Source organism: Tachypleus tridentatus, chromosome 12, assembly GCF_004210375.1.
Source record: "Tachypleus tridentatus isolate NWPU-2018 chromosome 12, ASM421037v1, whole genome shotgun sequence".
NCBI lineage: Eukaryota > Metazoa > Arthropoda > Merostomata > Xiphosura > Limulidae > Tachypleus > Tachypleus tridentatus.
In genome coordinates, this window is record NC_134836.1 from 30,051,195 (window position 1) to 30,101,873 (window position 50,679).

Sequence of the window (50,679 nt, forward strand, 5' to 3'; positions counted from 1 at the left end):
CCATTCAAATATTACCCCTCAGTGGCCCTGCGGCAAGTCTGCAGTCTTAGAACTAAGCAGTCGATAGGATAAGGTTCTTGTGTCGAACAAGTTACTGCTGACTAACTGATTTCTCTCTGACACGTAGTTTAAAATTAGAGGCGTCTATACCTGAATCCTCAATGGTCTTTAACACGAGCATTTAGCTCACGTGCGTAAAAAAATTATACTGAAGTCGAAAATATTGATTTGCTTAAATTGAGGCCTTAAGTAGTTGTTTACGTCTGGATAAAATTAGAAGAAAATTCATTTTTGAAAGAGAGAAATGCAGACTTGAAAAGTAAAATTGTTTCATTTGGTTTAATTTTTTTTTTGCTAAGCAAATCGTGTTTCGTTTCAAGATTTCTACCTCAATCAATATGTATATTTAAGTAAAACGTTCTTTTTGGAAAAAAATATCACACGAGATGGAAAAAAAGAGTAAAGAAATGCAAATAACGTTTTTAAACTAGCGACTGACTGTCCATTAAAACATTGAGGGCGAAAAAGATATTCAATTACTCTGAAGAACAAGTATCAAACCCAGGCTACAAAACTTACCAACAAATTCGTCTCGGTTTGTGAATTCCACTTATTTATAGCAATCTGTGAAACATGAAGGGTAGAGTACCCTGTTTTGGTACAATTATATACCACTAGAATATTACATCAACTGAAAAATTGAGTAATTAGAAAATGTGTGTTTAATTGAAAGATGCGTCTACATCAGGTATCGAACCCAATTTTTTTAGCATTATAAGTCCATAAGATTACCACAGAGTCACTCACTTTTACTGTAAGTACATAAAGATGATTGTTGAACTAGCTGCACTATTGGTGGTGTTTCTATAATAATTCATTCGAGTCATGGTGTTAGGGATAATATAACCAACAAAGTTAGAGACCCAGAAGCAATTTAGCACTTGCGTAGTTTAGAAAAAATGTTTTTCTATAAGAGTAGAGAGTGTCGACCTCTTTTGGTAATTTTTGAGTTGAATGACTTTTTTTTTGTCAAGATATTTAAAATATTTTCAACAAGCATCGTTTCTTAGCAGATTAGCAAGAGTTTTATTAATTTGTAACTAACAAAGAGTCGCAAAACATTTGCGGTGAAATTAGTACATTTATTCCAACTTCTTTAAATACACGATTTCTAGAATAATACAAAAACAATTTAATGGTAGGCACCGAAATTTATAAATCCACTTGTTTTAGGTATTTAGTGCCTTTATTAAGTACGGCCTACATTCTATAAAGTGATAAATTAACATTGTAACTTATATACGTTTTTACTTTTAATTTAGTTAGTGTTAAACTTTACTGTATTTAATAGTATCAATAAATAGACGTATAATGCTATTTTACGACCTGACTTTATACTTTATTTTCAAAAACCTTTGATAAATTTTAATATGTTGTTCTACAAAATATTTACTAGAATATGTCTTTTGTTCACATCTATTGAAAGTAAGGTACGCGTGCATTTTCAGTATTATTACAATAGAAAATTGCGATGTCATATTTAGAAATCACGTACAAAAAATAAAAAGTATTAAATGTGAATCTATAAGTATTTACACTGAACACACAAAACGTGATTTAAAATATAATTTAGCAGAACATGAGGAATCTGTAAGAAATAAAAAGATTGAAAACCATCACAGTAGAGCATCTTCAAAAACACAATGTAGGATATTATAGGAAAAACAGCCAATAGGTATAAATATGAGACTACTATTTCATGCAATCCTACTCATGATGATCACGTTGAAACGTCGAAACTTGTAGGGTCAACTTTCTGGAATCCACAGATAACTTCAGTTGTCTATCCCCCTACGACCCGGCATGGCCAGGTGGGTTAAAGCGTTCGACTTGTAATCTGAAGGTCGCGGGTTCGAATCCCGGTCGCACCACATATGCTCGCGTTATAATGTCATGGTCAATCCCACTATTTGTTGATAAAGTAGCAGCACAATAGATGGCGGTGGGGGGGTGATGAGTAACTGCCTTTCTTCTAGTCTTACACTACTAAATTAAGGACGGCTAGCGCAGATAGCCCTTCAGTAGTTTTGCGCGAAATTCAAAAACAAACAAACAATTAATCAATCAATTGCCCCTCAGTGGCACAGTCGGATTTTTGATGACTCACATTACTAGAAACCCCTGGTGAGAAGAGGAAAGATAGCCCATCGTATTATCCTTAATTCCAAACAAACAAACTGACTTCAATTACAAGTGTTTTTAACTGTTTATTTATTTTAACCTTATGTGTTATTTATCATCTCAATATAAAAATAACATCGGATTAGCATTTCTGATACTCAACGTGAATTAGTTTTTAATTTTTATCTGAGCTGGTCATGGCCCGGTGGAAATCGTGCCAAACTGTAGATCTTAAAACCCATGGTTCGTGTACTGTTGCTGTAAAAAAAATGTTTCACATTTTGTAGCCATGCATGACTGTCAAATGTCGCTATTTTAAAGCCTAAGTTGGTGCTATTGTTTATTTGCTTTTCCTCAAGTATACCAACTCAAACATATGGTGGTTAACTGATGATTAGATAACGTATATTGTTTTATCACGTACCATAAGCCTTAAAATTGACTTTGCCTCAGAATCGTACGATTGTAGCAGTTTATGTTCATTTTAGTGTTATTATCATAATTCGTAAAAGGTAAAATATGAATTGCTGAAATATATCACGTAAGTACATAATCCGTAACGTTAATCGGAATTTGTAATTTTAAAATGATGTGATTTCATCCCACTTTATCTACTTGTAATCTTACTCTGAAGAGTGCTTTGCTTACCGTATTAACTGATTACTAACACAAAAAAAGATCCAAACCAGATTTATGTGTTATTACTCTTACCTTGCCTGTGTTACTACACTTAAATTAACTGTTTTACTACCCTTCACTCGTCTGTTATACTGTTCTTACCTTATCTGTTTACTACTCTTATTTTACCTGTTTACCTACACATACCTTGCCTATTTTAATCATGGCCAGGTGGGTTAAGGCGTTCGACTCATAATCCGAGGGCCGCGGGTTCGAATCCCCGTCACACCAAACATGCTACCCCTTTCAGCCGTGGGGGCATTATAATGTGATGGTCAACCCCACTATTCGTTGGTAAAAGAGTAGCTCAAGAGTTGGCGGTGAGTGGTGATGACTAGCTGCCTTTCCTATAGTCTTACACTATTAAAATGGGGACGGCTAGCGCAGATAGCACACGTGCAGCTTTCCGCGAAATTTAAAACAAACCAAACCAAAATCTATTTTACTACCCTTACTTTACCTGTAAGGTAAGTACCTTTTGCTACACTTATCTTGTATCCATTACTACCTTTACCTTGCCTGTTTTGCTATTTTTACTTAACCTGTGTTACTACCGTAATTTGCTTTTTTTGCCACATTTACTTTGCCCATTTTACTAGCATCACCTTGTCTGCTTCACTACACTTACATTGTATGTTTTAGTAACATCAGTTACCTTTCTTGTTTTACTACCATTACATTGCCTATTTTACTGTAGAACTCTTGCAACAACAGTTTACACAAAGGACGCCAAAATGATTAATTTGTCACTCTAATCCCGGATATGTATAGGAATCCTATCATTTTTCCTCACCGTGAACAAAACTTCAAGAGTGTGTGTTTTTCTTATAGCAAAGCCACAAAGGGCTATTTGCTCAGCCCACCGAGGGGAATCGAACCCCTGGTTTTAGCGTTGTAAATCCGGAGACATACCGCTGTACTAGCGGGGGGCAAAACTTCAAGAACGTTAACCCTAATCTTGTTACTATTGCTGGCTTTTATCGATTCTTCAGAATGCTTCTTCAGAGTTAATAAAGTCCAAAGTGGTGAATATTTAAGAGCAAATGTTAATCTCTTGGCCTCTTCAATTCTATTCTTCCAAAGTCCAGTTTAATTCAAAACTAAGCCTAAATCCTTGATATACAAGCAGATAAATAGAGACGTAGATAATGTGCATCACTAGAGAAAGTTCACTTCATGATAATTTCCTGCTGTATTGTTTATTTTAGTGAAAACGTTGTTTGTATGTCAAATACCTTTGCTATTTTGTAGTAACGTATTGTTTTATTCACTGCATTTTCATTTTAAAGATAGTTTTAAGTTGTATTTGCGTCTAACCTATATGTGCTAAGAGGATCGAACCTCTAGACTATCACTTTTGCGCTAAATTCCACAAACACAGAGAACAATTATTTTAGAAGTTTCGTTACGTTATTTTCGTAGCAAAGTTGTATATATGAACGTTAAAGATCTTTTTTTTCTTCGTGAACATCAGTGTTAGTGTTGGCTTTGGTTTAAAAAGTACGCATGCGTAAATCAATTTATTTCTACTGATAGTTTGAATGTTTACTGCATCGATCGTTATTGAATGTGTTTGTTAAAAACATTTTTAAGTCATACTTTCATATAAGAACTTCTACACCATGCGGCTTGAGTGACAAGTAAATATTGTTAAAAAAAAGTAATATATATAAACTATATAACTTAGTAGTAGAAACCGCTGCTGTAAGAGGGCGTTGTTCTTGGTGGGTGACATTTATTATATTACTTTTCTCTTTTATTGAACTTATTTATTAAAAAATGTTTTAATTTTACGAGAATGGCGTATCATGTTCTGATGGCGCTTTAAAAATTCAAGTATCTAATTCAGATCTATGTGAGGTACGGCCGTATAATTTGAATAAACTTCTTTGTTTGTTTTTGAATTTCGTGCAAAGCTACACGAGGGCTATCTGCGCTAACCATCCCTTATTTAGCAGCGTAATTCTAGAGGGAATGCACCTAGTCATCACCACCCACCGCCAACTCTTGGGCTATTCTTTTACCAACGAATAGTGGGATTGTCTGTAACGTTTTAACGCCCGCCACGGTTGATAGGGTGAGCATATTTGGTGTGACGGGAAGTTGAACTCACAACCCTCGGATAACGAGTCGAGTGCCTTACCAGCCTGGCCATGCCGGGCTTTATATAAAGACCAATTATAATCATCTTCCTTATAAATGTTGCGTAAAACAAAAATAGTACTTTTGACCATTTTTCCAACACATGTAAAAATTTAATATATATTGTTCATAATTTTTCTATTTAATAAATTTCTTTACGAGTAGACACTAATCGTTCTAAACTTCCTTCCAGGTGTTTAGTCTATATCATTTTTTTTCAGTTTAACGTTTTATTACGCAATGGGTCTGTGGTAAACTTAAGTTGTTGACTGCCAAGTATTTCAGCTGCTACGGCTTCAAAATACAACTTTAATGCTTCTTCATTTTGTAACTTTTTTCGTGATGCTATTTTGGATCGAAAGTGAAACAATTTGTAAGTAAGTTAAATGCATGTATGGTGCTGACATCTAGCGTTGAAGTTAGGTATTATTTAGAACGAATTAACTCGTCCGTGGCACTGTGTTACCGATCGGCTTGGACAAGTTATCTCGTCTACGCCACTGAACAGGTTAAAGGATTACAGCATTAGAATTTTAAATTCCATTTCTGCGACAGCATGACACAGTATCTATTGTACCAAAAACTTTGCAAAAATTTATAGTTTTAAATTAAAGAAAAAGGAGAAAACAAAAAGTATCTTCTTTTTTTTTCAGCTTAAAGGTATCAAAATAAATAATAGGTTCAGATTCATGAGGTAAACCGAAGGATGTAGAATGTTTAGTATTCTATTGTAAAAGATGGGTTCGTTTTATACGTGATTGAACGCGTTCTAAGAAGAAGAATTTATGCCATATTTATGGTGTGAAAATGTTGTTCTTGGGTTTCTTTATAACTTTTTTATTATAATTTATTTAATAATGCATTTGTTCCTGTGTCTCTTACGGAAATGGCGTGAGTTTATGCGTATGTAGCAGACACAAAATTTTGTTGCTCTATAAATTTGCTGTTAGTATGTTTTATAAGCATACCCAGTAAGAATTTTATCCAGAAAAATAGTGCAAGCGTCTGCGTTCGCCAGAGCGCTGGAAAACTCAATAACAAAGTCAGTGCAACTGCCCTATGAATGACAAAAAAAGGTGGATGCAAATATTCTTTATTAACCATTTAGTACAGCAACATTAATAGCTTAAATTTTTCAAAAAGGTCTGATTTTATGTCCTTGAATAATATTATATGTTTAATTATAGATAATATTAAGTACTGTATAGTTTAGTTCTAACTAAGATAATGTTAAAAACTTACTTATATATTTATCTCTTTATCGAACTTAAATCTAATATAAGTTAAGGTTTTATGAATTATGACCTAAATACAAGTGTGCTTACACATTTTGGTACCTACGACTACATTTCGTTTGTATTATTATAAAAATCTTGTATTGAAAAAAATTATACTAATTTGACAGCAAACATTTTGTGGGTCTCTGCAAGTTAAATATTATTTTGAAAATAACCTGAAAATGCTGCTGCTGTCACAAAAGCTGTTTATTTAAAGTGATTTAGGGTTCGATTCCTACAATGGACACAATGCAGATGTCCTTCTGTGCAGCTACATGTTTAAACAAGTAAACAAAATCCAAGACATCATTACCTGCAAGTGGGTATTAATGGTTACAGAAGTCGTTTTTGAATGTTTCTGGTTATAATAATACGGAAATTGAAAAGTTTCATAAAACCACGAAACTCTGACCTATCGCGTAATAAATAGTCAACACATCAATTTATATATGTAGAAAGCATTATCAGCCACAACCTATTTCTTCCCACGTGCAGTTCTATCCAACAGAATCAGTTTTCAAGTTGAAGATATGTTTATTTCATGTCTGTATCTAAAGACAAACCTACATGTCTGTTATGACAAAACAGACCAATGACAAGCAAAATACGTCAGAGTGAGGTTTAATTGTGACCATATTTCTTTCTTTCTATTTTGACATATTTTAAAACGTTATTGAAATATCCATAAATATTTTACAATACACAGATTTTACTCAAGTGTGAATCGTGTTTACCCTATTCAATTAACTATATTAAATATTATTTATAATATATTAAATGAGGCCTGGCATGGCCAGATGGGTTAAAGCGTTCGGCTCCCCATCGCACCAAAAATGCTCGCCCTTTCAAATGTGAGGGCGTTATAATGTGACGGTCAATCCCACTATTCGTTGGTAAAAGAGTAGCCCAAGAATTAGCGGTGGGTGGTGATAACTAGCTACCTTCTCTCTAGTCTTACACTACTAAATTAGGGACGGCTATCGCAGACAGCCCTCGAGTAGATTTGCGCGAAATTGAAAACAAACCAAACTTTTACTAGAACCGTACCTGAGGGTTTGCGCGAAATTCAAAAACAATACATAAAATGAATATATTAATAATCATACACAGATTAAAATATTGATGCGCAATATTTTAATCATGTATAAACAATGCTTACTATATAATAATCAGTGGTTTATTAAATATATAATCTATTATTATTATCCCAACATATTTAACAATATATATATGTGTTTACCTTATTTTTACACTCTAGAAACTTACATCTACAGTTTTATAATATATTTCACTATTTTCAATTATTTCTATTGATACTTTTAAATAAAATATGAAAAATTGTATTTTAACATTTAAACAAAAAACTTTCAATTTCATTAACTTAAGTGTCTGTTTGTTAATATGCACGAAGGTATACAATGGGCTATCTGATTCTGTCCACCACAAGTATAGAAAACAAGTTTCTATCGTTGTAAGTCCGAAGATATACAGCTGTGTCAGGTGTGTATGTGATCCTAGTGTTATGGTTTTAAATAATTAAAATTAAAAACAATACCATTTTCATACTTTTTAAATAAACGTTCACGTGAAATTGTATCACGAGCTGTAATATATCTGGATAAACTATCATTATTTTTGAAATTATTTAATTTGTTGATCATCCTATGTAGTGTATCCTCTCTATTCCTTTTTTTCGTATACCCAAATTATATAATTATTGAATTTGAAAAATATGTAGATATTTTAAAACTATTTTTCAAGTATTATGATATAGCTCATAAAAAAGATCTTAATATGTAACCAAACATACCTTACCTCTCTTAAATATTTGTATAATAAAACACATATTAAGTATCTTGGAAAAATATCCTTTCACCATTATCATATGGGTGTTAATTTATCGTGTTTTGAAATTTGTGTTTTAATTTTATCGCTCACTACAAACTTTATAAATTGTTAGAGAATTATAAATTCATATTCATCAGTTAGTGTTAAATATATTGAATTTAGGGCGGTTTTTTATTCATTTGTTATATTTCATATAAGAGATCTAGATTAGAGTAATCACAACAGTTTTTACTTATAATTTTCATGATTCAATATTCATCAGCTGATGTAAAATACATTCAATAAACACGTATGCCTATGTAATTAAAGTAACAATGTGTATTAGTCAGTGCATGCTAGGTCACACGGATACCCTATTTACCTTTATAGGAATGAACGACGTTTAACATGTATTGTCTAAACAAATGCAAAGCTATGACGTTTACAATCTTAACTTTGAAGAAAATTACTTCAGTGATATAAATAAACACACAATGAAACACAATAAGTTAACTCTTTATCTTTCCTTCGTTTTTAGATAAAGAACTACAATTTCTTCTTAACATAAATTCCATCAGGCGCCTAAAAATCAATAGTTAGGCCTGAAGTTTAAATATACTGCATACCCGAAGAAGAAAAAAAAACCACAGTGCACATACGAGCCGATATTGACAAATTAATAACTTTACTAAGTCTTTTATTGGTGATGGATAAATTAACTTTCTTTAAGGATGCTCGTGAACCGGATATAATTAATTACCACGTTAAAGAGATTAAAATATTCGTTTGCACATGAGATGGCGTTACAGACCGTTGTTAGATTTCAGTCTTAACCCTCAACTCTTAAGTATATTAAAGCATTGTAAACTATGAACATTACGTTCACCACCGGTATGACTAAGTGTACAGACTTACTATGATAAAATCAAGGTTTAGATTCCTAGCGATGGACAGCCACATATGTAGCTGTGTTCTATAATTATGAACAAACGAATAAAACCTTCAAATACAATGAAGATGCGGAATTTTCTTTTCAACCTTTGTTACTGCATTCACTATTTTCCATAGGAATTAGTTTTACTATATATAAGTTATATATTTTGAAGAGTATAACCTCTTAATATTAAGCTTTCGCTAGGAATAATGCCAAACGCAATCTGAATTGTAATTTATTACTTAAAAAAACTGAAGCTTTTTACTTAATTTACTCGTTGTACTTAAGTTAAAAGTTCCTGAAGAAACTATAAAGTGAAATGTTGAGTGTATAATCAAATAAAAACACTAACTATGGTATTATAAAGTCGTTTTTAATGTATTTTACACTCCAATATCCAACACAGAAATGAAATATTGAAAAATATCCTTATATTTTACGGTTATGAAAAGGACAGCCACTTTTAAAAATAACATAAACAATTAAGGTAAACTCGCAGAAGGCTTTACAATTGGTTGAGTCTTCAGAATTTATTATTGTAAGAACATTCAAACTCTCAGGAACCATGTCTTAGGTTTAATTAGTGTGTATTTGTCAATTTTGAACAGTTGGTTTTTGGAGGCCCGACATGGTCAGGTGGTTTAGACGCTTGACTCATAATCTGAGGGTCGCAGGATTGAATCCCTGTCACACCAAACATGCTCGACCTTTCAGACGTGGGGTGTTATAATGTTACGGTCAGTTCCACTATTCGTTGGTAAAAGAGTATCCCAAGAGTAGGCGGTGGGTGGTGATGATTAGCTGCCTTCCTTCTAGTGTTACACTGCCAAATTAGGGACGGCTAGTGCAGATAGCCCTTGTGTAGCTATGAGCGAAATTAAAAAAAAAAATGATTTTTTGCTAAATTTAGATTCAAGAATCGTAAGCCATAAGTTTTGTGTCATGTGGTAAATATAACTTCCACTATAAGTGCCGTGTGTTAAGTATCATGTGGATACTAAACTTCAACCACATGGTAAATAAGACTTTTACAATAAGTGTCATATGGTAAGAAAGACTCACAATAAGTTTCGCGTCATGTGATAAATAAAACTTGCATAGTAATTTAAGTTTCATGTGGTAAATAGAACTTCTACATTAGGTGCCGTGTCATTTGGAAAACAGGAACTCAAAAATAAGTATCATGCGGGTTCTCAACTGTCACTTCAAGTTCGTGTCTTGTGGTAAACAAAACTTCCACAGTAAGTATAATGTGGTAATTAGGACTTTTACAGTAAGTTGTGTGTCATGTGATAAACAGGACATCCACAATATGTTAAGCGTCAAGTAATTACTAAACTTCCACAATACATTTCGTGTAATGTGGTAATTAGAACTTCCATAATAAGTGTTATGTGGTAAATAGGACTTCCACAATACGTTAAGTATCATGTGGTAACTAGACTACCACACTAAAGTTCGTGTTATGTGGTAAATAGCACTTCTCCAATACGTTAAGAATTAGTTAAGTGTCATTTGGTAATTTCGACCTCAACAATAAATTAAGAATCATGTACTAAATAGGACTTCCACAATAAGTTAAATGTCATAAGTTGACTAGACTACCACTATCTTTCATGTTATTTGGTGTATATGAACTCAAAAGAAGTATCCTTTGTTTACTAGACTTCCACAATACCTTAAGAATCATTTGGTTGCTAAACTTTCACAAAACATTGAAAATCATTTGGTGAATAGAACTTCCATAGTAAGCTTCGTGTCATCTGGTAACTAGAATTCTACAATACGTTTTGTGTCATGTGATAAATAGAACTTTCGCAATAAGTTGCGCGTCACATGGCAAGAATAATTCCACAATAAATTTCGTGTTACGTGATAACTATATTTCCACAATAAATTTCGTGTTACGTGATAACTAGAGCTTCCACAGTAATTTTCGTGTCAGGTAGTAACTATAAATCCACAATAAATTTCTTAGTCATGTAGAAGATATAGTAAATACTGCTTACATTAAATTATACCGATATAAACTAATCTAAAATTATTACAATACTGTGCAACAGTGCTAGGACAAGACAATATTTTGCTATTCTTTTTTTTCTATGAAGCTCACTTTTCTATGCCATTATAGAATGTAAATTTCTCCATTATGGTAATGCTTCACTGTTCCTGTTGAAAGCTTAATGAGCCACACTGAGAATACTTATCATTCTTTAGAATTCCCATATACTTGTGCCAGGGGCATATCATAAGTGTTCTGCTTAAATGAACATATTGATCAAATTTATTGTCTGAAGTAACTGTCATGGTACCCCATGCAGTGTTTAAACTATATAGAAAGCTGGCAAGAATGGAGCACATGGCACTGGTTCTCGCTAGAAGAAATCAAGGTAATACCACTCGATAAATATATCCTGATAAAAGCAGTGTATGACATTATATAATAAATTTTGGTGTCATACCACGCCCCCAAAAAGCATAGAGAACTGTCAGTAAAGTAGACAGTTTACATAAAAGCTTTATGTGATACTGGTTACATTCTCCGGCAATTTGTTGCAGACTTGAAATGCCCCCTAAACACTGATAAACGCTACTTAGATCGTGAAACTGAGACAGGTAAGATAGGAAAGGAAGAGGTAGAACACCTAAACTTGATCATACTGATGTTAAATGTCTTCGTTTATGCAGCCTTCGGAACAAAAGAAATATTGCCACTTACCTCGAGCACGAGATGAACAACCATGTACCAGTGTCCAGGTTTACAGTATCAAGAAGACTCAGTGAGAATGTAATATTTGAGAGCGTAGCAGTTAAAAACCTTCACTTTAATCTCCAAGCATTGGTAAAAATGGCAAAACTGGACTGTTGAGTGGAAAAGGGTGTTATGGAAGGATGAGTCCAAGTGTTTGTTTCAAAGCATAGATCGTACAGCCGGTGGAAAAAAAGATGAAAGATACCTTAACATATAGCACTTACCGTGAAGCACGGGGAAGGCAGTGTGATGGTTTGGGGGTGTTTTGATGTTGAAATGACAGCAGCTATTCGCAAGATAATATCAGATACTGATCTGTTATGGTATACCCTATGATTTGAGTATTATTAGTAAATAGTTTAACTGCAAAGAAGATAATAACCCCAAACACTCATTGGCCTATGCAAAAATTACTTAGTTAAGAATTAAGCTGCTGGAGTCATTCATATGATCCACTCCGCCCCCCTCCCCAAAGCCCCGATCCCAACCCAATTGAGCAGAACTGGGATTTGATAGACAAAAAAACTTGACAAATCAAAAGTTATTCCAAAGAAACATTACGGGAGTGTATTAGAGACATTTGGAGCAAAATACCAAAGGATACTTTGATGAAATATGTTTCAACAATGCTTGAAAACTCTCTGCAATTATTAAACCAAAAGATGGACAGAAAATATTAACTGTTTGCTGAGTTCAAGCAGTTTCACTGAGTTTTCGTTGTACTGAGTATGAAGATTAGCAATAGGTTGATGTTTACTTGTGATTTAGATTCCATTTCTCTTTGAAAGCAGCCTGAAATTTAAATCCTGATTTTGTTCTCACACATTTTACAGCATTAATTAGACATATTAAATATAATTTAACGGCCACATTTAATACGAGAGAAACAAGCAGTCTTTAAAATCAACATTCTTATTGGTGTAACATCTTCCACGACAGAAAATATTAATTTATTAGTTTAATATACAGAAAACGTGCAGGCTTGAACACTGAGTGTACTTGTTTTATATTCTCACCCCATTTTCCAGTAGCACAGCAGCATATTTGCAGACTAACAACGTCAAAAACCGGTTCTCAATACCCGCGGTGGGCAGAGCACAGAGAGCTCACTTTGTAGCTCTGTGCTCAATTACAAACAGACATAAAAACTCATTTAATATCCTAAAAACCTGCAGACTTGAACCTGGAATGTGCTAATTTAATGTACTTAAAATCTGTAAAATCTTGAACATGTAAGTTTGTCCCTGAAGAAGAAAGATAAACTTTCAAAAGCGCTCGATAGCGTTTTTTTTTTCATTTAAATTTAATTACTAATACGTTTAAAATGTGTAGTTTAAACATAAAATTTACTAATACACTGGAAACCTGTAGGCATGAATATGGAATTAATACCATACTGATCCGAAAGTTGAGCGTTCGAATCCCCGTCGCACCAAACATGCTCGCCTTTTCACCCATGGGAGCGTTATAATGTGATGGTCAATCCCCCTATTCGATGGTAGATGAATAGCCCTAGAGTTGGCGGTGGGTGGTGATGACTAGCTGCCTTCCGTCTAGTCCTACAATGCTAAATTAGGGACGGCTAGCGCAGATAGCTCTCGTGTAGCTTTGCGCGAAATTCAAAAACAAACAATACCTTACTGAGACGAAGGATATAACTCAGAAAATAATATTGTTCAAATACTAGCTGTTGGTTTATTTAATATAGCAATAATTACACATTTTAAATAAATATAAAGAAAAAACTATATACAGGGAGAAGTGTCCCTTATGCTATTGATTTTTTTAATAATGTCTATGACAAGTGGTGTTTTTGATTAATCTATTTTAACCACATTATTCGCAGAGTTAATTCGTTCTATTTCTATAAAAAACACACACACACTCTCTTCCGGACTCTGGCAATAAAATAACATTGAGAAGGTTAATTTTAGACAACTGAAAATAAATCCAGAAAAGGACGGAGCATCGTACATAACAACATAGACTTTCCCAGATACTACTTGTTGTTTACAGTAGCTTGGGTACTTACTTCCCATTAATGTACAGAAACAATCATTGTAACATCGCTCACAATAAATGTAGTTTTGAACAAGATAATAATGTTTACTAAGCTGTTTTGTGAGCGACTGTATATCTGTGTAATGGATATTGTTGTCACTCGAAGTTTCCTCTGGAGTTAAGATGGTTGTGATCTTTTGATTGGATGTTTGTTAACCAATAGCATGTGAAGAGCAAAATCGATTATTTGTAGAGTATATTTGAGCAAGAAGGAAGATCGATAATAGATATTGAATAGAATACTTTGTTTTAACTAAGGCATTTAAAGGAGATAATGGAAATTCTTTACTAATCGAATCCTGTGGAAGGAAAGATTGCTTTCCGAAAAGCTTCGTTTTGCGGACTACTTGTTTGTAGTTTATATTTCTTATTTAATATATTTTAATTAAAACCATATTTAAGTCAGATGTTTTCGCTCAGAAAGTTCAAAATCAGTGGATTTAATTCAGGTTGGAGGTTAACATGAACATAAAATTTAGCGTTAATTCATTAAAACGTTTCTGAGAAAATTTACACATCTGTAATACAGTTTGATAAAATTCTAAGTTTAATGCCTCCATGTGACACACTTGTAAATCTGAAGACTCATAACCCTTAATCCAGAATTTTGAAACTTTTAGTAGACGTTTAGTAAAGCTCCTATGTGGCTCAACAATAGGTATATGACTCTAACTAAACCATCACGTTTCGATACCCCTGGTGAGTAAATCAAAAATGTTCCATTGTGTAGGTTTATACTTAACGACATAAGACCAGTTTAGGTTAACATGAAATGTAATTTGTTGTTTTGTGTGCAGTTTTGTGATTTTGTAGTTATTTTAATTTTCGTGTATAAGTCTCCATGTTTATTTTTATAAGGTGATTTAGTTGTCGAAAAGATAACTCTTGTTTCGTAATAAAATTATCTGAGCGATTTTATATAAAGCCATACACACTGTAACTGTGAAAAATATATATGTATATTCAACAGGTAGTTCCATATAAACTGTTCTGGTTTTGGAAACAAATAAGATAATCTTATAGCAAAACGGATTACTCTAGGAGAAAGATTGTTCTACGAGCTTAGGAAATAAGATTTCGTTTAACAGCCACTAGAGAAAAAGTATGTTTATTTGTTTTTATGGTGTTGTGAGCCTATCTGGACACACGTACCTAGTAATATTACTGAGAGCATAGTATATCTAAGTTTGAACAAGACAGCGAGACGGACAAATATTGTTTGAAATGTCAAGTACCTTATACATTTGGCACATTTTGGTTGTCTGCGTTATTAGCCGTCCCTAATTTAGCAGTGTAAGACTAAAGGGAAGGCAACTAATCATACTACCACCGCCAACCATTGGGCTACTCTTTTACCAACAAATAGTGGGATTGACAGTCACTTTATAACGCCTCCACGACTGAAGGGACGAGCATGTTTGGTGCGACGGGGATTCGAATTCACAACCCTCAGATTATAAATCTAGGGCCCTAACCACTTAGACATGTCAAGCCCGGTAAATTAATTAATTTTGTGTTCACTGAGCTGTTACATAAATATGAAAATTTCAAAAGTATCATAAATTACTTCCTTTATTAGAGTTTTTTTATTTTTAAATTCCGTCCAATAAAGTTATATAGAGGTCACTTTTCTTAGAGCACTCTAGCAGAACATTACTGTTATTATGTGGTATATCTATTAAAATTTGTAAAGGAAGTAATTTCCGGTGCATTACTAAGAGCATGAATCTACGTTATTTAATCATGATTAAACGTGATTATTTCGTGATTGAATCAGAATTTTATTGGTGAACGCAGAAGAGCATATACATACACATAAAGAAATAAAGATTAAATGTTGCAAATGTAATATAAATCATCTTTCCTTTGGGATTACTTTTCTAGTGGCTAAGCGGTAATTCTGAGAGCTTATTACGTTAAATATCGAATTTCGATGCTCATGGTGGGTAGAGCACAGTTAAACAACTGTGTAGATTTGGGTTTAACAACAAACAAAACTTCCTGAATTGGCAAAAATAACATCTATTGGTTCTTATTTTGTATAGTAGAGTCGAGTTGAGTAGACAGAACACCTGTCTTTAATTCTGTTTTAATGACAAAGTTACTAAAATCTGTTTGCCAAAGTCCTTAATTTTGAGCTATTGACTAAATGGCTGCACCTTATGATCCACCATAGATTGACTGCTATTTTATGACACACCTACAGCTTGGAGCGTAACTAGTATTTGTGGTATCGCACTTATTCAAATCCTGCTTCCCAGATCCAAACTAGAGAGTTCTACCATAGAATCAACCAATACTCTTTACCTATAACTACATGAAAGAAGACATACAATCAAATCCCGGCTCCTGCTGTTATGTAAAGGACTTCTCTCCAGATGACAGCAGATGAACAGTCAAAAAGTAGGTTACAAATTAATTTATTTTAGTCTCTAATGATAACAAATAGTATCTAATTAGTATTTAGGCTCAGGTGAAGTTAGGCTATTGGTTAATATAGCGATTGAAATCCGCTCGCCACAATCCTATTGTATTTTACATACCATGTACTAATAATTTTCACTTTTACTATTTAGACCCAATTAAATCAAAATTTGCCTTCGATGTATCGCATGTCACATACATCTCTGCACCTAATGAAAGACTAATTAATCTTTATTTGCCCATTACGAACATTTTAGTTTTACTCGACGCATTGATATTTTTAGATGCATGACTATTTGACCTATTATCTACTTAATGTCGTTCTTTTTTAGAATTATTTTATCCACAGTTGTTTGCAATATACTTTCAGCTTGAAATTGGCAAAGGATCTGGTCTGTTACGTGTTCTCAATCATCAACTTTGTAATGTCACTTATGTCAACAATTTTTTGGAAAATTCTTTTAAAAAAAAGTCCTCTGTTGTGACAGAGGTAAGCTTACGTACTTACAATGTTAAAATCCAAGGTTCAATTCCCAGTGGTAGACACAGAAGATAGCCCAATGCGGTTTTGCTCTAAATGAAACAATCTTCAAACTATTTCTTGGCTTGAACGTTAAATAAAGAGCATTGTTAAGCCCAAAACAAAAGGATATTACATTAAGACAACTGCGAAATAAAGTCACACAATGCAATGGTCAATGAGGATGTTATTGATGAAACGTATATTGGGAATATTTATCTTCAGCAATATCATTAACACTGAAGAAGATATTTGAAATTGGGGAGAATATTCTCAAGGATTAACAGATATATTGGATTTTTAATACCTTAAATCGTTTAAATGAATTGGAAACTCAGCCTGCAAGAGTACATTTTATAAGTAACGGAAACCTTGGAATAGATGGTTTATAAACAGTAGAATTATTTAGAACGTTTGTTTGTGTGTTGAATATCACACCCAACCTGCTCTAGTCGTCCCTAATTTTGAAGTGATAAATTTAACGGAAGGCAGCTAATCAACATTACTCACGTCCACTTCTTCAGCTACTTTTTACCACCATATAGTGAGATTGATTGCCACTTTATAACGATCCTACGGCTAAAAAAATGAGCAATTTTGGAGGCAGGATTCGAATCTAAGTCGTCGGGCCATAATAGACCACAATGCGTTGTTTAATGTTTGTGTATGTATGTATCAAGCTCTCTGTATTTCACATTCAAGAGATGCTATTGATCGTACGGATCAAGAAACGCGGCTTCAACTAGTGTCATCGCTTCTTCCCCTACTACAGAAGTGGACTTACCCAATAAGAGTGAAGGAACGACTACCAGTTGAGTTGTTGGATTTTGCTGTTTTACAACAAAAGTTTCACAGTAAGTTGGCTGAAACTCCTCAACGTTTCCTGCTGGTGACGGTGTGGACTTGATTGTCTAGACTTCCTATAAATTAAATACACTGCACTTTTACATGCAACTAATGTAAGTGTGTACTGTCTTTGTATCTGTCCAAAGTTTGTTTTTTTTTATTAAACTGTGTATAAGTAAACGTGTGGGTACTAAATAAATATTAAACAAGTATTCTAACTTTATTAGTATAGCTTAGGTTTGTTTCTGCTTGTGTTAAAGGAAAGTGCTAAGCAGTTGGCAATTTTTTCTCTGTCCACTATGTGTATCAAAACCAGAATTTTAGAGTCGTGATCCTTCAGAGTTACCTCTAAGCCACTGCGGGACGTATAGTTTGGGCTTTTGGCCCTTATAAATAACTAACTGCAGAAATTAAGCTGAATTTAGTTTGTAATTGGTGTCATACGTAGCCTAGAATTAGCACAGCTAAATTGTAAATTCGAAGAATTGTGTTTCGTAACAAATCTCCACATCTTATAATCTGAGGATCGTGGATTCGAATCCCCGTCGCACCAAACATGCTCGTCCCTTCAGTCGTGGGGGCGTTATAAGTGACTGTCAATCCCACCATTCGTTGGTAAAAGAGTAGTAGCCCAAGAGTTGGCGGTGGGTGATGAGAACTAGCTGCCTTTCCTCTTGTCTTTTATTGTTAAGTTAGGGACTGCTAGCATAGATAGCCCTTGAGTAGCTTTGTGCGAAATTCATAAAAACAAACAAACAAACTTTATCGTTAAAAATTGTTTTTGACAGCAGCGATGCGCAGTTCTCAGTTCTTTTATCGTTTCAAAACTTGATATAACGACGTTCTCACACTATATATTAAACTCCCTTAGATTTGTTTATTTTTTCATTTCGCGCAAAGCTACATGAGGGCTATCTGCGCTGGCCGTTTATAATTTCGCAGTGTAAAGCTAGAGGGAAGAGTGATAGTGATAATTGCCCAGAGCCAACCTTTCGGCTACCTTTTTACTAACGAATAATAGGATTGATGCCCAAGGTATATCGCCCTCATGACTGAAAGGGTGAACATGTTTGGTGTGACGGAGATTCGAACCTGCGACTCTCAGATTACGAATCGAATATCTTAACCACCTACACATGCCAAGCAGGACTCGGGGAATAAACTATTTAGATACTTTTCACATTGACACTAACCGTGCTCAGTGTAACCGATTTGTTTTACAATCATTTCCGTAACTGTACACTTCAACATCATCAGAACAATTTATAACTGTGGTTATTGCTGAATGTTTAATACCTATTAAAAAAAACAGAAAAACATTATTTAATAATTGTCACATGAATTACGAGAATGACATTCAAAATGCAATAATCAACCAATCACTATGTCCTCCTCAATTTTGAGGGTCGACAACTGTGATTCTCCTTTCCTTGCTGTATTCAACAACATTTTTAATTCGAGCTCCTTGTCGACAGTCTTATGTTATAGAACCAAGTGAGTCTCAGCAACACCCCTCACTTTTTTAACCTATTATAATCTCTTCTAATCTTACTTCAAGTCAAACTTTGTGCTTCAACAGTTGCCTTTACTTGTTCAAATACATGATTGTTCTTTTTTCTTTTCAGGTAGTTGGTCTTTCACGTTTCTCTATAACATCACATTTCAAATGTCTTTGTATATCATAGAACATAATAACCTATGGAGTGGAACTGTACATCAGTAACAGTTCTAGTTTGATATCTCTCCTGGACGTTTCTTTGAGTCTTAAGAATGCTATTTTGTCATTCTTATGCTTCGTTTTATCCGTTTTCTACACTTACCATTCATATTCTTCCCTAAATAAGTAAATTTCTCTACGTGTTCTCTATCTTCTACTTTGTTGGCTATTCTGGGAGTTTTCTCAGTCGTGACATTGTAGTTGCTTAGGTTTTATTAACGTTTATCCTGATTCTATAGTTTTCTCCTTTGTAAACACACCTGTTAAATAACTTGTTTTTATTCCTTAGATAACACTAAAATAAGCAAAATAAATTTGGGATAATTAGTCACATATTAACAAATAAGAGAAGTTAAAAATTTAAAGACAAAAAGAAGGAAGTTAGAAGACAGATATACCTACTGTCAAAATTTTATCATTTAGTGAAATATAAGAAAAGTGACATTGCGCTAGAATTATCGTAAAGTAAGAAGTATTAAAATAATTGTTAGAAGAAATTTAAAGCCTTAAACCTACTATTACTAAACCATTTTAAAATCTATTCCAACATATTAACGGTGGGATTTAAAGGTTGTTGACTGGGAACCAACATTTTGGATTAATCGGTTGTTCTCAATGAGTTTTGTTTGTTGTTTTTTTTTTGTTTTGCGAGTTAGTCTGAAGATGTCTCTGTTTGTTATCTCTCCATCTGTTTGTTTGTTTTTTTAATTTCGCACAAAGCTACTCGAGGGCTATCTGTGCTAGCCGTCCCTAATTTAGCAGTATAAGACTAGATGGAAGGCAGCTAGTCATCACCACCCACCGCCAACTCTTGGGCTTCTCTTTTACCAACGAATAGTGGGATTGACCGTCACATTATAACGCCCCCACGGCTGGGAGGGCGAGCATGTTCGACGCGACGGGGATGCGAACCCGCGACCCTCAGATTACGATTCGCACGCCTTAACACGCTTGGCCATCTGATCAATCAATATTGTTTTGGTTATCAGCTGTATTTCCTTAAAGTCGAAAACTTTTTACCTCTCCTGAAGTCAAAGCTCTCTTATGCTAACTTTTTCGTTAAGCAGGATTACGTCCTGTTTCACTTTTATGTATATGTATGTATGACGTGATAGCTAGTATACAACTTCGGATATTTAACTTTGATCTCCAAAGAATTCTCTGAGATTTGAAAACTACTCTGATGCGTAAAGACGTTTCTCATAATTTCGTTATCTCAGACAGATATGGTATAGTCACTGTATATGAAGGCTTAAGTTTGATTGTTTCATTGTGCTTTGTCCTTCCATAGCGTTAGTTGATTAAAATTACTGGGTATTGGTTTTAAATTGGGGATGAGGTAACGTTTACTTGCTGTTTTCTACACAGTTAGATCCGAGAACAATGGGACAGCTTATGTATTCAGTGTGAGCCAGTAATGGATGGTGAGGCATTAAAACTGAAGTATTGATTTATATAGAATAGAATTACTCTACAGGTCGGTGAATTCTCTTCCATTAGTAGGCATATGAGATTATGACATCTGGGAAGACAAGCGTATTCTTTGTTTCGGTTGTAATCTGGCAATTTAGATAAACAGAGGAATTCGTGTGTCTGTTTGAATATCATGTACATATCACATACAAACGTTTTGACATCACGACCAACTAAAAATGTTTGTACAACCGAAAGTGTAGTTGATAATCTACACAAGATCAACTGATCAACTGAAAAGCCGTTAACACTTTCAGACAGTCTCAAGATATCTATAAACTTAGATAACTAAACAGCCAGTTATGTTCAAGAATGTTTGTTTTCAATCACTATTGAATGTTAGCTCCAGCTGTTTCACTTTCAAATGGTTTATTATCTAACATGTTTTAGAGTTTTGAATTATTGTTTCTAACACAATATGTTTAATACGTATTTTATGACTAATTTATTTATGTCTTTATTTTTGCCATCTATTCCAGTAATAACAAAGTTTTGATAAAAATGACTTTAATTTACTCTTTTTATAATTTATTTGAAGTGTTAGGATTATTTTCACATATTACTTTTCCACCTCTGACTGCTAATGTCTTTGGTTTATCCCCCATCACACCTCAGTGGCTCAGCAGTAAGTCTCAAGGCCTATAACGCTTCGATACCCGTGGTAGACATAGCAAAAATAGCCCATTGTATAGCCTTGCGCTTAACAACAAAGACGTTTTTCACTGCATTGTTAGGCACGTTGTAGTACTTCACGTGCTAGTGATGTGTAATTGTTTGTTTGTCTTTTGAATTTCGCGCAAAACTACACGAGGGTTATCTGCGCTAGCCGTTCCTAATTTAGTAGTGTAAGAGTAGAGGGAAAGCAGCTAGTTACCACCACCCACCGCCAACTTTTGGTCTACTCTTTTACAAACGAATAGTAAGATTGACCGTAACATTATAACACCCCCATGGCTCAAAGGGCGAGCATGATTGGTGCGATAGGGATTCGAACCCGCAACCCTCAGATTACAAGTCGAACGCCTTAACCCACTTGGCCAGTGCTGGGCCGTGTTGTGTAAAAACAATGCTGTTTTCACTCGCACTGATAATGGTGAACGTAGTTACGTAATGGTGAATGTAGTTTGACAAATAGTTACTCACATGGTTGGTAAAATTTCAATAATTATAATCGAGTTTGGAATACTCAACCATACAGTTGTTATAATCACTAATTATAGCTGTTATTTCACACTTTCATATTCTTAGTAAACTGTTGGGATAATTATATTAAGGATTACGCTCGGTCTCATTATAATAATGTCCCTAGTGTGAATCTTGGGAAAGTGGCTCTCAAACAGTTGCAGGAAAACAGTTTCCGTACTCTGGGCCATGGATGACCTATAACACTAACATTCAAATCCGGTCAGTTTCTCAAAGAGTGCTCTAACTTATCTAACAGTAATGGATATAGGGTGTATGTCACTATCTAAGTATGTGACCACAATTCTTTACAAAAAATTGACACTTTGAATATTTAAGATTCAGACAATTAAAAAACTGTGGTTTGTCGCACAACGATTTTTTAATAACAGAACATAATTTTAAATAAAAGTACTCTCCTTACAACAAGAACAAGACTTTCACTAGAAACCCCGGCATGGCGAAGTGGTTAGGGCGCTCGACTCGTTATTCGAAGGTCACGGGTTAAAATACACGTCACACCAAACATGCCCGCCCTTTCTGCCGTGAGGACGTTATAAAGTTAAGGTCAATCTCACTATTCGTTAGTAAAAGAGTAGCCCAAGAGTTGGCGGTGGGTGGTGATGACTAGCTACCTTCCCTCTAGTCTTACACTGTTAAATTAGGGACGGCTAGTACAGATAGCCCTCGAGTAGATTTGTTCGAAATTCAAAACAAACCAAACCAAAGTTTCACTAGAACCGTACCTGAGGGTTTCATCATACTTTCATTCATTAAAGTTTTAAAACTAGTTCTGAGAAACTGACATTCTTAAAAAAAAAAAACTCTTACTTTTCTTAACTAAACAACAGCACTTTTAATATATAAAATATTATAGTTAATATCAGTAAAATGTATGAAATAAATTAGCTCTATGGATTGAATAATTTTGTTGCAAATCAGCGTGCATGACTAAAGACTACAATAGGAACAATATTCCTATCTGGTACCTCCCAGAAAAATGCTCAATTTTTCTAAAATTCTCTCAGTGAAGCATTAACATTACAGTTAGTAAATACGTAGGGTGGCGGTTCTGCTAGTAAAACAAATTGTCTTTTAAAAGTAAGATGTTGTTTTTGAACAAATTTCTAAACCCGGTTTTTAGCGTTTTAACAGCTGTGCCACTGGGGTTCTTGAGAGCAAGAAGTACAAATTAATTGAGTCAGTATTGTTATCCAAGTTTCTGTCTGTTTTGTAAATCGAATAAAAACTAGTTGGTTAGTGAAAATATACGTGTTCCAGCAGCTGGATAATCATGTTTGGACACAAAGACATGTTGATTTTCTACTGTTTCTTCATCTTCCAAACATTTTCCAATGGAGTGTGTGTGTTTTCTTACAGCAAAGTCACATTGGGCTATCTGCTGAGTCCACCGAGAGGAATCAAACCCCTAATTTTAGCGTTGTAAATCCGTAGACATACCGCTTAACCAACGGGAAACTTTTTACAATCGACCGCCACTCTTTAGCTTATTAAGTCTCTTAAGGATTTTAGAATATTAATTATTTCATAATTTTGGGGTTTGAGTCAAATTATTGGCTATATTTTGACCAACTTACGTGGGATTTCGTACAAAAGTACTTTTCTACAGGTCCCACACTGACAAAAACTCACAAACTTGCCTATCTTTAGCAAATATGCCACACAAAAAAGAAGAATTTTAGGGTCATCTAATAATTATCTCGCCGTATTTCGGCTAACTTGAATGTGGATTTGACAAAGAGATAACCCTTTTTTACAGGTTTCATACAACTACAAACAAAAATGCGGATATACCCAATTTTGGTCATTTTTGGGGGTCAAAAAATTAAATAAATCAGTAATTGTAGTGTTATTTCTTCTATTACTTAGCCTCGTTTCGATCACTTTACATGAAATTTGGTACAAAAGTACTTTTCTACAGGCAGCACACATTAGCAAACAAACATGATGGGCTTGCTCAATTTTAGCAGTTACAGGAGTCAAAATCTCACAAAAGCATAATTTTAGACTTTCTGACAACTGTACCTCTGTATTTTGGCCAATTTACAGGCGCTTTGGTACAAACAAAGTTTCCTTTAGGTTCATAGCAGTGATGTGGGCAGTTTTCGATTTCTCTGTGGTTTTCACAGTTTTTCTATGGCTAGAATTGATGATGTTGTGATTATTTCGCGGACACATGTTGCATTCGCCCGCGAAAGTTGACCTCTTGATTTTAATTTCCTTCTTATAAATTTAAGGAGTGTGTGTATGTTCTTACAGCAAAGCTACATCAGGCTATTTGCTGAACCCAACAAAGGGAATCGATAAATTTAAGGAACAACTTGCAGTCTAGAGGGGTTGAGACTGCAACTTGACAATAGGTTAAGAAAGGGAATGACGAATATTTGTGGAAAACAGTTGTCTGTTTGTTGAAAAACGTTGAGAGTGAAGACATCCTCAATGTACCACAAGGTCCTTTGATGTGACATAATTTCTAATTACAAAAGCATGTATTTAATTTTAATTATGCCTTCCAGTTGAATATTATCCAGCTGTAGATCAGTAATTTCATTTAGTCTTTTTCTTTTGTTTATTGAATTTCGCCCAAAACTCATTGAGAGCTATCAGCGGCAGCCTTCTCTAATATTGAAGTGATAGACTAGCGAAAAGACAAATAATCATCACGAACCTCCGCAGCTCTCCTTTGCCACTGGATATTAGAATTGACTGACACATTATAACGTTCCCAATGCGGAAAGGGCGAGTGTCTATGATGTACTACCGGTTTACCAAACGTGAAAATTGTTTGTAACCAGTTTAGCAGTAATGATAAGATTGTGCTGTCGATTTAACAGTCGTGACAAATTTCTGTTACCATTTAGCAGTTATGATAAATTTCTTCTACCAGTTTAATAATAATGGCAAATTTTTGCTATCGGTTTAGCAATCGTAATAAGTTGTACTGCCATCTTTTGCATAAACTTCTAATTACTGACGTACGAAAGATTTAATTCTACGTGAAGGAAAAGATATTTAATTAACTTTTAATGCGAAAGTTCTTATTGAAACGTCGGAGTTTTAGTGCCTTGAAGCTTACCTAATTTAATGCGTGTGTCTATGATTTTTATCATTCCTTCAGCCCATCAAAATATAAGAATTTTCTTATTTTCAATCTATATAAAGTGATGAATTGCCTAGAAACTACTGTAAAAAAAAATGAAGCATGGTTAATATTGTCGGGTACCATATGAAACTGATTCGTGCTGATAAACTTTTCATATGTTAGGACTAATGTAAATGGACACATTTCGTTCATATTTATTAGGCCTAGGAAAACGCTGAAATAATTATCTTATTTTATGTGTAAGTAGTTGTCTAAAAGAAAAAGTAAAACTAAATTAATGGTGTTAGAAATAAAGAAAATAGCTTTAAAACGAAGTAAACTAACATTTTTATCTCAAAATTATAGTTTTAGAAATTTTTATGGACTTAGAATAAGAAATAGTGGTGCTAGATCTCAAGATAATAAATATACTGAGAACTAATGACAGAATAATAGTCTTAAAACTATATGTCATAGCGTTATACTCAAAGATATTGGACTTGAAGCGAGAGATATCAGTGATATATCTAGAAACAATGAAGTTAGAACTACAAATAGCAGTTTTAGACTTAAAGATAATTGACTACAGACAAAATATGATAATGTTTAACCTAAAATTCATGGACCTGGAACTAGATATAGTTATATGTGATACATTAAATGTCGTTAGAACTTAAGGTAAAGGAGTTGTAACTAAGAATTATAGAGCTACAGCTAGACGTAAGAATTCTGGATCAGAATTGGTAGATTTGAAACTTTGCACAAAGCTACACAAAGGCTATCTGCGCTATGTTTCTCTAATTTAGAACTGATAGACTAAAAAGAAGCCAACTAGTCGACACTTTCTGCTACCTCTTGGGCTACTTTCTATCATCGAATATCAAAATCCATCGTCACAGTAAAATACCCCACAGCTGAAAGAGTAACCATGTTCAGTGTAACGGGAATTTGAAACTGTGACCTACAGATTGCGAGTCGAGTGTTCTAACCATCAAACCATGCGAGGCCAGAAAGGTCAGAACCTTGTGCTAACAAAACCAAATACTGATGATAATAAGTCAAAGATATTTGCTGGACAGGTTAGGAACTATCGGTTGCCTAAATAAATTAAGTTTTAATACCGTAAAATTGATTAGAAAGCATTATATTATGCAACTCCAATTTATGCCGTATTAAGAATTATACATATGCATCATAGTAGAAAACAAAAATAACTACATCAGCCTAGACTTGATATTTTACTCTTTAATCAATATTACCGTAACTGAGTGATGAGTTAAGTGTATTTGAATAAAAAAATGTTTTGATCGGTGTTGGAAAATACGAGATACCAGTAGAACAGTGGTTCTTAACCTTGTCGGAGGTACTGAACTCCGGAAGATACGTACTTGCATTCACTGAACCCTTCATAATTGGAAAAATAAAATACGATTTTTTCAAATTCAAAACATAAGTAGATATTTTATTAGTGCACAAAATGAACCATGCATCAGTTGCACACAATATCACTGTGTTCAAAGAACAAAACCAACAAAACATGAATTTCACACAAAAACAAAAACATAACTCAATGAATATTTACTGCAAATCAATGTGACTTTTGCTGTTGCCTTTCAGAGACAAGTTCAGAAATGCGCGGCTTCACCTTGGCAAGTGCCACTCTCATATCATTTTCGCAACAAAGTATATTCTTCGTTTTTTATGTCTACCATCCTCGAAAAGGATTGCTCGCAAAGATACGTTGTAACAAACGGTATGACTATCTCAAGGGCTTTCTTAGCAATAAGAGGGTACGCTACGATTTGGTGACACCAAAACGTTGAGAGCGTTGTTGTTCTGAAAAGTTGTTGTTGAACCTGGCTCTGCTGAAGTTCAATGATTTCGTCAAAGTATTTATCATTGACATCTGCTGTCGTAACACTAAACATGAACGGCTGTCTCACCCATGCTGGATATGACTCTCTGATGAGGAAGTATCTGTCGAGAGACTTTGCGAGCTCATCTAAATGCATGGCAATTGCTTGCTTCAGTTCCCCGGGTAGAGAAATATCTCCGATTTCAGACACATCTTTGATCTTACTTTCACAGTCATCCAGCAGGGGAAAGTTTGCAAAGTTATTATTCCCTCTTCGTCGTTTCCATAATGGTTGCTTTTTCTGAAAAGCCTTCAGGTTTTCTTCCGCTTTGATGATGTTGTCTTCACCGCCCGACATCTGTTGATTGAGATGATTGAAGATATCGGCCATGTACGCCAAAATGAGAATAAACTTAGATTTTTTGCAGCAATCTGCATGACAATGTTGGTGCTCTCGCAAAAACAGGGCTACTTCCACACGCATGGCAAAAACACGATTCAGCACCTTTCCCCGGGATAACCACCGAACGTTAGAATGGTACAGATGTACCTCGAATTCAGAGCCCATTTCATTACACAGCTCTTTGAAAATGCGGTGCTTCAGGGCACTATTTCGCACATTCTACTACAATTTTAATACTTCTGCCAGTTTTGAAGCCAAGGGTTTTGTTGCCAACGAATGTCTGTGCAGAACACAGTGCGTTACAATTATATGTGGTGCATCGGCTTTCACCAGCGCACTAAAACCAGAGTTTCGTCCCAGCATGACTGGAGCTCCATCCGAACAAAATGCAGAAACCATATCCCATGAAAGATCGTTGTCTCTGAAGAAGTCATCCACAAGTTTCTTCACGTCGGCTGCCTTAGTTGTTGTTGTAAGAACCTTACAATATAAAAAATATTTTATCTCGTCGTTTTTCGCATAGCGCACGAATACAACAAGCTGGCTTAGATTGGAAACGTCGGTGGTCTCGTCGAGTTGAAGACTGAATTTTGCTGGGCTTGAAATCAGATTTGCAACTACTTGAGCCAAGATATCATCGCTCATGTCATCTATTCTGCTGCTTATGGTGTCATTTGAAAAGGACTTTGGAATAACTTATTTTCAGCAGCTTTTCCCAGCATGATATTCGCCATCTTTAACGCAGCTGGTTTTACGAATGCTCCACCAACGGTGTGTGATTTTCCCTGCTTTGCAATCAAGTACGCAACTTCGTACGATGCTGTGAGGATCGGTTTGTCGATGGGTACAAAGCCGATAACAGGCAAAGTAGCCATTTCATCGAACTTGACTCTCTTTACCTTGAATTCAGCAAGCGTTGTGTTCTTGTATTTCCCATCTCCATGCAGCTTTAGGGAGTGTTCTCTTAGTTTTGCCGGTGCTAGACTAGAATTGCTCAACTTGGCATTGTATATCATGCATTGAGGATGCTGACTCCCGTCATGTTCCGTCATACACACGTGAATCCATATTGTACGTATTCGTCCGACCACTTTATGTTTTTGCTCGACATAGTTAGTATGAATGGATTGAAAGATTAGGGAAAAAATCACAAATGACGCACGATTACTACAGTCACAAGTCGACTGCTAAGCGCACGAAGTTCCCTGTAGCACAGATATTATGGCCAAGTGATATGACGTGATCAGCCGCAGCCAATGATGGCCAAGTGGAGCATGACGTCACGAATCATACGAGTGGGGTGAACGGAACGGACACACACACAGTGTGTGTGTCTTGACCTCCATCGAACTCCTGAGACTGACTCACCAAACCCCTGTGGTTCTATTGAACCCAGGTTAAGAACCACTGTAGTAGAATAAGAACTTCATTATGAAAGTAAAGTAGGTTAGACATCGAACTGCCTTTCTAAACTATAAAGCTTGAACTTTGAATTCCTAATAAAAGGGGGTTTATGAATATAAATGTATTTTAAATTAATCATACTTTTATTTTGTTGTTTTTTTTAAACTCCACACTATTTGCCTTCCTCTGTTAAAAACAGCAGTAAATCTGCAGGCTTGTGATGTTAAAATCTGTTTACGATACCCCTGCTGGGCAAAACACATGTAGCCGATTGTGTAGTTAAGTGTTCAACAACAACTAACCAACATTATTACCTATTATTCTAATTACCATCACAGTAATACTCCTGTTGTTGATGTTGCACTTCGTAAGAACATAAAATGAAACAAACTATACCATAAAAACGTAAGCCTGGACTTTGCGTTGACCACGGTGTAGTGGCAGAAACGTTGTGATATTTTCATTAAATGATTGAATAAGAGTTGTCTGTATTAGCGTTTCTTTTGGTAAGTTAAGATAAATTAGATTTTTGTTCTGAGAACTGTAGTATTATTTCTAATAATCAAATTAAGGTATTCAAACATTCATTATTATTTATATTCTCTTAATTTTTCAAGCAATTGACTACAATGACACCTATAATTTGTTTCCAACAGTGTACCTGAAAGTTTCAAAGGCGAATATCACAATTCGACATAGAAGTAGTGATAATGTTACACTTATTTTAATTAAGACTCATACATAATGTTGTAGATGTGTAGCAGACATTACGAAACACCAGTTCAACTGTTTGATACAAGTTTACAGAAGACGTTAAGAAACATCCATTCAGCTCTTTAGTATAAGTTTATATAAGACATTAAGAAACATCCATCCAGCAATTTAGTACAAATTTATATAAGACATTAAGAAACATCACTATAGTCATTTTATAACGCTGTATTTCAATAAAATATAATTGTTTATTTTAGTTTTTAGTTTTCACCATGTGGTAAAATAAATTATGTTTTTATTTGTGATAATTGTGTTACATTTGCTATTATTTATAATTTAAGACGCACGATAATTAACTAAAATTATGTCTATAAATTGTTTTCAGCAGCGGAGAATCGAGTTTAAGACCGAATTTCTCACCTTAACAAGAAAATGTGATAACATTATGGTGTTATTTGAAGTAACACTCATATATATTTTTGAACGCGAAGAAGCAATAAATATTGGGCAGAAATTAAGAAAGATCAGTCCAGCTATTTGGTACATGTTTATGGATGGCATTATGAAACATCAGGCTAGCTGGTTTGTACAGGTTTATAGATGGCATTATGAAACATCAGGCCAGCTGGTTTGTATAGGTTTATAGAAAGCATTAGGAAACATCAGGCCAGCTGGTTTGTACAGGTTTACAAAAGGCATTAAGAAATATCATTACCTCTGTTTATAGAGATTTATAGAGGGGATTATGAAACATCAGGCCAAATTTTTGTATAGGTTTATAACAGACATAAGGAGTTATGATTCTAGCTATTTCGTACAGATTTATTGAAACATTAGTTAACGTCAAACTAGATATTTGTTACAAAAGTCATTAGAATCATCAGATCAAGATTTTGTACAGTTTAACAGAAGATATTAAAAACATAGAGACAGCCATATGGTAGACCATGGAACTACAATTAACATATGATTAAATACCTTAAAAAAACATCATTATATGCTAACAGACCATGACAAAATGTCCAAACCATGGTTACAGACAACAGAACTACAACTAACATGGTCACAAACCATAAAACAATATCCAACATGGTTGCAGACCATGAACTACGTCTACCACATAGTTACAGACTACAAAACAATGTCCAAAATACGGTTATATACCATAAAACTACATCAAAAGCATGGGTACAGGCTATGCAACAACATCCAGCTCATTGTTACACATTACACAACTAAATCTAACACGTGAGAAGATACAAGGAATGTTTCAGAGAGGCTTGAAAATATTGATTGCGCATGTAATTAAGTTTCTCGTTTCGTACTTTACTTACAGTTACGAGAGAAGTCAGACAAGCAAGCTTGTTTATTAGATTGTTCTTACCTCAAACGAAGTTATTTTAGTGAACGAGTTCAGTATTTTCAAAAACATCAAAGGATTGGTTTTAATGCAGAGAAAGGCACACGATAGATAATAAATAGAAAAGTCAACCTTTGCATCTTTCTCATTGGATCGTGATGAGTTATTTACTCACCTCCTTCAACTTACGACCCGGCATGAACAGGGGTTAAGGCACTCGACTCGTAAACTGAGGGTCGCGGGTTCGAATCACCGTCGTACCAAACATGCTCGCCCTATTAGCCGTGGAGACGTTATAATGGTACGGTCAATCCCACTATTCTTTGATAAAAGAGTAGCCCAAGAGTTGGCCGTGGGTAGTGATGACTAACTGCCCTCTCTCTAGCTTTTACACAACTAAATTAGGAACGGATAGCGCAGATAGCCCTTGTATAGTTTTGCCAAACCGAACCAAACAAACCCTTCGACGTCTCAACAGTATGAGAGCTTAGCACTATAAACGCTAGGGGCCCAACATAGATATCATCTTTTTACAACTTATTGCCCAGCAACAACCATTTATTTAATTAGTTTAATACAGTTTAATTTTATAATCGTAAAATATATACAAGTTCATTTCTATATACATAGGTGTGAATGTTTCGTCTTGTGAATATATCAAAGTCAGAACGCATTTGCTGTGATAACTGTGATTTGTTATTGGATGATAGAATAATCATGTGGTTTGTCACTGACGCGACCTGCACAAACAACAAATTGCAGAAATAAATTTCACATGGACTTATCTAATATGTTTTCAGTATGCTCAAACCTCAGATTCGAGGTTTGACTTGAAACTGACTGTATGATATCTGGCCAATTTGTCTTGCGTTTATTCAGCCATAAACAGTGACTTCTCTTTCCTTTTTTGGTGAATATTCACGCAAATATCATATTTGTAAGAAGGTGCTTGGAATCTATTCAACACTTAGCCTTGGGGAGACTGGCAAATGAAATTATGTTGATGAGAAATTATTTTAGTAATAATAAAATTAAATAATAATTGTCTGCGATGATTTCAACAACATCGTAATCTAAAAGAAAAACATTAGATCATTTTGGATTAAGACCAGGAACGTGACCTAGTGTTTGGCGTGACAGGCTGCAGAGCGATGGGTTCTGGATTAGAGACGCTCCTAACTTTCTGCGCACATTGGATTCGTGTGTGCCCTATATAAATTTGATGGTTATGTCTCACTGTTTGTTCAGATAACCAAAGATTAGCAAAAGGTGCTAAGTCTTGTCAGATAATGTAAAGTCCTTCTTCACACTACCTCTAAAAAAAAAAAACGTGTTTATTTATAACAAAAGGGCCCCCCGCTAGTACAGCGGTATGTCTCCGGATTTACAACGCTAAAATCAGGGGTTCGATTCCCCTCGGTGAGCTGAGCAGATAGCCCTTTCTGGCTTTGCTATACGAAAAACACAAACACATATAACAAAAGTTCCTGTGTGACAAAACTTGACATGTCTTGGTGGTAAGAGCGTTCGACTCGTAATCTGTGTGTCGCAGTTTTGAGTTCCCGTGACCGACCATGCTCACCATTTCAGCTGTTGAGCCATTATAATGTATCCATTAATCCTACTATTTTTTCTAAAGAGAAAATACCAGGAGCTAGTAATGGGTGGTATTGACTAGCTGTCTTTCCTCTACTCTGCCATTGCTAAGTTAAGAACTGCTGGAGCAAATAGCCATAGAGTACCTTTGCTCGAAATTCAAAACAAATCAAAGCCATGTGGTAGTTACTGGCCTCTGCATATATAGATAACATTCACATGGGCTATTCATTCAATATTGGGGCCCGGCATGGCCAAGTGCGTTAAAGCGTGCGACTCGTAACCTGAGGGTCGCGGGTTCGCATCCCCGTCGCGCCAAACATGCTCGCCTTTTCAGCCGTGGGGGCGTTATAATGTGACGGTCAATTCCACTATTCGTTGGTAAAAGAGTAGCCCAAGAGTTGGCGGTGGGTTGTGATGACTAGCTGTCTTCCCTCTAGTCTTACACTGCTAAATTAGGGACAGCTAGAACAGATAGCCCTCGAGTAGCTTTGTGCGAAATTCAAAAAAAAAAATCATTCAATATTTAATCAAACTTCACTTTTATGTTTATTATAATGAAATTCTATAATATTTGGAGGATTTTTTAAAACGTTTACCAGTTTTAATCATTCTTACACGTTAGATAAAGTGAAAAATTATGTGATTCTAAACTTTGTTGGAAAATGAAAATAAATACAGACCTGTAATCTCCACTATACACCTACGTAACAGGTTTTGTATAAAATCGTTTATATAACACGTTAACCCTAAACTTTCTGGTAATGTCTATTAGCCTTTAAATGACTTTTTGTTGTTATATTGTCACTAATAACGTGTAAGTCATATATATATACACACACACACACATAATTACCATCAATATTACCATTAACCCTACAGTTTATTACTGATTGGACCCATTAATTACTTTATACAGAAAGCTTTAAGATGGACGATAGCGATATTTCTTTATGTGCTTAAATTATTACACCTTCAAGAAGTTAAGACTGTATCTAACATTTCTTGTTATATTTAAACGTCAAGTGTGAGAGTTCTAGATCGAAACTTAATATAACGAATGTAACAGTTTATTTGGATTGTAAGAAAAAGTTTTATTATATTTTATCATGAAAAACTCGAAAGATACCGAAGCATAATTTCTAGACTGATTATCTGATAAACGATCAAATAGTTGATGTTTTTCGTCACGTTTCCTGTCCGTTTATGTCCAATATGTTTTTTTTATTTGCACTATCATGTGAGTAAACATTTAAATATTTCTTAGTGCTTGAGTGTGTGTTGCACTTCAAAAGTTTTGATTTGTACATTGAAGGTCAGATTGTAAGTTTTAAGTAAAATATTTTGTACAGATTCTAAAATAAAGAAAAGCTAATTTCCTGCTCCTTATGTTTTATTTGTAATGATCTAATTCACCATGAATATACAGCAGATATTATTATATTGAGGTGTATATCAGAATATCGTTATCTTATAAACTAAGAAGGTTTTGAAATAATGTATATCTTAAAGTGTTGTAACAAGTAAATCTGATATTTTACTTACATCGCTGACTCCAGTAAAACTAAAGTATGTTATGTATTATATATGTAAAAACGGCTGGTTTGGATTGAGGAAATTTTTATGTAGAGGAGCGAACAACGTTCTCAGCCCATACCAGCCGTCTTTAGATATATATTTTTCTCTACAAGTGGGTTTTCGCGTCATCACTGATCATTATGGTGTACATTATTAAATATATAGAGATAAATTATGATCTACAGTTAAATACGATTAGTGGTTGGTAAAATAAATATTAATTATAGTTTATTAATTATATTGCTAAAATTACTTTTAGCAATCGATATTTTATTATTTTTAAACAGGAAACCTCTGAGACGCCAAGTCCACTTTCGGGTGATATAACCACAGTGCCTCCAAAATTTAATCCTGCATTTAAAAACGCGCTGCATCAACCAATCATAGGCTTAATACACGCTAGAGAGAAGGATTATTCTTAGTGTTGCTTTTAATCTTTGATTCCTCATTGAAAAAAACCCACTTTAAGCCTTATTATAACACCATTAGGGAAATACTTTGCTGCACCAACTCATAAATCAAATACTATTTGATTTTTTGTTTCTTATTTTTATTATTATTAATAGCTAACTTGCCCGTAACACGCACGGGGAGATTACAAGAACCGCAAGTGGTTATATAAGCAAACATATGCGAATGCAGTTTATACGCCACTTCTGGGTTGGCCATACGAATTTATTTATAAGTTATAAGTGGACCTACACAAATCCAAATGATGGTTTGGATAAAAATCTCACAGTGGCTCAGCACTAAGTTTGAAGGCTTATAATGCTAAAAACAGGACTTCAATATCAGTGGTGGGCACAGAAGAGGTAGCCCATGAAGCAGCTTCGCGTTTGACAACAAACAACGCTTATAAGAAAGTTGTGTAGCTTTCACTTTGAGATTATTTCAATGAATACTTTTAGAAAGAAATATTACATTAAGCTTTGCTTTTATTTTCGGGATGAAACTGATCCATCTGCTGGTATGTCAGACTATTAACTGATGCTGGCAAATACAGTAGAAACTGATAACAAACGATGGGTATTTGAAAATGCGAGTCTGTACCGAAAACGTTACACGGCTTTTGAAACATATGACAATGTGATCTGATAACAAATGAGAAAAACATAAGTGGATCGAAATGTAAACTTCGATTTGCTCTAAACGGAAATTAATGGTACGCACTGTTGTTTTTTTTTAGAGGAATCCTCCAGCTCTTTGAGAATTTTTGAAGATAAATGTGTAACAAAAATCGCAGTCATGTCAAAATGATGTCCAAGAATAAACTTTGCTATGAGAAGAAAGATAAAACAAGCAGGTGCAAACCAGGTTAAACTTTATTGTACTCATCAAATAAACTATAACTGATGTGTTACAGAGGAAACGGAGGAGACTTAATCAACAACCCACATAAATATCTCTTGAACGAGCGTTCATTGTGTTGATGTAACGTATAAGATTCCAGTTCAGACTTGTCGTCTTACAGACATGTTAAACTATGTCTATTTAGTACGAATGGAATTGTACGTTTCATGTTATTACACAAATCATAAGCTATGACTGTCTCAAAACAACAATGTTGTAGGTCTTACATTAGAGCATGGGTATTAACCAATGGCCGCCTTATAGAAATAGTAATGTGAATCGTATATTAATATACACAAAAGTAGCTAATGTTTAGTTACTGTTAATGAATACTTCATAATTTATTTCGTCTTTCATGTGTTGTCAATTTTTAATTAACCAGTTATTATTTCCGGCTCATCGACAGTGGATGTAAAAGTAGTAAATTAATTTTATTTTCCGAAGAGGGAGACGCGAATGGATTCTGTATTACAATCACTTAAACTAGTGAAGCTCCAGCACTGTTCGTTAGGAGAACAAACAAATCGATATAATAAATAATTAGCTTTGTATTTATGTGTTTTTTGCACTCCTAGTTATAAGACAATACCCTCAAAAATGATTTTTCTCTTCAGTGTTATGAATAAAAAAGTTCAGTTTTCTATATTTTAAGAGATATGACTTTCTAAAATCAAATGAATTATTTCATGGCTAATAATACATACTATTCAAAATTGATTGTTTTTATGGCCAGGAATTCCTAGTATTAAGCTCGTAGTATCAGTACCTGTAATGTAAAGGTAAGGTTGTTTTTTTCTTTATTGGTATCTATGTTTCCTGTTAACCAAACTGTCTGTTTTGAATATCGCGCAAAGTTACACGTTGGATATATGTTATTGCCATACCTAATTTAGCAATATAAAACTAGAGAAAAAGCAGCTAGTCATCACCACCCACCGCCAACTCTTGAGCTTCTCTTTTATTTATAAATAGTGGGATTGACCATCACATTATAATATCCCCACAGCTAAAGGGACGAGCGTGCTTGTTATGATAAGGATTCGAACCCGCGATTCTCAGATTACGAGTCGAGCCCCCTAACCCCTTGGCCATACCAGGCTTAACCAGACTGTGAAAGCCCTACAAGTATAATGCAGTTTTGCATTACAAGTTCCACATTTTCACAAGCTCGTCAAAGACATGGGTTGAACAAATAATTTTTTATTTGTTTCACATATTTACGCAAAGCTGCACAATAGCTGTCTACATATAAGCATTCCTAATTTTGAGCTAGTGGATAAGGTGGAAAGCAGCTAGTCAACAGTAGTTACTGTTAACTCTTAGACTACTCTAATCGAATCGTGGGACTTGATTGTCACTCTTATAACACAGCCAAGGTCCAGAATTCCGGATCACAAACTTACGGCAACAGAACACAAATTATGAGTCCTTTAATATATGGTCTATCACGCTGACCATTGTCCCTCCTGGACCGAAATAATGTGTAATGATATTATGATAATAAGAATTTTGTAATGCTCTTCCAAGCTTTCATAATTTTTTTTGTAATCCCCAAGCATTACTTAATGTTGTTTTTGACAATCCCTACTTTCAGATTTTTAGTATTAGTTTTATAAAGTTTCAGGATAATTTTCATAATTAATGATTTACCTTTTCTTTACCTATGAGTGTGTTGGATGCTATGTCACTTGTTTGAATATTTGACACAAGCTTCTATTTGTAACTTTAATGACCAACTATAATGTAATCAAAGGATGTCGGTGCTTGAAGACAAGAACGGGGGCAAAGGTCAAATGATGTCATCCTGTGAGGAGATATCCTTTAATGTCACGAAGGTTACGTGATATCACAGTTCCACAGTATTGCGCAAGAAGGCTGATAATTTAGAAATGTGTCGCATAGTTCCAAGTGCCCTCATATGGCACAGCGGTATGTCTGAAGACTCACTGCTAAAACCGAGTTTCAATACCCATGGTGGGCAGAGCACAGATCGCCCATTGTGTAGCTTTGCGCTTAATTTCAAATAATCACTCAATCAATAAACAAGTTCTAAAATATGTTACAAAACTTGTTATGTAGTTTGATTGATGATTTTGAAATTGAATATTTTTAGCGAACTTTAAATACAAATAATCCAAACTCTATATATTTATTCTACGTATCTATACCCATACGCTAATTTTACTTACAATCCACACAGTCCTGAAAAGGACTCTTTTGCCTTGAAGCAAACCAACCAAACTCTCGATATTTTGTGCCCAGGCCAAAATTACGCAGTAAGACAGTATTCAACCTACCCTGTTTTCATTCTTACGTCCGATTTTACCCTCTAGTTATTTAATTCTATAGGAAATGGCTTTCCTTCAATTAAATACTAGATGTACTTGCACAGGGTCCCCGAAAGTACGTTTCACAAGTAAATAAAACTAAATTTAAGAGTAATAAATATTTATATTTCTTACTTTTGAAGTTCACATGTCATGTTCTGTTGTAGTCTACACAATGTGTAATTATCCTTGTGATTCATGGCATCTGTAAATTTTAGTGACGTCATAACTAAACAAGTTGCATCGTTAAGCGCCCCTTATGTGATGTCATTCAGAATCTACTTTAGGGGAAATAATGACATTAATATTACGCTTTCTGAACCAGTTTTCAAATAAATTACTTTCTCCATAGAAATCTCTTTAGAAGTTAGAATAAAAAAGAGCCGCCATTTGCATAACGTACTTATTTGTTTGTTTTTAATTTCGCGCAAAGCTACACAAGGTATATCCTAATATAGCAGTGTAAGACTAGAGGGAGGGCAACTAGTTAAGACCACCAGCCGCAAATCTTGGGCTATTCTTTTACCAACGAAGAGTGGGATTGACCGTACATTATAACGCCCCCACGTATAGGGTACTTAAAGGTATACACATAAATTTCTTTGAATTATAATCTAGACCTAAATCCTAAAAAGTACTATATTTTCGTATTAATAAAAGATAATCAAATTATAAATATTTATCGTTTTCGTCATTCGTACTGATATCCTTACACTGTTTTAACTTTCAACCTATATTCTCCTGAAAAGCACTGTTTCATGTTTCACGTTCAAACTCTATATACATATCATATGTGTGACATTAAACTGTAATGTTGCACAACTTGAATTTATGGTTTACATACCTACGCTACACTATCATTCAAATGCATAGTACTGAAAAAGACTGTTTTTCATGTGAATTTAAAGCGTTTATGTTCAACACGTTTTCGTGTTGAAATAAAACATAAGCACACTGCGTTTTACAGATAATTTTAGTTGTACTGTAACACGAAGCTGTAAGTGATATGATGCATCGTCGCTCATATATATACCAAACAACGGTGCCCCGCATGGCCAGGGGGGTTAAGGCGTTCGACTCGTAATCTGAGGGTCGTGGGTTCGAATCCCCGTCACACTAAACATGCTCGTCCTTTCAGCCGTGAGAGCGTTATAATTTGACAGTCAATCCCACTATTCGTTGGTAAAAGAGTAGCCCAAGAGTTGTTGGTGGGTAGTGATCACTAGTTGTCTTCCCTCTAGTCTTACACTGCTAAATTAGGGATGGCTAGCGCAGATAACCCTCGAGTAGCTTTGCGCGAAATTTAAAAAATAAACAAACAATCCAAACAACGTTTTCAAAGTACGTGTAGTTAGTTATAAGACTATCCTTTTTTTTTTCTTATTGGTAACTTTGTTAATGTGGCTGTTGTTAACTTTACTCTACTATCGAGTTTACAACAAAACGCTCTGTTTGACCCTGTTATATCTGACCTTTGAACACTAGTTTTATGCTGCACACTAACAACAAATTGTCAGTATCGTGCCTTCATGTAATATGACATTGGTAACAAGTTGTGAAACATAGACGTAGAATACATCAATAATCGTGCCATTGTGTAACTAGACATTGGTAACAAGTTGTAGAACTTAATTGTAACAGGATACTCTGGAGACATCAATGACCTGTCTCCGTGTAACCATCTGGGTGTTTCACTTGTTGGATAAAGTAAAATGTTCGAATCGTATTCTAAACAAGAACATCATAAGCAGATTACAAAACACCTGAAGTTAAAAACAAACAATTACAGACTAATAAATATATATATATAGAAACATGGGGCTCTGTATACCTCATCATGGTATTTGGAGCTCGTAATAATGTCAGTAGTTAACATTGTTTGCCATTACATTAACACAATGGAGCTACAGTTTGTGTTGTAATGTAACTAACAAAAACGAAAAAAATATAAAAACGTTCCAGTCTAAGGAAGTCAAATATACAATATATCTGATTCTCGCAAATAAACATTCTAGCAATGTGTGTGAACTCTAACTTTATATTATACATGTTGGCCAAGACCCACAAAACACTTACGGTGGTTTTCATGCCATTCGCTTGCATTTTTCATATTCTATCACTTTCACGCACGCAGTTGAAGCAATGCTTTCTTGCAGGCATTACTTGTTAGATCAATAAATAGTGGTCAAAAGCTACTTAGTGGTACAGCAGTAAGTCTTCGGACTTACATTGTTACAGTCAAGGTTTTGATTTCCCTTGATGGGTACAACAGATAGCATAATGCGATTTTATTATAAGAAAACACGCACACTATTTTAAAATGTAGCCCGGCATGGCCAGATGGGTTAAAACGTTTGACTCGTAATCTGAGGGTCGCAGGTTCGAATCTCTATCGCACCGAACGTGCTCGCTCTTTCAGCCGTGGAGGCGTTATATATGTGATGGTCAATCCCACTATTTGTTCGTAAAAAAGTAGCCCAAAAGTTGGCGATGGGTGGTGATGACTAACTCCTTTTCCTCTAGTCTTATATTGCTAAATTAGGAACGGCTAGCGCAGATAGCTCTTGAGTAGCTTTGCACGAAATTCAAAACAAAAACAAATTATTTTAAAATGTATACGCTGTGAGGTAAACAAATTCACGTAGGCGTAACTTTATTTAATAAAACTACATATGAATTAAACAATAAACTATAGTAATGATGTTTATAATACACGTACAGAGTATGAAACGGTTATGTGCATTTAGTGACAACACCGTTACAGGAACTGAATCAAAGAAACTCATAAAAACGAAATGTTAAACCGTACTAAATAAAAAGACAGCTTAAAGATGTTTATAGCAATCTATGAAACAAACCGAAGCTAAAGTATTGTAAAGTAAGTGTGAAGTTGTATTAAAAGTAAACGTAGCTGAATATGCAGAAGTTACTGAATGCATGTTCACAGAGTTATAAGCTTACGGTTTTAAACTAACTGTGCATACCTAGTTTAGATCTAAGTAAGTCGAGAAAGTTCATACAAATTATACTTAATATAAAGCTTTATTTTTAGCAAATTACACGCAGACTAAGTGTTGTTTATATGAAATATTTTGAAAATAAAACTGAAATCTACCCCAGTCGTCACGTGATGACAACAACATTGTGATGTCATGCAGTATACTCGTTGTATTAAACGGAAAAGCCATTATGTAATCCTTGGAAAAGTCGTTTTTAACTATATGATATTTGAAGGGTTTGATTGAGAAATTTGTGAAAAAAGTTACAGACACGCCACGCTTATTCTGAAGCATTTTTTTTACACAATACATATATATCCTCCGTATCTAAATAACAATGTTTGAAGACTGGGATCAGGTCTCAATCTAAAAACAGTGAATAGAGAGGCGATCTGTGTTTAAAAAGTAAATGCCTCAAGCAACATTAATCTCATTGTGCTATAACTGAATCAAAAATAACACTATGTAACACAATTATTGTTCCTGGATAGGATGTGTTATTTCCTAATTGCTTATGTTGTAAAAGTACAGAAAGTGGCCATTATTCCTTTGAAACTTTACTTTTGTGACCTGGATAATAAAATTTAGAAATAAACCTATTTTCTATGTAAAACGGGCAAATGTGCACATTTTCATTTACATAAGCTCTGAATATAAAACATATGAATTAAGATTTACACGTACTTATACTAAAGTTATACAAAAATGTTTAGAAGTGAGTAGTTTTTCGAGATTTGCGACTGTAATGAAAATCACTTTTACATATCAGCCCCCAAATATAGTCTCCCATCATGTTTTCGTTATATGCTCCTTGGTAGCGGCGTTCAAAGTCCAGTATATTTTGGTGGAAGCTCTCGCCTTGCTCCTATGAGTATGCTCCCATGTTCTCCTTGAATGTATGAGATGAGCGTCAAGGATATGGACTTTCAGGGACATCCTGCAGCCCATTTTGCCATAGTTCTTCACCAGAGCCTCAACCAGTTTCACGTAATTTTCTGCCTTGTGATTGCTCAAGAAGCCTCGAAATACTGCGACAAAGCTGCCCCAAGCTTTTTTTCCCTTCTTACTGAGTTTTGTGGAGAATTCTGTGAACTCCAGGATCTTCTTCTTCCCTAAGCTGTCTGAGGCAAAGGTCACAGTTGGTGTCTTCATTGGACCACAAATGAAGGGGTTAGCTGCAAACTCCTTATCAAAAGCTGTGACAAATTGTTTCATAAGACCCAATTTTATGTGCAATAGTGGGAACAATACCTTCTGGAGGTCGACTAGTGGTTTACACTTGACATTGTGCCTTCCCACAGAGAACTTGGTCCGTTGTTGCCAGTGCTTCCTGTTGTAGTGCGCTGCAATGTCCCTGCTGTCCCATAGGCAAAGATAACAGAGAAACTTGGTAAAGCTTCCTTGGTGACCCATCAGAAATGCCACCATTTTGAAATCTCTTATAACCTCCCAGCCATACTCCTCATACTTCAAGGCTTCTAGTAAAGTTTTGACACTGTTGTATCCCTCTTTGAGGTGCACCGAAAGATACTTAAATTCTATAAGGTCTAGAATTTGTATAATATAAAATCTTACTATTCAAGCAAGTAAAAATTGTCCGTCTTACCTTCCAGAGTTTTCCTGCAGTACTCGCAGATAAGATGAGATGCCCTGGGTTTGTCTTCATCCACGACAGGCATGACGGAATATGCCTTGTAGGCTTAACACATTTTAGCAGATGCTGTCACAGAGTACTTTTTCGCTCTTGTCTTGATAAATTGGCCACATATATAGCAGAATGCGTCTGGAGAATGTTTGCAGCTTCGTGATGCCTTCTCTGGTAAAATAAGATAGGTCTATATGTTCACTTAGGCAGTTAGAACTAAAATGAAGTGGTGAGTGGTTAACCTATATATATATATATTACTTTGGAAAGTTCTACAACATTCTAGAAAGTTCTTGAAAATTCTTGTAAGTTCGAGAAAATTCTCTATCAGCTACTCAGCATGAAATGTAACTGGAATGTTCTGGAAAATAGGTAAATTTGAAAATTTCATTACCCAGGTTTTTCCATTTACTTTGAGCAAAATAAATTGGAAAAGACACTGTCTGCCCAGGAACAAGAACAGGTAAAAATTTTATTACATAGCGTAATAACAACAATCAGGTTATTTTAGCACGATAGGCTAGAAATATCGACATATGTAAATACCTCATAGTTTAATATGTTTATAAATGGATCTTATTAAACTGCACTGTGAAACATTAATATTTTGTTGTTTCTATTATGGCCTATATTTGACCACACTTTTCTTATGCTATTTGAATGATAGAAATTACTAGACAGTTTATAGCTAATTTAAGTTAAGAATTGTAAGAACTTCGTGTTTGTAATCACACAAAAAATATGTTAACAATACAACAATTCTAAACAAATGTGGTTTGAAATTAGAATTTTAAATCTAAACGGCACTTTGTGACACGTGGGTATTACTAGGTCAAAGACACAGAAAGGTTCAGGAATACCTTGCTCAATTTTTTTTAACTACTATCATTCGACGTAAGAAAAGCTTCGTTTGGTTCTTTGAAATGAATATAACGAGACTGACTGTCACATTTATAATGCAACAACGTTTCTTAGTAACAGATAAGACAATAATGATTCAAATGGTAATTATTTCTTAAAGCGAATTTAGTCTAGTGTTTAAAAAAATCTGTTGTTACAAAAATGAAACTGTTTTTATTTATATATATTTTTTATTCATCTGATTACCCGGTAGATCAAAAGTAAGTTTACTCACTTACAACGCTAAAATTGACGATTTAATTTAATGTTCTTGACAGAGAGCAGACTGCTCACTACGTGACTCTGTGCTAAAAATAAAACAAATTTAAATCGCTGCTCTGACTAAAAAAAAAACTGTTTATTAAGTGCTGCAAATTTCATGTTCAAAACGTACTCTGTGTTTCTAGATTTTAAAAGATCGTCTAAAAAAACGTTTTAACATATTACACTTGTTTTGTTTATCGTGTGTATGTATAGCAAAGCTACATCAGGCTACCCGTTGTGTCCACCGACGGGAATCAAACCCTTGATTTTAGCTTTGTATATCAGTAATCCTACCGCAGTCCCACTGGAGGACTTGTTTTATTGAATTTCATGTAAAATTTCTCTAGATCCTTCTGTGTTAGTTATTCCTAATTTTGAAGTTATAGGCTAAAGGGAAAGCAACTACTCAAGAACCCCCACAGTCAATTTTGGGGCTACTTTTATCCAACAATAAGTATAATTCACCGTAACATTATAACGCCACCATGACTAAAAGGACAAGCATGTTCGCTAACGGGTTTCAATCTCTTATTTACGGATTATGAGTCGATCGTACTAAACACCAGGTTATATCAGGTAAACGTATTTTAACATCACAAAAATTTCAGTTTATAAAATATTAGTAAACCTAAGGTTTTTTGTTGTTGGGTTTTTGCTTATCTTAATAATATGTTAAAATTCATATGTCTGTGTTTTTAGTCTAAGCAGAATATGAGCAATAATATATATATATATATGTGTGTGTGTGTGTGTGTGTGTGCTTCTGTTTTGTAAAGAATTTAATTAAAACGGAAACAAACTAAAGAAAGAACCAAACCCTTTAAGAGACAAATCATTCTTTAGGTTTGTTTAAATTGCCAGATAGTAGACCATTCATATCCTGGAAATAAGTGAACTGGAACAAGATTGGTATTAAACTGTCATCCTCAGTTTCGTTCTCCATCCGAAGAGCAATTCTTCTGTTGTCTTTTATATGTCTCAGACGAGGGCTTTAAGACTTATTGCTTCATTGAAAATTATGGAGTCTTTCCTTTCATGTATTTATTTGTGGAGCCTTTGGACATTCTTTGAGGAGGTTAAGGATGCAGAACAAACATTTACGGTCGTTGGACTGCGTTATTTAATGAAAATCTCAGTCATGTAATATCAGTCGTTAAGATGTTTCTGCTACTGAACGAACACAATTACCAAGTTACTTTTGACTGATTCCTTCAATCGTTTCTAGTCACTGAATACAGAAACCATATTAAGTAAAATGGAGCTAAACAAAAAAATTGCATTCAGTTAGCATAATTTTGACATCGTAGGTTAGCATGATTAGCTCTCATGAAACATAAATTACCGTACCAACCTTGAAATGTCATCATATCGTATTGTACATAACGCACATGCGATTTCGTTAAACACTGTCTTGTTTCTGGAGAAAAAAATACATGTTTAATCTTGCTGTTTCTCATCGATCGAGTTCTGAAGGTTAACGTCCTTACTTGTAACATATTCTAATGTCCAATAAGAGTACACCTCTGGTCAGTTGATGCAACTCGTTGTACAATTGTGTTTGTCAGCAAACAAGTACAACGAGAACTAGCGTGTTTGTTCTAACAAGAACATATATATTGATTGATTGATTTTCAGTAGATTATTTAACACCGTCAGTTTGTGGCTTTTAATTTCTAAATGACGTAATAGTAAACACCATATAGTGCTCTTTTTGCTCCTTTTGAAGAAAATAATATCTTTCCGACATAGGAAATAAAACTGCAAATCTTTGTGTTGATTTTTTAATCTGTAAATTTATTAGACAAACAGCTTCAACTGAAGCTCGCTTAAAAGAAACAATATATATTTATAATGACTCTACAAGTTTGTAGCTGTATATTGTTGTATTCTAATTACAATAACTCTACAGGTTTCCAGTTGTATATTGTTACATTTCAATGACAATAACTCTGCAGGTTTCTAGATGGATATTGTTCTAATAGTAATAACTATTCAAGTTTCTTCATGCACATTGTTATATTATAAAACTCTATAGGTTTCTGGCTGTATATTGATATATTGTAATGATAACTCTACAAGTTTCTGAATATATATTAATGTATTTTAATCATAAAACTATGCAAGTTTCTGGATGTATGTTGATATATCTTCATTGTAATAATGACAGGTTTTTAAGGAGTTGTGTGATAAGATTAAAAAATCCAATACTACTTATGTAGGTATACTGATAAGATAACTGTATTATTAAGCTGAATAAGCTACCTTTGTTTCTAAAAACAGATCTTCACGCCTCATATATAACACAATTTCGTCACTTCCTATTTTATTATGATGTTTCTGTCACAGCAAAATGTACGAACCAACTTCACTAAGGAAAAATTACAAGACAGCTGAACCAGCGAGTATTAAATTTTGTTTAAAATATTTATATCCGGGGTTTGATACCTGCGATAAACAAAAAAATCCCCTTTTTTTGCAGTAATGAAACTTTGTGGTTGATTTTCATAAAATAGGTTATCATTTTAATTACTGTTTAAATATATTCAGTGGAAACACTGCCATTTATCAGTATCATTTATTTCCATTGGTCTGGGATTAAGTTCATAATGAAATTAGATTTTGGAAATATTCTAAAACGAACAGAGGATGGCACACCGAACCAGCAATAATAAGTGAAGTACATTGACAAATAAGAGAGACACAAGTAAATAATACTCAACAAAATAGTCCGTTTCACTAAGTGATTGCTTCACTGTTTAAATACTCGCAGAGTTCAGCTACTGAACAAAGCCATTATAAGGAGAAGTCGGTGAAAATGCCGCCATTCATAAATGAAGTTGGTTTACTGTCCCTGAACAACCTAGGAAGTTTCCATTACCCCAGTTCTTCCATTTCGCGACGCTGGCTTAGCTTTGATATAACGCGAGAGAGCTGTTGCGTTAACTTTCTTTAATGTGTGGAAGGGCCCAGCATGCCCAGGTGGGTTAAGGCATTCGACTCGTAATCGGAGGGTCGTGCGTTCGAATCCCGGTGGCACCAAATATGCTCGCTCTTTCAGCCGTGGGGGAATTATAATGTGACGGTCAATCCCACTATTCGTTGGTAAAAGAGTAGCTCACGAGTTAGCGGTGGGTAGTGATGACTATTTGCCTTCCCTCTAGTCTAACATTGCTAAATTTGGGACGGCTAGCGCATATAGCTCTCGTGTAGCTTTGCGTGAAATTAAAAAAAACACAGTAAAAGAAATTTGTGGAAGATATTCTAAACTACTGCTACTAGCAAATAGAGGGATTCAACATCACGAGTAGGTTCGGTGGTAGAGTATCGTTAATCACCATGTCATGCCAGGCCCTTTCCTTCTCTAGAATATTGCTTTTAACTTTATTACCAGATGTTTGGCGTAGATAGACTAGTTGCTTTGCACCATGAAACGCCAAACCAACCAATCAACTATAGAATACGGCTTAAATTCTACCTCATACTATTTAATAAGCTCCAAAGTTTAAAGAAATGATGTGTTGACAACAAATGACTTTCTGATATATGTGTATCGATGTTATGGTTAATTCTTTTTAATGGGTAGACTATGTCAACTTAAATAGCCTGCAGTTTTCTATAAAATTGCTTGGAACGTGATAACTCCTTTAGAACTGAAACTGCAATGAAGTAGTTTTATTTTTAAAAAATCTACGTCGAATGTAGTTTCACATGACGCCAAGACGTAGAGTTGTTAGGTCGTAACACATGTGTTCCTCATATGTAAAACCACTGTGTAATTTACTAGTTCCGCTGTGCTGAACGTTTCCTCCATGTTTAAAATAAGTTTTTGAATAGTAAAGATTTACAAGCTATTTGTAAGTTACCTAAATCACTAATTCGAATGTGACTAGTAAGTACTGAACTACGTCACCCAACGTTTCAAATACACCCTGTAAGTACTAAGCTACGTCTCTCACTGCTTCGAATATTCCTAGTACTAAACTACGTCACTCACCCTATCGAATATATCTGTGTGTGTTTTTCTTTTAGCAAAGCCACAAAGGCTATCTGCTCAGCCCACCGAGGGGAATCGAACCCCTGATTTTAGCGTTGTAAATCCGGAGACATACCGCTGTACTAGTGGGGGCGCGAATATATCTAGTAAGCACTAAACTAAATAATTTACAATTTCGAATTTGCTTAAAAGAAAGCGTAGAAAGATGTGTTGTTTAAACATACGTGGTGTCTTTTATGTAGAAAGTAACCGATGAAGAAAGCTGAGTCGTGTACTTGAGAACAACGCTTCAGTGATCGAAACGCCATACGTATTCGAAAGAAGAACGATGGTTACAACGAATGTGATGTCTTTTATGAAGAAGGTAACTGTCCCAGAAAGCAGGGTATAATTTTATTATTTTTCTTTGTTTACAAAAAAATAAAGAAAAAATTAAATTCCTTTGAATAAAACAAAATCAGTGTTTATAACAACAAGTACAATAAGGTATTCTATATTTAATATAATTAAGTCAAAGAAGAACAAATTTACTTCAAGAAGAAAAGCTTACAGAATGGTCAAAAAGTGAATAATTAGTTCTTTTGAAGTGACTGGTTAGAGCTTTTGAAAGTTTACCATCTCCATGTTTTTCATTTATTTTCTTGTATAAAAGTTGTACAAAGTGTACGAGAACGTTTTAATGCGCGAGCGAAATTAAAGGAGGCATTTAGTTATATATTCATGACAGTGAATATTACATGGCACAGCTATTCTACAGGTCATCCTTAGGTTGTAGTTTTAATTGCGGCGTCTACTAACTAGCTGGAAGTCCAAGGCTCGAGCTTCAATTTATAGCAAAATACGTTCCACAGTTTTAATTAAGGACGTGTTTCAAAAACGTACCATGTAATTAACAGTAAAATAGGTGGTGGATACTGCATCATACGAAAAAAAGTCAAAGAACCCCAACCTTTGTCTATATCTTTTTAAGCTTTATTTTTACAAGTTAAATAATTTTTAATAATTAGATACTAATTCAGAATTCTTGGAACATAATAATACATGTTGCTTTTTTAATTCTTAGATAATTAGGGCTTCAACAGAGGAAGATGGCGGAAGTTCCGGCCCAATGGACAAGATAAAAGAGTCTGTCACAAGCCTACAAGAACTAACATTAACTCGTAACCGCACCACGTTCGGTCAGTCAAAAGATTTGGATAATTCTCTTCCATCATGGCAGAAATATGACAGACAGGAACCTCTGAAAGTTAGGTTTGTAAATATAAGATAATCAGTGATGTCGAGAAACCCACTTGTTGAGAAATTTATATGTAAAAACGGCTCGTTTGGGTTGTTTGCTCTTCTATGTAAAATATTTTCTCAACCCAAACGAGCCGTTTTTACATATAAATATAAGATAAATTTTACAGATTATACAATGTAAATTGTGTACATGAAAAAAAGTGTGAGAATATGACGTAAATAAATTCGAATGAAATAGTTTATGAGTTTCTTTCATTTGCAAGAGTTGAAACTAGCTGGACATTATCTATCTTATATTGAATACCATTTCTTTGGTTTTAATATTTAACTTTTAATACAAAAACAATAGTACTAACAAAACAATATTATTTGATATCCGTATAATTCCAGCGAAAAAACCACAATAATAATTTGAATTTTTATAAACTGTTATCAAAACGTTTGTTGGTTTTACCGCAGAACTATACAATAGGTTATTCGCGTTTTGTCTGTCATAGGTAATCGAGCCCCAGATTGTAAAATTATAAATCTGTATACATACCGCTGACTCACAGAAGATTAACATCTGAAGGAAACACTTTATTTTTCTTTATTTCGGATTGACACTAAGATCGAGGCTTATAATGTTAAAGTCTGGACACAACACAGATATCCCATTATGTTTAATTATTAAAGAATTGTCTTCTGTGCTTACTTAAATCCTACCTAGGCAAAATAATCCTATTGTTCAAGGAATCACGTCAAGAGACAGTTGCCGAATATGTCGGAAAAACATGTTGTCTACTGAAGAGAGCCACCAGTGTGATGAATGTGGTCAATTTGTTTGTGAAGATTGTGCCTCTTACTCTAGAGACCATAGTGACCCATCTAAGGTAAGATACTATTTTATAAGGCGTATTTATACATAATAGTTTAACCCAACGACACCAGAGTAAAAGAAAAACTACAACTTTTATTTATTATTTGTGGAATTTCACGTCAAGCTACTAAGGGACTATCTGCCCTAACTCCGTATTTATGAACTAGTAGACTAGAGGGAAGACAGCTATTCATCTCCCACTACCAGCTCTTTCAATAATCATAGATAACAAAGAGTGGGATTGACTGCCACGTTATATCATCTCAGCGACAACATTAATCTATCGATCCTCATGTTACTGAGCGAACCTCTTAACCATTAGGCTGTTCCATGCCCTTTATGTGATGATAAAAATGATGTGTTTATTTTTGTGTCATGAACTAATAGGATTTGTTTTCAGTAATATTTACATTGGGTTTGGCAGTGAGCTTGAAGTTAGCAGCCAGACTATAGAGTCAAGGATCTATGGTTCGCAACATGTTGTCGCAAAATCAACCACCACTCTTTGTTGTCGTGGGTGCGTCATAAAGTGGTTGTCAAATCTCAATATTCGATTAGAGTTTCTCAACAATGGATGTTATTTACCTCTAACGTATCAGTTTAAAATTAGGGATAGCTACCACGAATAACCCGAGACAAACAAACCATTGCCGTATAACAAAAACATCATCATGGAGTTTGACGTGAGATCATTTGAATGATATGATCGTAACCTTAAGTCGTTTATACGCCTATGGAACTTACACTATGTTATTTGTTTTGAGAAAATAAAAAGAGGAGTATGTTACACTTTAATAACAAATGGGATGACGCACTAATTACGATATTACTTATCAGTGGTACCTGTTATAACAGTGATCTTTATCAAACATTTAGGTCTGAGTTTTGATTTGAAATTCGCGCAAAGCTACGCGAGGACTATCTGCGTTAGCCGTCCCTAATTTAACAGTGTAAGACTAGAGAGAAGGCAGCTAGTCATCAACACCCACTGTCAACTTTTGGGCTACTATTTTACTAACGAATAGTTGGATTGACAGTCACATTATAACGCCCCCATGGCTGAAATGGCGAG

At 34.7% G+C, this 50,679-nt stretch overlaps 1 long non-coding RNA gene across 1 annotated transcript; it reads left to right on the forward strand.

Annotated features, from left to right (window-relative positions):
- Window positions 1–17,635: 17,635 nt before the first annotated feature.
- On the forward strand, window positions 17,636–48,800 carry LOC143233218 (uncharacterized). The gene is made up of 3 exons (XR_013018041.1): window positions 17,636–17,755; window positions 47,749–47,870; window positions 48,570–48,800. It is a non-coding gene; the product is annotated as an uncharacterized LOC143233218 (long non-coding RNA).
- The last annotated feature ends 1,879 nt before the right edge of the window (window positions 48,801–50,679 follow it).